Source organism: Aethalodelphis obliquidens, unplaced genomic scaffold (assembly GCF_003676395.1).
Source record: "Aethalodelphis obliquidens isolate GAN/ISIS:26980383/991018 unplaced genomic scaffold, ASM367639v1 scaffold19, whole genome shotgun sequence".
Classification (NCBI taxonomy): Eukaryota; Metazoa; Chordata; class Mammalia; order Artiodactyla; family Delphinidae; genus Aethalodelphis; species Aethalodelphis obliquidens.
In genome coordinates this window covers 1,726,237-1,798,325 of record NW_020837963.1, presented here as the reverse complement: position 1 = coordinate 1,798,325, position 72,089 = coordinate 1,726,237, and positions in this window count along the sequence as shown.

Genomic DNA, 72,089 nt, shown 5'->3' with positions numbered 1-72,089 from the left:
ATACCACATTAACAAATGAAGGAATAAAAATCATATGATCATCTCAATAGAAGCAAAAAAATATTTTGACCAAATTCAACATCCATTTATGATAACAATTCTCGACAAAGTGGGTATAGAGTGAATATACCTCAACATAATAAAGACCTTATGTGACAAGCCCACAGCTAACATCACACACAATATTTAAAAGCTGAAAATATTTCCTCTAAGATCAAGAAAAATACAAGGATGCCCACTCTTGCCACTTTTATTCAACTTATTATTGAAAGTGTTGGTCACAGTAATCAAACAAGATAAAGGAATCCAAATTGGAAAGGAAGAAATAAAACTGTCACTATTTGCAGATAACAAAATACTATATATAGAAAATCCTAAAGATGCTAACAAAAAGTTACTAGAACTCATCAATGAATTTGGTAAAGTTGCAGGATACAATATTCATATATAGAAAACAGTTGCATTTCTATACACTAACAATGAACTATCAGAAAGAAATATTAAGAAAACCATCCCATTTACAATTGCATCACAAAGAATAAAACACTTAGGAATCAATCAAAGGAGGTAAAAAACCTGCACTCAGAAAACTATAAGACACAGATGAAAGAAATTGAAGACAACACAAACAGATGGAAAGATATATCATGTTCATGGATTGAAAGAATTAATATTGTTAAAATGACCATATTACCCAAAGCATTCTACAGATTGAATGTAATCTCTATCAAAATACCAATGACATTTTTCACAGGACTAGAATAAATAATTCTAAAATTTGTATGAAAACACAAAAGATCCCAAATGGCTGAAACAATCTTAAGAAAGAAGAACAAACCTGGAAATAGGACACTCCCTGATTTCAAATTAAGAAAAAAAAAGCTACAGCAATTGAAACAATACGATACAGACACACATACAAAAAAACCAGACACACAGATCAATGGAACAGAATAGATAGCCCAGAAATGAACCCACAGTTATATGGTCAACTAATCTATGACCAAGGAGGCAAAATAGGAAAATGAGGAAAAGACAGCCTCTTCAATAAATGGCATTGGGAAAACTGGATAGCTACATGCAAAAGAATCAAACTGGACTACTCTCTGCACCATGAACAAAAATAAATTCAAAATTGATTAATGGGGCTTCCCTGATGGCACAGTGGTTGAGAGTCCACCTGCCAATGCAGGGGACATGGGTTCGTGCCCTGGTCAGGGAAGATCCCACATGCTGCAGAGCGGCTGGGCCCGTGAGCCATGGCTGCTGAGCCTGCGCGTCCGGAGCCTGTGCTCCACAACGGGAGAGGCCACAACAGTGAGAGGCCCGCGTGCCGCAAAAAGAAAAAAAAAAAGGATTAATGACTTAAATGTAAAACTTCTAGAAGAAAACATAGGCAGTAAGCTCTTTGACACTGGTCTTAGTAATATTTTTTTGGATAAGTCTGCTCAGGAAAGGGAAACAAAAGCAAAAATAAACAAATGAAACTACACCAGAATAAAAAGCTTTTGCACAGCAAAGGAAATTACCAACAAAAGGAAAAAGCCACCTCCTAAATGGGAGAAGATATTGCAAACAATATATCTTATCAGAGGTTAATACAAAGAACTCATACAACTTAACATCAAAAAAACAAACAACCTGATTAAAAAATGGGAGAGGATCTGGTTAGACATTTTTTCAAAGAAAACATGCAGATGGCTAACAAGCACATTGAAAAGGTACTCAGCATCCCTAATCATCAGGGAAATGCAAATCAAAACCACAACATGGTATCACCTCAGAGCTGTCAGAATGGCTTTTATCAAAAAGACAACAAATAATAAGTGTTGGCCAGGATGTGGAAAAGAGAACCCTCATGCACTGTTGGTGGGAATGTAAATTGGTGCAACCACTATGGATAGCAGTATGGAGGTTCCTCAAAAAATTAATACTAGAACTACCGTATGATCCAGAAATTCTATCCTGGGGCATTTATGTGAAGAAAATGAAAAAAAAATAACTTGAAAAGGTATATGCAACCCTACTTCATTGCAGCATTATTTACAATAGCCAAAATATTGAAGCAACCTAAGTGCCCATCAACAGACAAATGGAAAAAGTAGTATATACATGCAATGGAATATTACTCAGTCATAAAAAAGAATGAAATCTCACCATTTGTGACAACATGGATGGACCTAGAGGTTATCATGCTAAGTGAAATAAGTTAGACAGAGAAAGGCAAATATTGTATGATTTCACTTATATGTGGAATTTTTGAAAAATGAACAAATAACAAAACAGAAACAGAGTTAAAGATACAGAGAACAAACCATGGTTGACAGAGGGAAGAGGGTAGGGGGAGAAAAAAAATAGGAGATTAAGAGGTACAAACTTTCAGTTGCAAAATAAATGTCATGATTATGAAATGTACAGTGTGGGGAATATAATCAACTATGTAAAATATCTTCATATGGTGACATATTGTAACTAGATTTATTGTGGTGATCATTTTGAAATGTATAGACATATCTAATCACTGTGTTGTGTAACAGGCACTAACATAGTGTTATAGGTCAATTGAGCTCCAAAAACAAACAAACTAACAAATAGAAAAAAGAGATCAGGCATTTGGTTACCAGAGACCAATGTTGCGGGGAAGGGGGAATTGGATGAAGACAGTCAAAAGTTACAACCTTCCTTATATAAGATAAATAAGTACTTGGGATGTAATGTATGACATGATAAATGCAATCGACACTGCTGTATATTATATATGAGAGATGTTAAGAGAGTAAATGCTAAGAGTTCTCATCACAAGGAAAAATATTTTTTCTATTTCTTTAATTTTATATCTATATGAGATGATGGATATTCACTAAACTTATTGTGATAATCATGTCATGATGTATTAAGTCAAATCATTGTGCTGTACACCTTAAACTTATACAATGCTGTATGTCAATTATATCTCAATATAACTGGAAGAAAAAAGGTTAATTTAATTCTGCTAACATATAAATAACTACAGAGGTTTTTTTGTTTATTTGTTTGTTTTCAGAAAAGAGTATAAGAGTTGGTCTGCCTCTTTGGCCATTACATACCCTCTTACTTACTCTACCTGTGATCTTTTCCACTGAGAATCATTAAGTAGTGGAACAGGCAGGACCATTGGAGACGATCTTGTCCAAATGAACATTTCAGAAGAAAAGAAACTGAGGCTCAGATTTGTGAAATAACTTCAAGGTTACAGAGCTAGTTAAAAGCAGAGTTAGAATTATTTCAAATCTCTAAATTTTCATGACCAGTGCTTTTTTTCTATCACCACAATGATAAGGAATCTCTACCTCTCTATCATCCTTGCTATCGCTATTGTTTATCAAAATTCGATAACAACTGTCTGTAAAGAGAGATTTGCAAGTGCATTTGAAGCTCAGTGATGGCTTTCTCAGAGTGCAAGAGGCTGTTGATGGATTCCCTTTACTTTCACAGAACAGAAGAGGCAGGGATTCATCCGTGGGCATTGGCAGGGCTTAATGCTTACTGACAAGGCCCCAGAATGGAAATATCCTGCTTGTCCTTTTAACAGGATTTCAGCCAGATATTTGAGGGAAAAGTACTGCAGCCTAGTGGGCTGTGAATATGAGTGGAAATGTCAGAGCTGTGAATCAGTTAACACATTTTTATTTAGCATCTTCCTGTGAAAGAGGATGAGAAGACATGGCTCCTGTACTCAAATTCCTTACCATTGCAGAGTGGAGTCAAGAAGAGTGCAAGACCCTGTTAGATCATAGAGGTTCTAACACTCCAGACTTGGAAAGCACAACCCAGGTGGCAAGAACAGGGTGGTTTGCATGGAGGACAAAATGCTTAATTTTGTCATGAAGGGTAACTGGGATCTAAGTAGGTGAAGGGGATTGTGGTGCGATGCTTTCTTGTGTTCTCTCTGGATTTAAGAAGTATGTTCACATCCTTTAGCTCATGAGACCCTCAAACTGTCCCTGGCAAGTAGGGAAAGCAGAAAGTATATTTTGTTCCTTTTCTCCAGAGAAATTAATATCTTAACTTGTGAAGTAGCCGAAATTCCCACAATAAGTCAGAGCCAAAGTCCCTCAGGTTCCCTCCAAGGACACTTTCTAATAGAATGACCTTCTGGAATATTGCTCCTTTGTATCTTCCTCTCTGTTCTGAAGATACAGGTACTAACCCAGGCTTAGGAACTCTCAAGGAGATCAAGCTTGGCTCCTGTCCTAAATTCTATGACATAATTTTAAAAAATAGTTCAAGGCATCCCAAGGTGTCAGTTTCTTCTTTGGTGCTCATAACCCAAATGTTTTAACAGCCCTGAGGTGCCCTCCACCTATGGGGCCCTGACTCTTTGAGGCCTATCTGTTGACCTGGCCCTGTGGATGAGAAAAGCACAGATGTCTACCATCTGGTCAGGAGTCCTTGTGTGTGTGCCAATTTCCAGTCACTGACAGCCAGGAGTTGATTGATGGAATTTGGTACTCCACCTTTTTTTTCTTAGTACAATATAACCTCATGAATTCAGGTGGCACTTAGCCAAAATGAGAGAATTTGAACTTAAGCAGGAGTAAAGTTTACCATCAATGAAATGAAGGTCTGTTAAGTAAATTACCAATGTAAACAGGATTGTAAAAAGGACAATTTAATCTACTTACAAGAATAAATTGTTTTCAAGTACTTAAGTTGCATAAATTTACATACAGTGTGCTAATTACAAATGATTGATAGCCAGTCATTCAAACACATCTGGTAGGAACCCTGTTCTCTTAACACTTTGTGAGACACTAGACTGTATCACTTAAAGTACTTGAAAATAGTACAAATATATATTTTTTTTTACATATGAATATATGTATTCACACACCCTCATATAAGACAGTCCTTGTTTTTCATCAAGCCATGTTCCTGGAAACCATACCAGAAAGGATTATCAAACACAGATCACTGAGAGCCAAATTATATTTTCATATAGGGACAATTTTATTATTGAGACTAGTGTGCCAGACCCAGGGCCCACACCGGGTAAATCATAGATTCAATCAGCATTGTGTCATAGCAATCTAAGCTACAACAACCACAGCGAGAGAAGACAGCTAATATTTATTGAGCACTTGATGCATCTGAGTGCTTTACATATGTTATCTCAGTCATCAACAACATGACCAGGAGGGAGCTAGTATCTCCATTTTTAGGGAAACAACACTGAAACTTCAGGAGATTAAATAATTCACCCTTAACCATGCAGCTGTAATCAGTAGACTTAGAAATTAAATCTAGGTCTGATTCCAAATCTCATGGCTCCTTTTCAAACTATAACAACTATAATCCTTTAAAATTGTTAAATTTTACATGGTTATGTAAAGTTTATGTAATATATAAAATGGGAATGAATGTAACTGCCATTTTCTGTGGCCTGGATAAAATTTCACTTCTCCAAGAAGACTCACTCTTAAAACAAATCGGCCTCCTTTTATGCAAATGTGTGTGCCAAACTAAAAATATTCAAATGTAAGAAATTATTTGAAAGAGAGCTGTAGTATCTTCAACATATAATTTTTCAGTTGTTGGTGTACATGTCTTATCTTTCCTAATAGATATTAAGCTCATTAAGAGTGGAGACTACTATTACTAAGAATTTGCACCCACCAACATTGTTTATAATACTACCTAGAATAAAATCTTGACCAATAGATACATTTAGTTTTTTAACACCTTTATTGGAGCATAATTGCTTTACAATGGTATGTTAGTTTCTGCTGTATAATTAAGTGAATCAGCTATGCATATACATATATCCCCATATCACCTCTCTCTTTTGTTTCCCTCCAACACTCCCACCCCTCTAGTTGGACACAAAGCACCGAGCTGATCTCCCTGTACTATGCGGCTGCTTCCCACGAGCTATCTATTTTATATGTGGTAGTGTATATAAGTCCATGCCACTCTCTCACTTCGTCCAAGTTTACGCTTCCCACTCCCTGTGTCTTCAAGTCCATTCTCTACGTCTGCTCTTTATTCCTGTCCTAACCCTAGGTTCGTCAGAACCTTTTTTTTTTCTTTAAGATTCCATATATATGTGTTAACATATGGTATTGGTTTTTCTCCTTCTGACTTACTTCACTCTGTATGACAGACTCCAGGTCCATCCACCTCACTACAAATAACTCAATTTCACTTTTTTATGGCTGAGTAATATTCCATTGTATATATGTGCCACATCTTCTTTATCCATTCATCTGTCGATGGACACTTAGGTTGCTTCCATATTTTGGCTATTGTAAATAAAGCTACAATGAACAACGTGGCACATCACTCTTTCTGAATTATGGTTTTCTCAGGGTATATGCCCAGTAGTGGAATTGCTGGGTTGTATCGTAGTCTTATTTTTAATTTTTTAAGGAACCTCCGTACTGTTCTCCATAGTGGCTGTACTAATTTACATTCCCACCAACAGTGCAAGAGAGTTCCCTTTTCTACACACCCTCTCCAGCATTTATTGTTTGTAGATTTTTTTAATGCTGGCTATTCTGACCAGTGTGAGGTGGTACCTCACTGTAGTTTTGATTTGCATTTCTCTAAGGATTAGTGATGTTGACCATCCTTTCATATGTTTCTTGGCAATCTCTATATCTTCTTTGGAGAAATGTCTGCTTAGGTCTTCTGCCCCTTTTTGTATTGGGTTGTTTTTGTTTGTTTGTTTTGGTTTTTTTTTTCAGTACACAGTCCTCTCACTGTTGTGGCCTCTCCCGTTGCGGAGCACAGGCTCCCAACGCACAGGCTCAGCGGCCATGGCTCACGGGCCCAGCCGCTCCACGGCACGTGGGATCTTCCCGGACCGGGGCACGAACCCGTGTCCCCTGCATCAGCAGGTGGACTCTCAACCACTGCGCCACCAGGGAAGCCCAGGTTGTTTGTTTAATTGATATTGAGCTGCATGAGCTGTTCGTATATTTTGGAGATTAATCTTTTGTCAGTTGCTTCATTTGCAAATAGTTTCTCCCATTCTGGGAGTTGTCTCTTCATCTTCTTTATGTTTTCCTTTGCTGTGCAAAAGCTTTTAAGCTTCATTAGGTCCTATTTGTTTATTTTTGTTTTTATTTCCATTTCTCTAGGAGGTGGGTAAAAATGGTCTTGACTTGATTTATGTCATAGAGTGCCTATTACTCTAAGAATTTTATAGAGTTTTATAGTGTCTGGCCTTACATTTAGGTCTTTAATCCATTTTGAGTTTATTTTTGTGTATGGTGTTAGGGAGTGTTCTAATTTCATTCCTTTACATGTAGCTGTCTTTACATGTAGCTGTCTTTTCTTGATTTTATATTCTTTCCTCATTTATCAAAGATAAGGTGATGATATGTGCATGGGTTTTTCACTGGAATTTCTATCCTGCTCCATTGATATATATTTCTGTTTTGGGGCCAGTCCCACACTGTCTTGATTACTGTAGCTTTGTAGTATAGTCTGAAGTCAGGTGGCCAGATCCCTGCAGTTCCGTTTTTCGTTCTCAAGATTGCTTTGGGCTACAGTAATGCTAAACATCACTAATCATTAGAGAAATGCAAATCAAAACTACGATGAGGTATCACCTCACATCAGTCAGAATGACCATCATCAAAAAATGTACAAACAATAAATGCTGCAGAGGGTGTGGAGAAAAGGGAACCCTCTTGCACTGTTGGTAGGAATGTAAATTGATTCAGCCACTATGGAGAACGGGATGGAGGTTCCTTAAAAAATTAAAAATAGGACTACCACATGACCCAGCAATCCCACTACCGGGCATATACCCTGAGAGAACCATCATTCAAAAAGAGTCATGTACCATAATATTCATTGCAGCTCTATTTACAATAGCCAGGACATGGAAGCAACCTAAGTGTCCATTGACAGATGAATGAATAAAGATGTGGCACATATATACAATGCAATATTACTCAGCCATAAAAAGAAAAGAAATTGAGTTATTTGTAGTGAGATGGATGGATCTAGAGTCTGTCATATAGAGTGAAGTAAGTCAGAAAGAGAAAAAAAATACTGTTTGCTAACACATATATATGGAATCTAAAAAAAAAAAAACAAGGTTATGAAGAACCTACAGCCAGGAGAGGAATAAAGACACAGATGTAGTGAATCAACTTGAGGAAACAGGGAAGGGGAAGGGGAAGCTGGGACAAAGTGAGAGAGTGGCATGAACATATATACACTACCAAATATAAAATAGATACCTAGTGGGAAGCAGTCGCATAGCACAGGGAGACCAGCTTGGTGCTTTGTGACCACCAAGAGGAGTGGGAAGGGAGGGAGGAAGGGAGATACAAGAGGGAGGAGATATGGGGATATATGTTTATATATATCTGATTCACTTCGTTATAAAGTAGAAACTAAAACACCATTGTAAAGCAATTATACTCCAATAAACTGTTAAAAAAAAAAGATTGCTTTGGCTATTGGGGGTCTTTTGTGTTTCCATACAAATTTTGAAATTGTTTGTTCTAGCTCTGTGAAAAATGCCATTAGTAGTTTCATAGGGATTGAACTGAATCTGTAGATTGCTTTGGGTAGTATAGTCATTTTCACAATGTTGATTCTTCCAATCCAAGAACGTGGTATATCACTCCATCGGTTTGTATCATCTTTAATTTCTTTCATCAGTGTCTTATAGTTTTCTGCATACAGGATTTTGTCTCCTTAGGTAGGTTTATTCCTAGATATTTTATTCTGTTTGTTGCAGTAGTAAATGGGAATATTTCCTTAATTTCTCTTTCAGATTTTTCATGATTAGTGTATAGGAATGAAAGAGATTTCTGTGCATTAATTTTGTATCCTGCTACTTTACCAAATTCATTGATTAGCTCTGGTAGTTTTCTAGTAGCATCTTTAGGATTCTGTATGTATAGTATCATGTCATGTGCAAACAGTGACAGTTTTACTTCTTCTTTTCTGATTTGCATTCCTTTTATTCCTTTTTCTTCCCTGATTGCTCTGGCTAAAACTTCCAAAACTATGTTGAATAAGAGTGGTGAGAGTGGGCAGCCTTGTCTTCTTCCTGATCTTAGTGGACATGGTTTCACTTTTTCACCATTGAGGACAAGGTTGGCTGTGGGTTTGTCATATATGGCCTTTATTATGTTGAGGGAAGTTCCCTCTATACCTGTTATCTGGAGGGATTTTATCGTAAATGGGTGTTGAATTTTGTCGCAAGATTTTTGTGCATCTATTGAGATGATCATATGGTTTTTCTCCTTCAGTTTGTTAATATAGTTTATTACATTGATTGATCTGTGTATATTGAAGAAACCTTGCATTCCTGGGATAAATCCCACTTGATCATGTTGTATGATCCTTTAAATGTGTTGTTGGATTCTATTTGTTATTATTTGTTGAGAATTTTTGCATCTGTGTTCTTCAGTGATATTGGCCTGTAGTTTTCTTTTTTGAGTGACATCTTTTTCTGGTTTTGGTATCAGGGTGATGGTGGTCTTATAGAATGAGTTTGGTAGTGCTCCTCCCTCTGCTATATTTTGGAAGTGTTTGAGAAGGATAGGTGTTAACTCTTCTCTAAATGTTTGATATAATTTACCTGTGAAGCCACCTGGTCCTGGGCTTTCGTTTGTTGGAAGATTTTTAATCACAGTCACAATTTCAGTGCTTGTGATTGATCTGTTTATATTTTCTATTTCTTCCTGGTTCAGTCTCGGAAGGTTGTGCTTTTCTAAGAATCTGTCCCTTTCTTCCACGTTGTCCATTTTACTGACATATAGTTTTTTGTAGTAATCTCTCATGATCTTTTGTATTTCTGCAGTGTCAGTTACTACTTCTCCTTTTTCATTTCTAATTCTATTGATTTGAGTCTTCACCCTTTTTTTCTTGATAAGTCTGACTAATGGTTTATCAATTTTGTTTATCTTCTCAAGAACCACCTTTTAACTTTGTTGATCCATGCTATCATTTCCTTCATTCCTTTTTCATTTATTTCTAATCTGATCTTTATGATTTCTTTACTTCTGCTAAATTTAGGGGTTTTCTTGTTCTTCTTTCTCTAATTGCTTTAGGTCTAAGGTTCAGTTGTTTATTTGAGATGTTTCTTGAGGTAGGATTGTACTGCTCTAAACTTCCCTCTTAGAATTGCTTTTGCTGCATCCCATAAGTTTTGGGTCACTGTGTTTCCTTTCTCATTTGTTTCTAGGTATTTTCTGATTTCCTCTTTGATTTCTTCAGTGATATCTCGGATATTTAGTAGTGTATTGCCTAGTCACCATGTGTTTGTAGCTTTTATAGACTTTTTTCTGTTTTTGATATCTAGTCTCATAGCGTTGTCGTCAGAAAAGATACTCAATAAGGTTTTAATTTTCTTAAATGTACCAAGGTTTTATTTGTGACCCAAGATATGATCTCTCCTGGAGAATGTTCCATGAGCATTTGAGAAAATAATTACTCTGTTGTTTTTTGGTGGAATGTCTACAAATGTCAATTAAGTCCATCTTATTTAATGTATCACTTAAAACTTGTGTTTCCTTATTATTTTCAATTTGGATGATCTGTCCATTGGTGAAAGCGAGGTGTTAAGGTCCCCTACTATTATTGTGTTACTGTCAATTTCCCCTTTTATAGCTGTTAGCATTTGCCTTATGTATTGAGGTGATCCTTTGTTGGGTGGACAAATATTTACAATTGTTATATCTTCTTCTTGGATTGATCCGTTGATCATTATGTAGTGTTCTTCTTTGTCTCTTTTAATAGTCTTTATTTTGAAGTCCATTTTGTCTGATATGAGAATTGCTACTCCAGCTTTCTTTAGATTTCCATTTGCATGGAATATATTTTCCATCCTCTCACTTTCAGTCTGTATGTGTCCCGGTGTCTGAAGTGGGTCTGTTGTAGACAACATACATATGGGTCTTGTTTTTGTATCCATTCAGCCTGTCTTTGTCTTTTGGTTGGAGCATTAATTCATTTATATTTAAGATAGTTAATGATATGTATCTTCCAATTACCATTTTCTTAATTGTTTTGGGTTTGTTATTGTAAGTCTTTTCCTTCTCTTGTGTTTCTTGCCTAGAAAATTTCCTTTAGCATTTGTTGTGAAGCTCGTTTTGTGGTGCTGAATTCTCTTAACTTTTGCTTGTCTGTAAAGGTTTTAATTTCTCTGTAGAATCTGAAAGAGATCCTTGCTGGGTAGAGTAATCTTGGTTGTAGGTTTTTCTCTTTCATCACTTTAAATATGTACTGCCACTCCCTTCTGGATTGCAGTTTCCCTTGTATTTTATTTGGCTTTTCCCTTTCTGCTTTTAATATTTCTTATTTGTATTTAATTTTTGATAGCTTGATTAATATGTGTCTTTGCTTGTTTCTCCTTGGATTTATCCTGTATGGGACTCTCTGCACTTCGTGGACTTTATTGACTATTTCTTTTCCCATATTAGGGAAGTTTTCAACTATAATGTCTGCAAATATTTTCTCAGTCCATTTTTTTTTCTCTTCTTCTTCTGGGACCCCTATAATTCAAATGTTGGTGTGTTTAATGTTGTCCCAGAGGTCTCTGAGATTGTCCTTAATTCTTTTCATTCTTTTTTCTGTTTTCTGCTCTGCAGTAGTTATTTCCACTCTTTTATCTTCCAGGTCACTTATCTGTTCTCCCTCAGTTCTTCTGCTATTGATTCCTTCTGGAGAATTTTTAACTTCATTTATTGTGTTGTTTATCATTGTTTGTTTGCCCTTTAGCTCTTCTAGGTCTTTGTTAAACATTTCTTGTATTTTCTCCATTCTATTTCCAAAATTTTGGATATCTTTACTATCATTACTCTGAATTCTTTTTCAGGTAGACTTCCTATTTCCTCTTCATTTGTTTGGTCTTGTAGGTTTTTCCTTGCTCCTTCATCTGCTGTGTATTTCTCTGTCTTCTCATTTTGCTTAACTTACTGTGTTAGGGGTCTTCTTTTCTCAGGCTGCAGGCTTATAGTTCCCGTTGTCTTTGTTGTCTGCTCCCAGTTGGTAATGTTGGTTCAGGGCATTGTGTAGGCTTTCTGGTGGAGGGGACTGGTGCTTGTGTTCTGGTGGATAAAGCTAGATCTTATCTTTCTGATGTGCAGGACCATGTCTGGTGGTGTGCTTTGGGGTTTCCCTGAACTTAGTAGGATTTTAGGCAGCCTCTCTACTAATGGGTGAGGTTGTGTTCCTGTCTTGCTTGTTGTTTGGCATAGTGTGTCCAGCACTGTAGCTTGCTGGTCATTGAGTGGATCTGGGTCTTAGTTTTGAGATGGAGTTCTCTGGGAGAGAATCTCCATTTGATATTACGTGTGGCTGGGAGGTCTGGTGGAGCAATACCCTGAACTCTGCTCTGTCACCTCAGAGACTCAGGCCTGACAGCTGGCCAGAGCACCAAGACCCTGTCAACCACAAGGCTCAGAAGAAAAGGGGGAAAAGGAAAGAATGAAAGAAAGGAAGAAGGAAAGAAAGAAAGAAAGAAAGAAAGAATGAATGAATGAATGAATGAAAAAGGAAAAGAAAATATGATTAGTAAAATTTAAAAATTATTAAAAATAAAAACGTAATAGAAAAAAAGAAAGGTAGAAGAAAGCAAGCAAACCAAAAAACAAGTCCACCATTGATAACAAGTGCTTTAAAAAAATACTAAAACGAAATGAAAGCAAAACAAAAAATAAATGGACAGACAGAACTCTAGGTCAAACAGAAAAAGCAAAGCTATACAGACAAAATCACACAAAGAAGCATACACATACACACTCATAAAAAGAGAAAAAGGAAAAAAAATGTATCCATATATATTAAAAAAAAAAAAGGAAGAGAGCAACCAAATCAATAAACATCTACCAATGATAATAAGCTCTAAATACTAAACTAAGTAAAACATAAAACCAGAAACAAATTAGATGCAGAAAGCAAACCCTAAGTCTACAGTTGCTCTCAAAGTCCACCACCCCAATTTTTGGATGATTCATTGTCTATTCAGGAATTCCAGAGATGCAGGGTACATCAAATTGATTGTGGAGATTTAATCCACTGCTCCTGAGGCTGCTGGGAGGAAATTTCCTTTCTCTTCTTTGTTCACACAGCTCCTGGTGTTCAGCATTGGATTTGGCCCTTACTTTGTATGTAGGTCACCTGTGGCCATCTGTTCTTTGCCCAGACAGGAGGGGATTAAAGGAGTGGCTGATTAGGGGGCTCTGGCTCACTCAGGCCAGGGGGAGGGAGGGGTAAGGAATGCATGGCGAGCCTGTGGCATCAGAGGCCTGTGTGATGTTGCAACAGCCTGAGGCACACCATGTGTTCTCTCGGGGAAGTTGTCCCTGGATCATGGGACCCTGGCAGTGGAGTGCTGCACAGGCTCTCAGGAGGGGAGGTGTGGATAGTGACCTTTGCTTGCACACAGGTTTCTTGGTGGCGGCAGCAGCAACCTTAATGTATCATACTCATCTCTGTTGACTGCGCTGATAGCCACAGCTTGCGGCCATCTGTGGAGCTCGTTTCAGTGGTGCTCTGAATCCCCTCTCCTCACGCATCCCGAAACAATGGTCTTTTACCTCTTAGGCAGTTTCAGACTTTTCGTCGGACTCCCTCTTGGCCAGCTGTGGTGCACTAGTCCCTTCAGGCTGTGTTTACACAGTCAACCTCAGTCGTCTCCCTGGGATCTGAAATCCAAAGCCCGAGCTTCACCTCCCAGCCCCCACTAGCCCCAGCGAGTGAGCAGAGAAGCCTCTTGGGCTGACGAGTGTTGGTTGGCACCGATCCTCTGTGTGGGAATCTCTCTGCTTTGCCCTCTGCACCTCTGTTGCTACACTCACCTCTGTGGCTCCAAAGCTTCCCCCCACCCCGTCCAACCCCCGTCTCTGCCAGTGAAGGGGCTTCCTAGTGTGTGGAAACTTTTCCTCCTTCACAGCTCCCTCCCAGAGGTGCAGGTCCTGTCCCTATTCTTTTGTCTCTGTTTTTCCTTTTTTCTTTTGACCTACCCTGGTATGTGGGGATTTTCTTGCCTTTTGGGAAATCTGAGGTTGTAACTAGTGTCCAGTAGGTGTTCTATAGGAGTTGTTCCACATGTAGATGTATTTTTGATGTATTTATGGGTAGGAAGGTGATCTCCATGTCTTACTCCTCCGCCGTCTTGAAGGCCCCCCCAATAGATTCTTAAATATGTTCATTGCATGAATTAGCAAATGAGTAAATTGATCTTTTAAATTATAATATGCTATAAATTTTATATCAATATATGGCTACAGTAAATATCAGAGTATAGTTTTTAAGTTTTAGAAAGTTATTGGTGGTGCTAATTGGAAGAAGGGGATTAGAGAATGATTTGGATGTCTAGAGAGTTTGGAAAACAAACTGCTCTTGAAAAAATTTCCTATAACTAGTAAATCAGTGAACATTAATCCCTTGACCTGAGAGTTAACATTCGAAGTAAAAAATTACTTTTTATTGTAGTAAGATATGCATAACATAAAATTGACCATTTAAACCATTTTTAAGTGTGCAATTCAGTGGCATTAAGTACATTCACAATATTGTGTAGCTATCACCACCTTCCATCTCCAGAACTTTTTCTCATCATCCCAACAGGAACTCTGTGCCCATAAACAAAATGTCCTCATTTCCCTCCCCTCAGTCCCTATAACCTCTATTATACTTTGTGTCTTTATGAATATGCCTATTCTAGGTACCTCGTGTAAGTGGAATCATGTTTAAAAATTGCATTTACATCGTCTAAATATTTGAAAACCAGATTGATAAATTAGAGGACAGAAATATCATGACTCTTAGTCCTCTTTTTTTTTGTTTTCTTCTCTCCTTGTATTTAATAATATGGGAGGTAGGGTGACTGGCAAGGATTCAGTAAGGGGAACTGGAAAGAAATCTGTATGTACAAATGGGGACACAGCCTTAGTGGTTGTTGTTCAGGGCAGTGTTTACATCCATCAATTGATTACACATGTATGAGAATCAGCTTAACATCCACTTTTCTCCCTCTTCCCACCTACTGCCCCTACCTCTTGTCTTTTCCTTCCCTTGTTTAGTATCAGTGAGAACTGTCACATGAACAGATAAAAGTGGCAAAATAAGGTGAATTCATTAGGTGGTGGTGAATAAGAAAAACAGCAAAAGTGGATGTCAGCATGCCAGGGAATCATCAAAATTTCTACTTATTATGACTATTCTTTATACCAGTTCACTCAAACCAATTTAATAGGTGCTGAATGAACCATTACAATCATTCAATGTACTCTTGAGCAGGTCACAAATCACAAGAATAAAATGGAACTCAGCCATCAGTTCCTGCCCTAAGGTGTCATCTTGTTTTAAGTCTTCTAAGTCAAAGAGTCTCCATTTTAAGTGAAACCTTTGCATTATCTATTCTCCTTGTTGAGGAAATATTCTCTTTGTTAATGTCATCCCATTATTCCTCATCACCTCTCCTTGTACTGGGTTGAATAATTTCTTTGCCTCCTTAGAAGTTAAACACTTCAAATATTTATAGGCTGTAACTTGAAAAGTTTTGGGAGAATGGATCATGTTTCTACCTGAGGGATTCCTTCATTTTCCAAAATTACTGTAGGTGCAAAATCTTTAATCCTCCATTATTTCTGATTTCTACAAGTTAAGCATCTTTGGATGGCAGTGAATTTAACTGACACCTCCAAGCTACATTTTTAAGATAAAGACTATTCTTCCCTACCTTTAATATTTGAGCTTTCAAGAGAACAAGTTGGCTCTGTACTTTATGGCATAGGAAATGTGATTTGGCCAAAAAAATCATTAAGACCAAAATGATGCAGCTGGTTCTTGAACTGGAATACAGGTAACTTTTATTATAAAACATTATTGCTAAAGCTTTATATTATTCAGTGAATGAGCAACTGTGAGTCATCAAATGAGAGAATGTCCATGAAAGAGATTTGTAAAATATAAAATGTTATAAAAATAAAGTTTTATTAGCATTGATATGAATGGTGCCTGGTTGTTTGGATATTTGAAATTTTATTTATTTTATACTAAAACTTAAAAAGAGTAATAGTGTTGGATATTAATAAAATTTACTGCAAAGAAGATATCCTTTTACTTATAAGCCCATCACAATGAACATTATTATTGTAATGTATTATTCACATTTATTGAAGGTTTACTCCATGCCAGTTTATAGAGCTAAGTATTTTACAAAGATTAGATCAATTCCTACAGTATCTCTCTGAAGAAGGGCTTATTTCCCTAATGTACAAGTGGGCAATTTGGAGCTTACAAAGGTTATTAAGTGATGTCTCTCTACTAATGTGAACTTGAATTCAGATCAATTCAATGGCAACATCTGAGTTCTTATCAGTACTTTCCTTTTCTGTGATATTGTGATGCCCTTCACTTACGAAAATACATCTACATTTTTGCCCTTAACTAGATGGGTACAGCTTCCAGGTTTTGTTTTCACATGAGCTTTAGGGAGTCTTGCTTCCTCTTTCACTGTCAGACTATGAGGTGTCCCATCTTCCTCCTATCTCTGTGACCGTCCCTCCCTCTCCTTCTAATTAGATGCTGCAGGTCTCCTAAGGATTTAGAATCCAGATGAACATATGAAAATTGTGCAGCACATAAAAGTTAATATGCACTGAATGAGGGACTAGGAAGGCTGTCCTGAGTGAAATGGGCTATTGCACAAAGTTTCTGTTTTAAGCAGAGCAGCTATTGAGTATGCCTTGTATGCTGGAGGAGCAGTGTTCAGTAGAAATCAGACTAGAGGGTTTCTGTAGGCCTCACAATTTAGGCATTTTATGAATCCATGAATGAAATTCTTGTAAACATACCAGAGTGGACTATTTGTTCATTGATTCACTAATTCTATTTTTTTTAATTGAGGTAGAGTTGATGTACAATATTATGTAAGTTTCAGGTGTACAACCTAGTGAGTCACAATTTTTAAAGGTTATATTCCATTTACAGTTATTATAAAATATTGGTTATATTCCCTGTGTTGTACAGTATACCCTTGTAGCTTATTTATTTTATGCATAATAGTTTTACCTCTTAATTCCTTACCCCTATAATGTCCCTCCCCCTTCTCTCTCCCCACTGGTAACCATTAGTTTGTTCTCTATATCTGAGTCTGTTTTTGTTTGGTTATATATGTGCATGTTTTATTTTTTAGATTCTACACATAAGTGCTATCATACAGTATTTGCCTTTCTATGCCTATTAATTCTTTAGTTCAACACTTTATTGAAAACCTGTTCTGGCAGTCAAACATAGAGTGGTGAACAGGACAAAAGCAGTGACCTCAAAGAGGACATTCTCAAGGGGATGCAAGGACTCAGACCACAAACTCATGAATAACCAAGGTCACTGCTAAGAAAAACACAAGCTGAGAATGTGATGCATGCCATGGGTCATGGAAGCCTCTCTGAAGTTAAAACATCGGAACTGAGTCTTGAATGACAAGAAAGAAGAGCTGTTCAGGCACCGAAAAGAAAGAGTGAAAAGGTCATGAGGAAGGAACAAGCTGGGCTTCTTTAAGAAACAGAAGGTCAGTGCAACTGGATCTTGGAGAGGAAGGAGAAGGCAGAGACCAGATCACAGAGGGACTCAGAGTCCAGTTGCCATGACATAGAAGATGGGAAGATTTTAAGCTGTGAAGAGGCATGTCATGATTTACATTTTTAAAAGATAATCTTGGCCGCTATATGGAGGATGTGTTTTGTTACCATGTACAGCTTTCTAGGACCTATAAACAGCTTTGCTAAACTAAACTTTGATGAAGCCAATCATTTCATCTACCTTAAAAAAAAAAAAAACTTCAAAAGAATGAGCACCTCAGGGAGCTCCATCTTCTCTTACATTCACAGTCTTTTTGTCTAATCGCCCTCACACTCAGCTTGGTAAAATCCTCATTTCCAAGCTGCCTAGACCAAGGGCAGAAGGATTTTAGCAATATTTTGTTCTCTATTCCTCAGGCATCCAACTTCGAGAGGGCACAAAGACTTTTCTGCCTCACCCTGAGCCCTGGTTCAATCCTCCCCATTTATTTATATTATATAAATAATATATTACATAATATAATTATACTATAGTAATATATTATACAAAATATTTATTCTTCTCTAATGCTAGAAGCATTACCTTTGTAGTTTTGTTTCATTAGTTCAAAGTTTAGATGCCTTGTAAAACGCAAGTGTCTTCAAGGGGACACTTAGCTTATCATCACTGGTCATTGTCACCTCAAATTGAGAATTAGTAATTGAGGGTTAGAGGGGAGGATGGGAAGAGCACCGAGGAGATCTGGACTCTACCAGGACTGGGGCAAGACCAGATGGAGAGCACAGGGGCTCCAAAAATAAAAGCCTCTGAACTGACAAGTTTCTTGGCACTTCCACTCACTTTTGCTTTATTCTGGCTTTTTCTTCTGTCCAAATGTTAGCTCTTCTTTTTTTCTTCACCCTTCTCACCTTGTTGAGTGAGCAAGATGTCTTTTGTTTTTGGAGAGAATTAAATGAAAGCTTGCTCAAATTTATGTCTGACCCCAAAGCAGTGGGATTGAGTTGGATTTCCAGAGAGCCACTCAGAACATCTCAATTAGCCAATATTTAGTGCAGCAAGGAACCATGTATCTCATGGAGTAAGGAATACCAGGAAAAGACTAATCCCTTTTTAAGACTGAAACTTAATATAGTGGAAAGAGCATTTTGTGAGACCTCTGGGGACCTGCTCTGCAGGGCCAGCTCTAGCATTTACCTTTGTGGGACTCAGCTAGAAAGAGAGACTATTTCAGGGAATTCACAGTAAGGAGTCAATGAGTCAATTACCAGTGAATTAACCCTCACAAAATTCCTCAAATAACCAAATAAATCTCCAATAGCCTATCTGGCAGTGGGAAGGCAAATCTCTACCTTCTAATAATTCACCATCCAATTCTGGCTGCATGAATTAAACTTCAATCGTGTGTGTGTGTACAAGCATGCAAACAGTTTTAGTCACACATATGTATATTCACAAGTAAACATATGCATGTGATATATATATATATATATATATATATATATATATACACATTCACATGCGTGTATATTTTCACACACAGGCAAACTTGTATGCATGTATACACATGTATACACATAGGTGTGTGTAAGAGTGTACAAGTAAACCTGTATATTATGCATGAACGCATATGAGTTTGAATTTCTCTTTAGTAGGGACACTCCAGCTGTGACAGAGTCTAGTACTAGACCCACTGCCCACCAAATAACCATAAAACTTAGACAAATTATATCAAATAATTATTGGCAGATATTGGAAAATGATGAGATGAAATGTTGTGTCCCTTAAGAGGATGAAGGCATGGGAGATGAGAGCTATATTCACTCAGACTTTCTCCACAAGGATGTTTTCTGGGCTCTAATGCAGGGAAGAGGAGACCAAGCAATGAAAAATGATCTTAATGGTCAAAGGAAGCAAAATTAGAGTCCTAACTGGAATTTTTGGAGCAGGGTGATAAAAAAGGATAAACCACAGAGAAAGCATTTCAAAAATCTGTGTGGAAATATTCCTTGGGTCCTAGGCCTACTCCTGGACTTGCACATGCAGCTTGAGGCTTTAGGACACCTAGAAAATAGCATACTGAGAGTTGAGAGCTGATCAGAAATTACCGAGATCCCAAAGGGGACAGCTGGAGTGGAGGTACTTTGGGCAACACTTAGAAAAACTAGAGATCTTTAAATGGCCAGAGTGTAGAAGTAAGAACCATGCCCTGCGAATAAGAGGAAACAAACCTGAAATAGATCTGCTTTAATAAAGCTTTTACCAGGCTGAAAAGAATCAAGGGGATTCATCCTTGATTTAACCACCTACCAGAATAAAACTCAACTCCCTTTAGAAGAAGATAACATAATCCGAACCTCTGTAAAACATTATTTTAAAGGTCCAGCACACCATCAAACTTTACTAAACATAAAATGAGACAGAAAAAAGTGACTAAGAATAGAGAGATAACAGGGACAATAGAGTTAAGAGCATCAAATCCAGAGATAATCTAGAAGTTGGAATTAACAGAAAAGGGCTTCAAAAAATGATGTTAAAAGAAATAGAGGGGGGAATTGAATGGAATGCATAAAAAAATAAAATATTTCAACAGAGAATCAGAATCTATGAAAAAGTCATTAAATTAATATTCTAGATGTACAAAATATAATATCTGAAATTGAATAGATTTAACAGCAGATTGGACACAACAGAAAATAGGATTATTGAACCTTAAGAGAATGTATTAAAAAATACCCAAAATGAAGCATGGGAAGGAAAAACAATAAAAAGAATAGAACAGAAAGAAATGTGTGAGATGAATTAAACTATCTAACTTATATGTAATTGTAATCCTAGGAGAAGAAAAAGAAGGAATAGGAAAGGAATAATATTTGGGGGAAAAATGGCCAAGAGCTCTTTAATACTGATGAAATACACCTACCTACAGATTTAAGAAGCTCAGTGAAACATAAGTGGAAAAATATAAAAATGTCATACCTAGGCACCATACAGTCAAACTTCTGGAAACAAAGCTAAAGAGAAAATTTCCATAAAGAAAAATACTGATATGGAGGAGGAAGTTTAATTTCTTTAACTAGCCTTTATATTCTGCCTTGCTACAAATCTTTGGCAAATCCTTTGACAATCTTAAATGCTTGTTATGATAAAATGGGAGAGCATATTATATGTCCCTTTGGAAGTTACTCAAGAGCTCCCTCAATTTTCCTTCCTCCATAAATTCTAACCATTCCAGGTCCCCTGAGAGCTGTAAGAGAGCCAGGTATCTCTTTTTTGTTGTTCTTTCAATGTTTTATGTCTATAGATCGTGCCTCTCCATCTCAATGCTCAGTTCTTTAAAGATGCACGAACATTTCACACAGCTCCTTCAAAGCTTGTTGCAATGCTAGAATAAATTAAACTCTGTTTGAAATTTTGTTACATTGAATTAATTAAAGCGTAGAAGTTCTCACTTAAAAAGAAAGTATAAAGTTTGTAGATATTTTTTCACTCTTATAATCCATGCATTTTTTCAATCAATATTTGTAATGCCCCTTCTATGTGTGAAGCACTTGTATCTAAAAAATAATTTTCATTATTTCACAAATTTTCAAAATGTACATAAAACAGGCCAAATAAATACAAATTCAGTATCCTGCTAAACATTATTATCCATTTACAATATCTACCACACTTTTAAAATTTCAATACCTAAGTCTTCTATAATCAATTTCAAGTGCTTGAATATGCAGTACCTTTTTTTTATAAAATCTGAGTTTAAATATTTGTTGTAGAGACTTAATTTAAAATCTGACCCTCTTTTGAATGGAATGCCTTTATGAAATTTAATAAAACATGAAGGTCATAAAATGTATTAAACTATTGTACTTTTCATTTTTAATTCTGAACAGACAAGATTCAGAGAAAGAAGTTGCTTTCTTATTAGCAAGACAGGCAAGCTGGGAGAGTATGATTTCTCTTCTTCAGGGCCCTCACCCTCAGGAAGATTCCTATCAACTAGTGTGGGAAAAACTGAGAATGAAAAGCCAAGGGACGTCATACCAGATGACTCCCCAGGACCTTCAAGCCTGAAGATTCCATAACACATTCTCCTGTTGTGCAAGTGTGTCCAGAGAAATTTTAACAAATAGTGAGATCTCAGCTGCTTGTGTTTAAAAGACCATCAACAACCATATGAAAGGTCAATAAGAAACAGACTAACCAAAAGCAAGATGACCTCCTTGGAGCAGGACTGACCCATTTTTGAGACGCAAGAGTTTGGGAGGGGACCCTGGGGAGAAAAAAATCATTATTGGCTTTAGCCTTTAAACTATATCTGTTCATCCTCTTTATCTGATTGTTTACAGTACAAGGTCACTTGATAGCGAGTTAATAAATACTAATTCAAGGAACAGATATGCAGCCCTGTTCTGCCACATTTTTCTCATGAATATGATTCAAATCTAAAATGCTTCTGAGAACAATTTTGGTCACTTGAAAAACTGGGTTTTTTTGTTTTTTGGGGTTTTTTTCCAACATCTTATAAATAAGTTCACTGAATAGCTCGGTTCTCAAACTTTGGTTGTGACCCAAATTAAAGTTGCTGATGGTCTACAAAATGTCTTGGAAGCATCCCCAGAAAAAGAAACACTCCACTCTCCCTGTTTCCAGCCTCCAGGCTAACTGCAAAAGGGCAAGGAACATGGAGTCTTTAGAAGGGGGAGTCCTGCTCTAGAGTGTTCTCCACTCACTCCTCCCAAACTGTGGTGAGGGTGTGGAGAAGGGAACAACCCTTCTCTTATTAGATTATCACCAGCTGCTCACACTTGGCTGGCAATGCCATCTTCACTTTTGGCCTGAGGTCTTGGAGATAGAAAAATGGTGAGGAAAGAAAGAAAAAAAGTATTAATACATGTGTTCATTAATTATTTATGGTGTGACAGGCATTGTTCAGTGGAATGTGAAGAAGAGTCAGATACTGCTGTCACTGACTTGAAGGGATGACTTACCCTCTGGCAGAGAAGTGCACTGGCTACCTTCCATTTGTCCCTCCTGACTCACCAGCTACCTACTTCAGTGTCCCAGAAGACTGAGCACCATGGGCTATTTGAACAGGTCTGCTTGCCCTCTGTCTTCTTTTTAGTTCAGTTAATGGGGAAGTTTGCAAAGAGGCAATGGATTGAAAGTGGAGAGAATTTGGGGAATATTTATTCCCCTGGCTCCCTCCATGCTTAGGCACCTAGGCTGGCTGCGTCCTTCAACTTATAACCACAGCTCAACAATTCTCTCTCCTTATGCTCTTTGCTCCTTTATGCTGAGAGGCGGTAGCACCACTTCTGTCACTAGATCCAAGATATTTCACTGTCAATCACACGTCACTATACCCTGCCCACACCTTTGAAAATAGTTCTTTTATTAGACTATCCTCACATTTCCAATCTTATTGTACCATCTGTGATTGATACAAGGAATTTAGCTTACTAGCTATATGATCCTGGCCAAGTTATCTAACCTCTTTGTGTCTCATCTTCTGGACATGGTAACATACATCTTGCACATCTATTTTGAGGATTAGAAAAGTATATAGATACAGAGATTAAAGATGGCAGATGACATGGAGTTTATCTCTCTCCATGGATGCATCAGGAATATATCTATAGATGAAACAATTCTCACAGAACACCAGCTGAAAACTAGCAGAAGACCTTGGACAGTGGAAAGGACTATAAAGATCCCTATATAACTGGGTAGGACAAGAAAAAAAAAGGGAGAAAGAGGAGGAGAGGAGGCGGGATGGGACCTGCACCCCGGAGGCGGGATGGGACCTGCACCCCAGAGGCGGGGGCGCTGAAGCAGAAGAGAGATTCCCGAATTCGGGGAAACCCCCTCTCTAATGGGGAAATTCCCTCTCTAACGGAAGAATTGGTTGGGACAGAAAGGAAGAATTTGAGGCTGTTGGAAGAGAGTGAAGAGGCCGATCGGTGGCAGACGGGACAGAGTGAGAAATACACAGACAGTCCGTACCTCGTCCCTACGTGCCCTGGACTAGGACCTGTGCCACAGGTGTGCAAGGGGGCTGGGAGCTGGAGCATGGGTTTAGAGAACAGGCCCAGAGCGAGAACTGCTGTTGGCTGTGGGGAGACAGACTGAGGGGACCGAAGGGAGGAAATCCGCAGCAGGGAATGCCTACAGAGGAAGACCAGACGGCCATGGAAGTAGGGCAATACTACTGAGTCACACGCAGGGGAGGAGCCACTATTTTAACTTCTCTCTCCCCACACACTGACGCCTGCCCACAAACAATAAAAGAAGGCTACTCAGGGCTGGCTCTCACCTGCCTGCTTCTGGGAGATAGAAAAGGCCCTTGCTAGGGCCACGTCTCTTGCGCCCGTGGCAACTGGTTTCCCTGTGCATTTGGTGCCACCAGGGCTCCCGTGATCCAAGCAGCCATACCACCTCTGTGCCCTGTCCTCACTGGTGCAGGCCCGAGAGCTCCAAGGCAGCCTCAGGACTAGACTCCTGAGGGTGAACCATATGCAGAGGTGGGGATAAAACCAAAGCTGAACCCCAGGGATGGGGCGACTAAGGAATAAGATCAAAAATCTTTTCATCAGCTGTACAAACTGCAGATTAAATCCCCACGCTCAGCTATGTAGACCCTGCGTCTTTGGAATATCTGAGTAGACAATGAGTGTTCCCACAAACGAAAACGGTCTAGCTCTGGCAGCTGTAGACATTGGGGGCAAACAAACGGAGGAATTGGGCCAGATCAGAGTCTGAGGGGTCCCCACAAGGCCGACAGCAGATCCAGAGACCAGACCAGAGGCACAGGAGGGCCTCTTGGGGAGACGGAGGTGAGCTGTGGCTCACGACATGTGCAAGGACACTTTCAGCTGAGACCCCAGGAAAACATAATTATTACTATTAATTTTATTATGTTTTAATTCATTCTGTTGTTGGTTCTGTGTTTTAATTATTTTTCTTTCTTTTTTTTAACATCTTTATTGGAGTATAATTGCTTTACTATGGTGTGTTACTTTCTGCTTTATAACAAAGTGAATCAGCTATACATATACATATATCCCCATATCTCCTCCCTCTTGCATCTCCCTCCTACCCTCCATATCCCACCAATCTAGGAGGTCACAAAGCACAGAGCTGTACTCCCTGTGTTATGTGGCTGCTTCCCACTAGCTATTTTACATTTGGTAGTATATATAAGTCTATGCCACTCTTGCTTCGTCCCAACTTACTCTTCCCCCTCCACGTGTCCTCAAGTCCATTCTCTACATCTGCATCTTTATTCCTGTCCAGTCCCTAAGTTCTTCAGAACAACTTTTTTCTTTTTTTCTGTTTTTTTTTTTTAAACATCCTTGTTGGAGTATAATTGCTTTACAGTGGTGTGTTAGTTTCTGCTTTATAATAAAGTGAATCAGTTATACATATACATATATCCCCATACCTCTTCCCTCTTGCATCTCCCTCCCATCCACCCTCCCTATCTCACCACTCTATTTTTTTTTAGATACTATATATATATATGTGTTAGCATATGGTATTTGTTTTTCTCTTTCTGACACACTTAACTCTGTATGACAGACTATAAGGCCTTCCACCTCAATACAAATAACTCAATTTTGTTTCATTTTATTGCTGAGTACTATTCCATTGTATATATGTGCCACATCTTCTTTATCCATTCATCAGTAGATGGACACTTAGGTTTCTTCCATGTCCTGGCTATTGTAAATAGAGCTGAATGAATATTGTGGTACATGACTCTTTTCAAAATATGGTTTTTTCAGGGTATATGCCCAATAGTGAGATTGCTGGGTCGTATGGTAGTTCTAGTTTTATTTTTTTTAAGCAACACTGTTCTCCATAGTGGCTGTATCAATTTACATTCCCACCAACAGTGCGAGAGGGTTCCCTTTTCTTCACACCCTCTCCAACATTGATTGTTTGTAGATTTTTTGATGAAGTCCATTCTGACTGGTGTGAGGTGACACCTCATTGTAATTTTGGTTTGCATTTCTCTAATGATTCATAACGTTGAGCATCCTTTCATGTGTTTGTTGGCAATCTGTATATCTTCTTCGGAGAAATTTCTGTTTAGGTCTTCTGTCCATTTTTGGATTGGGTTGTTTGTTTTTTTGATATCGAGCTGCATGAGCTGCTTGTAAATTTTGGAGATTAATCCTTTGGCAGTTGCTTCTTTGCAAATATTTTCTCCAATACTAAGGGTTGTCTTCTTGTCTTGCTTATGGTTTCCTTTGCTGTACAAAACCTTTTAAGTTTCATTAGGTCCATTTTGTTTATTTTTGTTTTTATTTCCATTTCTCTAGGAGGTGGGCCAAAAAGGATCCTGCTAAGATTTATGTCATAGAGTGTTCTGCCTATGTTTTCCTCTTGGAGTTTCATAGTGTCTGGCCTTACATTTAGGTCTTTAATCCATTTTGAGTCTTCTTTTGTGTATTGTGTTAAGGAGTGTTCTAAATTCATTCTTTTACATGTAGCTGTCCAGTTTTCCCAGCACCATTTATTGAAGAGGCTATCTTTTCTCCATTGTATATTCTTGCCTCCTTTATCAAACATACGGTAACCATATGTTCGTGGGTTTATCTCTGCACTTTCTATCCCATTCCATTGATCTATATTTCTTTTTGGGGGCCAGTACCATACTGTCTTGATTACTGTAGCTTTGTACTATAGTCTGAAGTCAGGGAGCCTGATTCCTCCAGCTCCGCTTTTCTTTCTCAAGATTCATTTGGCTATTCAGGGTCTTTAAGGTTTACATACAAATTGTGAAAAATATTTTTCTAGTTCTGTGAAAAATTCCATTGGTAATTTGATAGGGATTGCATTGAATCTGTAGATTGCTTTGGGTAGTATAGTCATTATCACAATGTTGATTCTTCCAATCCAAGAACTTGGTATATTTCTCCATCTGTTTGTATCATCTTTAATTTATTTCATCAGTGTCTTACAGTTTTCTGCATACAGGTCTTTTGTCTCCTTAGGTGGGTTTATTCCTAGTTATTTTATGCTTTTTGCTGCAATGGTAAATGGGAGTGTTTCCTTAATTTCTCTTTCAGATTTTTCATCATTAGTGTATAGGAATGCAACAGATTTCTGTGCCTTAATTCTGTATCATGCAACTTTACCAAATTCATTGATTAGCTCTAGTAGTTTTCTGGTAGAGTCTTTAGGATTCTCTATGTATGGGATCTTGTCATCTGCACACAGTGACAGCTTTACTTCTTCTTTTCCAATTTGTATTCCTTTTATTTATTTTTCTTCTCTGATTGCTGTGGCTGAAACTTCCAAAACTATGTTGAATAATAGTGGTAAGAGTGGGCAAACTGGTCTTGTTCCTGATCTTAGTGGAAATGGTTTTTCACTTTCACTTTTTCACCATTGAGAACAATGTTGGCTGTGGGTTTGCCATATATGGCCTTTATTATGTTGAGGTAAGTTCCTTCTATGCCTACTTTCTGGAGGGTTTTTCTCATAAATGGGTGTTGAACATTGTTGAAAGCTTTTTCTGCATCTATTGAGATGATAATATGGTTTTTATCTTTCAATATTTTTATATGTTGTATCACATTGATTGTTTTGCCTATATTGAACAATGCTTGCATTCCTGGGATAAAACCCACTTGATCGTGGTGTATGATCCTTTTAATGTGCTATTAGATTACGTTTGCTAGTATTCTGTTGAGGATTTTTTGCATCTATGTTCATCAGTGATATTGGCCAGTTGTTTTATTGCTTTGTGACATCTTTGTCTGATTTTGGTATCAGGGTGATGATGGCCTCGTAGAATAAGTTTGGGAGTGTTCCTCCCTCTGCTATATTTTGGAAGAGTTTGAGAAGGATAGGTGCTTGCTTTTCTCTAAATATTTGATAGAAGTCACCTGTGAATCCATCTGGTCCTGAGCTTTTGTTTGTTGGAAAATTTTAAAACACAATCTCAATTTCAGTGTTGTGATTTGTCTGTTTACATTTTCTATTTTTTCCTGGTTCAGTATAAGAACGTTGTGCTTTTCTAAGAATTTGTCCATTTCTTCCAGGTTGTCCGTTTTATTGGCATAGAGTTGCTTGTAGTAATCTCTCATGATCCTTTGTATTTCTGCAGTGTCAGTTGTTACTTCTCGTTTTTCATTTCTAATTCTATTGATTTGAGTCTTCTCCCTTTTTTTCTTGATGAGTCTGGCTAATGGTTTATCAATTTTGTTTATCTTCTCAAAGAACCAGCTTTTAGTTTTATTGATCTTTGCTATTGTTTCCTTCATTTCTTTTTCATTAATTTCTGATCTGATATTTATGATTTCTTTCCTTCTGCTAACCTTGCAGTATTTTTGTGCTTCTTTCTCTAATTGCTTTAGGTGTAAGGTTAGGTTGTTTATTTGAGATGTTTCTTGTTTCTTGAGATAGGAGTGTATTGCTATACACTTCCCTCTTAGAACTGCTTTTGCAGCATCCCATAGGTTTTGTTTCATCATGTTTTCATTGTCATTTGTTTCTTCCTATTTTTTTTATTTCTGCTTTGATTTCTTCAGTGATCTCTTGGTTATTAAGTAGTGTATTGTTTAGCTTCCATGTGTTTGTATATTTTACATTTTTTTCCCTGTAATTGATATCTAGTCTCATAGCGTTGTGGTCGGAAAAGATACTTGATATGATTTCAATTTTCTTAAATTTACCAAGGCTTGATTTGGGACCCAAGATATGATCTAGCCTGGAGAATGTTCCATGAGCACTTGAGAAGAAAATGTATTCTGTTCTTTTTGGATGGAATGTTCTATAAATATCAATTTAGTCCATCTTGTTTAATGTGTCATTCAAAGCTTGTGTCTTCTTATTTATTTTCATTTTGGATGATCTGTCCATTGGTTAAAGTGGGGTGTTAAAGTTCTCTACTATGATTGTATGACTGTCGATTTCCCCTTTTATGGCTGTTAGCATTTGCCTTATTACTTGAGGTGCCAGTATGTTGGGTTCATAAATGTTTCCATTTGTTATATCTTCTTTTTGGATTGATCCCTTGATCATTATATAGTGTCCTTCTTTGTCCCTTGTAATAGTCTTTATTTTAAGGTCTATATTCTCTGATATGAGAATTGCTACTCCAGCTTTCTTTTGATTTCCATTTGCATGGAATATATTTTTTCATCCCCTAACTTTCAGTCTGTATGTGTCCATAAGTCTGAGGTGCATCTGTTGTACACAGCATATATAAGGGTCTTGTATTTGTATCCATTCAGCCTGTCTATGTCTTTTAGTTAGAGAATTTAATCCATTTACATTTAAGGTCATTATTGTTATGATTGTTCCTATTACCATTTTCTTAATTGTGTTTGGTTTGTTATTGTAGGTCTTTTCCTTCTCTTGTGTTTCCTGCCAAGAGAAGTTCCTTTCCCACTTGTTTTAAAGCTGGTTTGGAGGTGCTGAATTCTCTTACCTTTTTCTTGTCTGTAAAATTTTTAATTTCTCTGTCGAATCTGAAAGAGATCCTTGCTGGGTAGAGTAATCTTGCTTGTAGTTTTTTCCCGTTCATCACTTTAAATATGTCCTGCCACTCCCTTCTGACTTGCAGAGTTTCTGCTGAAAGATCAGCTGTTAACCTTATGGGGTTTCCCTTGAGTGTTAGTTGTTGTTTTTCCCTTGTTGCTTTTAATAATATTTCTTTGTCTTTAATTTTGATAGTTTGATTAATATGTGTCTTGGCTTGCTTCTCATTGGATTTATCCTCTATGGGACTCTCTGCACTTCCTGGACTTGACTGACTATTTCCCTTCCCATGTTGGGAAATTTTCAACTATAATCTCTTCAAATATTTTCTCAGTTCCTTTCTTTTTCTCTTCTTCTTCAAGGACCCCTATAATTCGTTTGTTTGTGTGTTTAATGTTGTCCCAGATGTCTCTGAGACTGTCCTCAATTCTTTTCATTCTTTTTTCCTTGTTCTGCTCTGTGGTATTTATTCGCACTATTTTATCTTCCAGGTCACTTATCTGTTCTTCTGCTTCATTTATTCTGCTATTGATTCCTTCTAGAGAACTTTTAATTTCATTTATTGTTTTGTTCATCATTGTTTCTTTGCTCCTTAGTTCTTCTAGGTCCTTGTAAAATTTTTCTTGTATTTACTCCATTCTATTTGCAAGATTTTGGATCATCTTTACTATCATTACTCTGAATTCTTTTTCAGGTGGTCTGCCTATTTCCTCTTCATTTGTTTGGTCTGGTGGGTTTTTACCTTGCTCCTTCATCTGTGTGTTTCTATGCTTTCTCATTTTGCTTAACTTACTTTGTTTGGGGTCTCCTTTTTGCAGGCTGCAGGTTAATAATTCCCATTGTTCTTGGTGTCTGACCCCAGTGGCTAACGTTGGTTCAGTGGGTTGTGTAGGCTTTCTTATGGATGGGACTGATGCTTGTGTTCTGGTGAATGAGGCTGGATCTTGTGTTTCTGGTGGACAGAACCACATCCAGTAATGTGTTTTGTGGTGTCTGTGACCTTATTATTGTTTTAGGCAGTCCCTCTGATAATGGGTGGGGTTGTGTTCCTGTCTTACTTGTTGTTTGGTGTAGGGTATCCAGCACTGTAACTTGCTGGTCATTGAGTGGACCTGGGTTTTAGCATTGAGAAGCTGGGTCTTAGTGTTGAATGGAGATCTCTGGGAGAGCTTTCACTGTTTGATATTACATGGAGCCGGGAGGTCTCTGGTAGACCAATGTACTGAAATCGGCTCTCCTACCTCAGAGGCACAGGCCTGACACCTGCCTGGAGCACCAAGATCCTGTCAGCCACACAACTCCGAACTCCAGAACTCCACACTCCAGATGCCCTCCTTTCAACATGCTGACTCTCCTTCCCTGCAGGTCCTCTGTTTGTTTTAGTTTTAGTTTAGCTTTGTTTTGTTTTATCTTTTGGGGGTCTTCATGTTCTATAACACAGTTTTAATTTTTATAATATATATTTCTATTTTTACATTGCTTTTCTGTTGTTCTGTGTTCTCGTCCCTTATTTTTTTCTTCTTTTCCTTTAACTTTTATTTTCCATATTTCCATTTCTACTTTTCTTCTCTGTTGTTCTGTTTCCCTTTTTAATTTATTTCATTATTTTTTGAAATAATTTTTATCAGTTTTTTTCTGTTTCCTTGCCTTAATCTTCACTTGGCATACTGCTTTGGTTTTGTTTTTTTGTTAGTTTTGTTCCAATTCACTTGATTTCGTTTTTGAGTTCTTCTATTTGCCTGGTTCTTCCCTTGTTTTTGTTTTATTTGGTTCTGCTTTTGTTTCTTTTGCATGTGTGTGTTTCCTTGTTTCTGTTTTTGCTTGTTTGATTTTGTTTTTACCATTTCTCTGGGGTTTTGTTTGTCTTTTTTTTTCTTTAATATATTTCTATTTTTTATATATACTTCTGTTTCTACATTGCTTTTTGTTATTCTGTCTTGTTTCCCATTTCTCTATTTCTTGTTCTTTATTTTTTTAATCATATTTACCAGTTTTGTTTCTTTGCTTCATTCTTCAGTTGGCCCTCTGCTTTTGTTTTGCCTCTTGTTTCTGTGTTTTTGTCAGTTTTCTTTTCAATTCTTTGATTTCGTTCTTCAGTTCTTTTGTTTGTCTGGTTGTTCTTTTGCTTTATGATTTATTTGGTTCTGTTTTTGTTTCTTTTGTGTGTGTGTGTGTATCCTTGATTCTGTTTTTCTTGGTTTGATTTTACTTTTTACCCTTTGAGGTTTTGTTAGTCTTTTTTTCTTTTTTTTAATCCCTTATATTGCCAGGACGAGTAACTTGTGGCGTGCTTGTTCCTAGACCTGAAGTTGGGCCTGAGGCTCTGGGGTAGGAGCACTGAGTCCAGGAAGCTGGACCACTAGAGAACTCCTGGCCACAGGGAAGATTAATCACTGACTGCTCTCATGGAGGCCTCTATCTGAATCCAAGATCTGGCTACACCCAATACTCAGCAGCTCCCAGCACTGGACGCCTCACACCAAACAACAAGCAAAACAGGAACACAAACCCATCCATCAGCACACAGACTACCTAAAGTCATACTAAGCTCACAGACACCCCAAAACACAGCACCTGACATGGCCCTGCTCATCAGAGGGAAAAGACTCAGCTCCACCCACCAGAACGCAGGCACCACTGCCTCCCATTAGGAAGCCTATGCAAGTCACTGCACCAACCTCACCACAGGGGGGAGAGAACAGAAGCAAGAGGAACTACAACCTGGCATCCTAGGGAAATATGACCTCAAATACTGTAAATTAAACAAAATGAGGAGACAGAGAAATATCTTACAGGCAAAGGAGATAAAAACCCACAGGACAAAGGAAGTGAAAAGGAAATATGCAAAGTACCTGAAAAAGAATTCAGAGTAATGATAATAAAGATGATGCAAATTCTTGAATACAGAATAGAGAAAATACAGCAATCGTTTAAAAAGGACCTAGAAAAAGTAAAGAGCAAACAAACAGTAATGAACAACACAATAACTGAAGTTAAAAATACTCTAGAAGGAATCAATAGCAGAATAAATGAGGCCAAAAATGGATAACTGAGCTGGAAGATAGAATGGTGGAAATAACTGCTGCAGAGCAGAATAAAAGGAAAAGAATGAAAAGAGTGGAGGACAGTCTCATAGACTTCTGGGACAACATGAAACACAAAAACATTTGAATTATAGGTGTAGCAGAGAAGAGGAAAAAAAGAAAGGGTTTAAGAAAATATTCGTAGATATTATAGTAGAAAACTTCCCAACATGGGAAAGGAAATAGTCAATAAAGTCCAGGAAGCACAGAGAGTCCCATACAGGATAAACCCAAGGAGAAACATGCCAAGACACATATTAATCAAACTAACAAAAAATAAAGACAAAGAAAAAATATTAAAAGCATCAAGGGAAAAGAAACAAATAACATACAAGGGAATCCCCATAAGGATAACACCTGATCTTTCAGCAGAAACTCTGCAAGCCAGAAGGGAGTGACAAGATATATTGAAAGTGATGAAAGGGAAAAACCTACAACCAAGATTACTCTACCCAGCAAGGATGTCATTCAGATTTGATGAAGAAATCAAAATACTTAAAGAAGCAAATGTTAAGAGAATTCAGCACCATCAAACCAGCTTTACAACAAATGCTAAAGGAACTTCTCTAGGCAGGAAACACAAGAGAAAGAAAAGACCTATAAAAGCAACACCAAAATAATTAAGAAAATGGTAATATGCTGATTCAAAAACAAAACCCATATATATGCTGTCTACAAGAGACCCACTTCAGACACAGGGACACATACAGACTGAAAGTGAGGGGATGGAAAAAGATAGTCCATGCAAATGGAAATCAAAAGAAAGCTGAAGTAACAATTCTCTTATGAGACAAAATAGACTTTAAAATAAAGACTATTACAAGAGACAAAGAAGGACACTTCATAATGATCAAGGGATCAATCCAAGAAGAAGATATAACAGTTGTAAATATTTATGCACCCAACATAGGAACACATCAATATATAAGGCAAATGCTAACAGCCATACAAGGGGAAATTGACAGTAACACAATCATAGTAGGGAACTTTAACACCCCACTTTCACAAATGGACATATCATCCAAAATGAAAATAAATAAGGAGACACAAGATTTAAATGCTACATTAAACAAGACAGACTAAATTAATAGTTATAGGATATTCCATCCAAAAAGAACAGAATACACTTCTCAAGTTCTCATGAAACATTCTCCAGGATAGATCATATCTTGGGTCCCAAATCAAGCTTTGGTAAATTTAAGAAAATTGAAGCCTTATCAAGTATCTTTATGACAACAATGCTATAAGACTAGATATCAATTACAGGAAAAAATCTGTAATCAATACAAACACATGGAGGCTAAACAATACACCACTTAATAACCAAGAGATCACTGAAGAAATCAAAGAGGAAATGAAAAGATACCAAGAAACAAATGACAATGAAAACACGATGACACAAAAGCTATGGGATGCAGCAAAAGCAGTTCTAAGAGGGAAGTTTATAGCAATACAATCATACCTCAAGAAACAAGAAACATCTCAAATACACAGCCTAACCTTACAGCTAAAGCATTGGAGAAAGAAAAATAAATAAAACCCCATAGTTAGCAGAAGGAAATAAATCATGAAGATCAGATCAGAAATAAATGAAAAAGAAATGAACAATACAGTAGCAAAAATCAATAAAACTAAAAGATGGTTCTTTGAGAAGATAAACAAAATTGATAAACCATTAGCCAGACTAATCAGGAAAAAAAGGAGAAGACTCAAATCACTAGAAGTAGAACAAGGAAGGAGAAGTAACAACTGACAGCACAGAAATACAAAGGTTCATGAGAGACTACCACAAGCAAGTATATGCCAATAAAATGGACAACCTGGAAGAAATGGAAAAATTCTTAGAAAAGTAAAACCTTCCAAGACTGAACCAGGAAGAAATAGAAAATATGAACAGACCATTCACAAGCACTGAAATTGTGCTTAAAAATCTCCCAACAAAAAACAGCCCAGAGTCAGATGGCTTCACAGGTAGCTTCTATAAAAGATTTAGGGAAGAGCTAACACCTATTCTTCTCAAACTCTTCCAAAATATAGCAGAGGGAGGAATACTCCATAACTCATTCTATGAGACCACCATCACCCTTATACCAAAACCAGAAAAAGATATCAAAAAACAGAGAATTCCAGACCAGTATCACTGTGGTGAAATTAGATGCCAAAATCCTCAACAAAATACTAGCAAACCAAATCCAACAGCACTTTAAAATGATCATACACCATGATAAAGTGCAATTTATCCCAGTAATGCAAGTATTCTTCAATATACACAAATCAAACAATGTGTTACCCTATATTAAAAAATTGAAGGATAAAAAACATATGCTTATCTCAATAGATGCTGAAAAAGCTTTCAAAAAAATTCAACACCCATTTAAGATGAAAACTGTGTAGAAAGTGTCCATAGAGGAAACTACCTCAACATTATAAAAGCCGTATATAACAAACCCACAGCCAACATCATTCTCAGTGGTGAAAAACTGAAAGCATTTTCTCTAAGTTCAGGAACAAGACAAAGGTGCCTGCTCTCACCGCTATTATTCAACATAATTTTGGAAGTTTTAGCCATGGCAACAAGAGAAGAAAAAGAAATAAAATTATTCTGAACTGACAAAAAAGAAGTAAAGCTCTCACTGTGTGCTGATGACATGATACTATACATAGAAAATCCTGAAGATGCCACCAAAAAACTACTAGATCTAATCAATGAATTTTGTAAAGAGCAGGATACAAAATTAATGCACAGAAATCTCTTGCATTCTTATACACAAACAACAAAAAGTCAGAAAGAGAAATTAAGGAAACATTTCCACTTACCATTGCAAAAGAATGAATAAAATTCCTAGGAATAAACTTACTTAAAGAAACAAAAGACCTGTGCACAGAAAACTATAAGACACTGATTAAAGAAATTAATGATGATAAAAACAGAAGGAGAATTTTACTATGTTCTTGGATTGAAAGAATCAACATGGTGAAATGACTATACTACTCAAAGCAATCTACAGATTCAATGAAATCCCTATTAAATTACCCATGGCATTTTTCACAGAACTAGAACAAAAAATTTTTACAATTTGATGGAAACACAAAAGACCCCAAATAACAAAAGTAATCTTGAGAAAGAAAAATGGAACTGGAGGAATCAGGCTTCCTGACTTCAGACTATACTACAAAGCTACAGTAATCAAGACAGTATGGTACTGACAGAAGAACAGAAATATAGTTCAGTGGAAGAGAATAGAAAGCCCAGATTTAAATCCACGCACCTATGGTCAACTAATCTATGACAAAGGAGGCAAGGATATTCAATGGAGAAAAGACAGTCTCTTCAATAAGTGGTGTTGGGAAAACTGGACAGCTACATGTAAAAGAATGAATTTAGAACACCCCCTAACACCATAAACAGAAATAAACTCAAAATGGATTAAAGACCTAAATGTAAGGCCAGACACTATAAATCTCTAAGAGGAACACAAAGACAAACACTCTATGACATAAATTACAGCAGAATCCTTTTGACCCACCTCTTAGAGTAATGGAATTAAAAACAAAAATAAACAAATGGAACTAATGAAACTTAAAAGCTTTTGCACAGCAAAGGAAACCATAAACAAGATGAAAAAACAACTCTCAGAATGGAAGAAAATATTTGCAAATGAAGCAACTCACAAAGGATTAATCTCCAAAATATACAAGCAGCTCATGCAGCTCAGAATCAAAAAACACAAATAACCCATTCCAAAAACGGGCAGAAGACCTAAATAGACATTTCTCCAAAAAAGATATACACATTGCCAACAAACAATGAAAGGATGCTCAGCATCACTAATCATTAGAGAAATGCAAATCAAAACTACAATGAGGTATCACCTCACACCAGTTAGAATGGGCATCATCAGAAAATCTACAAACAACAAATGCTCTTGCACTGTTGCAGGGAATGTAAATTGATACAGCCACTATGGAGAACAGTATGGAGGTTCCTTAAAAAAACTAAAAATAGAACTATCTTATGACCCAGCAATCCTACTACTGGGCATATACCAAGTTAAAAACATAATTCAAAAGATACGTGTACCCCAAAGTTCATTGCACTATTTACAATAGCACTATTTACAATAGCCAGTACAGGGAAGCAACCTAAATGTCCATCAACAGAGGAATGGATAAAGAAGATGTGGCACATATATACAATGGAATATTACTCAGCCATAAAAAGGATCGAAATTGAGTTATTTGTAATGAGGTGGATGGAGCTATAGTCTGTCATACAGAGTGAAGTAAGTCAGAGAAAAACAAATACCATATGCTAATGCATAATATGGAATCTAAAAATATGGTACTGATGAACATAGTGGCAGGGCAGGAATAAAGACGCAGATGTAGATAATGGACTTGAGGACGGGGGGAGGGGAAGCTGGGATGAAGTGAGAGAGTAATATCGACAAATATACACTACAAAATGTAAAATAGATAGCTAGTGGGAAGCTGCTGCATAGCACAGGGAGATCAGCTCGATGCTTTATGATGACCTAAAGAGGTGGGATATGGAGTGTGAGAGGGAGGCTCAAGAGGGAGGGGATATGGGATATATGTATACATATAGCTGATTCACTTTGTTTTACAGCAGAAACTAACACAACATTGTAAAGCAATTATACTCCAATAAAGATGAAAAAAAAAGAAAAGTATATAAAGTGTCCAACACACAGTACCATCCAGTGACTTTGTTCATTTGAGTTAGTCATATTCAAGTATATGTGTTTAGCACACAAAGAGAGAGGGAGAGAAGAAAATAAAGGGGGGGGGGGGAATGAGAGAGAGGGTGCAACATTAAGCTCATTAAGCTACATAATTTGGTGATTCTATAACCCATTTCCCTTAATTAGTGTCTGTCTCAGACTGGCCTCGGTTCTCATATGAGCCTAATTATGTGAGAATCTTCCCATGTTGACTGGAATTTTGCTGCTCGAAGATTTGTATTTTGTATTGTACATGACCCCTAAAGAGAAGTCAACCACTTCTCTATGTTCAACCAAAGAACAGCTCTCTGGTGGAAAAACTGGCTGAATCAGATTTATTAAGAAGTTGTAAGTAGGTCCTCAGCATGGTGTTTCTTAAGGGATTTCAAGATAATTTTGATTTTGAATCATATTTTCTGGCTTATAAACCATTCCTCAGATAGAATAGCTCTCCAATGTAAGTGTTCGATCACACGGAGCTGCCACTCTACCTTAACTTGTTCACATGCTGGACTCTACCACCAGGCTCCTGTCCCTTCTTTGTCCTTGTAGATCCAATTCCTAGCATAGGTCCTTGCACAAAATAGATACTCAGTACATATTTACTGAACAAATTAGTAGAAACATGAAAGAGTAGAGCCAGACCACAAAATGCATTACAAGATCCTCAGTGCCTAGGAAACATTTATTTCCCCCACCTCCCCCGAGTGGAGAACTGAAATGCATGGTTGGTCCAGGAAACCAGTTGTTATTTGGATGCTCACTTAAAGTTGAAATGTGGGTGCTTCAGTTCACTGGAGCTCACGGATGGGAACTGGAGGTTTGGAGATTCACATATGTGAATGAGCCTCATTCCTGTGGCTACTCTGCTATATACATTAAGTAGATTTCATAAAACTAAGCTTGTTGGCCTCTCCAATTCCTTGATTTATTGTTTTTAAACGGAAGACATCATACACTACTGTTTGATTTCTTGTTAGCGTCATATAAGTAGCCTGAGGTGGGTATTGCAGCATTGGTATAAATGAAGTGATATGAAAGGGAAGTGATGCAGCTCTGGGTTCAGCCCATATGTCCTCTATCTCTTCGAAAGTGACCTGTACTTTTTTTTTAATTTATTTTTTTGAATTTTTGAATTTTATTTTATTTATTTTTTTATGCAGCAGGTTCTTATTAGTTATCCATTTTATACATATTAGTGTATATATGTAAACCCCAATCTCCCAATTCATCACACCACAACCCCCCCACCGCTACTTTTTCCCCTTGATGTACATATGTTAGTTCTCTACATCTGTGTCTCTATTTCTGCCCTGCAAACTGGTTCATCTGTACCATTTTTCTAGGTTCCACATATATGCGTTAATATGCGATATTTGTTTTTCTTTTTCTGACTTACTTCACTTTGCATGACAGTCTCTAGATACATTCACGTCTCTACAAATGACCCAATTTCATTCCTTTTTATAGCTGAGTAATATTCCATTATATATATGAACCACATCATCTTTATCCATTCATCTGTCGATGGGCATTTAGGTTGCTTCCATGACCTGGCTATTGTAAATAGTGCTGCAATGAACATTGGGCTGCATGTGTCTTTTTGAATTATGGCTTTGTCAGGGTATATGCCCAGTATACCCAGTGGTCAGGGTATATTCCCAGTGGGATTGCTGGGTCATAGGGTAACACTATTTTTAGTTTTTTAAGGAACCGCCATACTCTTCTCCATAGTGGCTGTAACAATTCACATTCCTACCAACAGTGCAAGAGGGTTCCCTTTTCTCCACACCCTCCCCAGCATTTCTTGTTTATAGATTTTCTAATAATGCCCATTCTAACTGGTGTGAGGTGATACCTCATTGTAGTTTTGATTTACATTTCTCTAATAATTAGTGATGTTGAGCAGCTTTTCATGTGCTTCATGGCCAACTGTATTTCTTCTTTGGAGAAATGTCTATTTAGGTCTTGTACCCATTTTTTGATTGGGTTGTTTGCTTTTTAATATTGAGCTGCATATGCTGTTTATATATTTTGGAGATTAATCTTTGTTGATGCATTAGCAAATATTTTCTCCCATTCTGAGGGTTGTCTTTTTGTCTTGTTTATGGTTTCCTTTGCTTTGCAAAAGCTTTTAAGTTTCATTAGGCCTCATTTGTTTATTTTTATTTCCATTACTCTAGGAGGTGGATCAAAAAAGTTCTTGCTGTGATTTATGTCAAAGTGTGTTCTGCCTATGTTCTCCCCCATGAATTTTGTAGTGTCCAGTCTTCATTTAGGTCTGTAATCCATTTTGAGATTATTTCAGTATATAGTGTTAGGGAGTGTTCTAATTTCATCTTTTACATGTAGCTGTGAAGGTTTCCAACACCACTTATTGAAGAGACTGTCTTTTCTCCATTGTATGTCCTTGCCTCCTTTGTAATAGATCAGTTGACCGTAGGTGCATGGGTTTATCTCTGGGTTTTCTATCCTGTTCCATTGATCTATATTTCTGTTTTTCTTCCAGTACCATATTGTCTTGATTACTATAGCTTTGTACTATAGTCTGAACTCAGGGAGTCTGATTGTTCCAGCTCCGTTTTTTTCCCTCAAGACTGCTTTGGCTATTTGGGGTCTTTTGTGTCTCCATACAAATTTTAAGATTTTTTGTTCTAGTTTCTAAAACATGCCATTTGTAATTTGGTAGGGATTGCACTGAATTTGTAGATTGCTTTATGTAGTATAGTCATTTCCACAATATTGATTCTTCCAATCCAAGAACATGGTATATCTCTCCATCTGTTTGTTATCATCTTTAATTTAGTCATCAGTGTCTTATAGTTTTCTGCATACAGGTCTCCTTAGACCTGCATACAGGTATCCTTAGGTGGGTTTATTCATAGGTATTTTATTCTTTTTGTTGCAATGGTAAATGGGAGTGTTTCCTTAATTTCTCTTTCAGATTTTTCATTATTACTGAACAGGAATGCAAGAGATTTCTGTGCATTAATTTTGTATCCCACAACTTTACCAAATTCATTGATTAGCTGTATTAGTTTTCTAGTGGAATCTTTAGGATTTTCTCTATGTATAGTATCATGTCATCTGCAAAGACTGACAGTTTTACTTCTTCTTTTCCAATTTGTATTCTTTTTGTCTCTTTTTCTTCTCTGATTGCCATGGCTAAGACTTCCAAAACTAAGTTGAATACGAGTGGTGAGAGTGGACATACTTGTCTTATTCCTGATCTTAGGGGAAATGCTTTCAGTTACTCACCATTGAGAATGATGTTTGCTGTGGGTTTGTCGTATATGGCCTTTATTACGTGGAGATAAATTCCCTCTGCGCCCACCTTCTGGTGAGTTTTTATCATAAATGGGTGCTGAATTTTGTCAAAAACTTTTTCTGCATCTACTGAGATGATCATATTGTTTTTATTCTTCAATCTGTTAATATGGTGTATCACATTGATTGATTTGTGTATATTGAAGAATCTTTGCATCTCTGGGATAAATCTCACTTGATCATGGTGTATGATCCTTTTAATGTGTTGTTGGATTCTGTTTGCTAGTAATTTGTTGAGGATTTTTGCATCTATATTCATCCATGACAATGATCTATAATTTTCTTTTCTTGTAGTATCTTTGTCTGGTTTTGGTATCAGGGTGATGGTGGCCTCATAGAATGAGTTTGGTAGTGTTCCTTCCTCTGCAAATTTTTGGAAGAGTTTGAGAAGGATGTGTGTTATCTCTTCTCTCAATGTTTGATAGAATTCACTTGTGAAGCCATCTGTTCCTGGACTTTTGTTTGTTGGAAGATTTTTAATCACAGTTTCAATTTCATTACTTTTGATTGGTCTGTTCATATTTTCTATTTTTTCCTGGTTCAGTCTTGGAAGGTTAAACCTGTCTAAGAATTTGTCAGTTTCTTCGAGGTTGTCCATTTTATTCACATAGAGTGTCTTGTAGTAGTCTCTTAGGATGCTTTGTATTTCTGAGGTGTCTGTTGTAACTTCTCCTTTTTCATTTCTAATTTTATTGATTTGAGTCCTCTCCCTCTTTTTCTTGATGAGTCTGGCTAATGGTTTATCAATTTTGTTTATCTTCTTAAAGAACCAGCTTTTAGTTTTATAGACCTTTGTTATTGTTTTCTCTATTTCATTTATTTCTGCTCTGTTCTTTATGATTTCTTTCCTTCTACTAACTTTGGTTTTTGTTTGTTCTTCTTTCTCTAGTTCCTTTAGGTGTAAGGTTAGATTGTTTATTTGAGATTTTTCTTGTTTCTTGAGGTAGGTTTGTTGCTATAAACTTCCTTCTTAGAACTGCTTTTGCTGCAACCCATAGGTTTCAAATCATCGTGTTTTCATTGTAATTTGTTTCTAGGTATTTTTTGATTTCCTCTTTGATTACTTCAGTGATCTCTTGGTTATTTAGTAATGTATTGTTTAGCCTCCGTGTATTTGTGTTTTCTACGTTTTTTTCCACTGTAACTGATTTCTAATCTCATAGCTTTGTGGTCAGAAAAGATGCTTGATATGATTTCAATTTTCTTAAATTTACTGAGGCTTGATTTGTGACCCAAGATGTGATATATCCTAGAGAATGTTCTGTGTGCACTTGAGAAGAAGTGTAATCTGCTGTTTTGGATGGAATGTCCTATAAATATCAATTAAATCTATCTGATCTATTGTGTTGTTTAAAGCTTGTGTTTACTTATTAATTTTCTGTTGGATGATCTGTCCTTTGGTGTAAGTGAGGTGTTAAAGTCCCCCACTCTTTTTATGTTACCTTCGATATCCTCTTTTATAGCTGTTAGCAGTTTCCTTATGTATTGTGATACTCCTATGTTGGGTGCATATTTAGTTATAATATTTATACCTTCTTATTGGTTTGATTCCTTGATCTTTATGTAGTGACCTTCCTTGTCTCTTGTAACATTCTTTATTTTAAAGTCTATTTTTTCTGATATGAGTATTGCTACTCCAGCTTTCTTTTGATTTCCATTTGCATGGAATATATTTTTCCATCCCCTTACTTTCAGTCCGTATGTGTCCCTAGGTCTGAAGTCAGTCTCTTGTAGACAGCATATATATTGGTCTTGTTTTTGTATCCATTCAGTGAGCCTGTGTCTTTTGGTTGGAGCATTTAATCCATTCATGTTTAAGGTAATTATCAATATGAATGTTCTATTACCATTTTCTTAATTGTTATGGGTTTGTTTTTGTAAGTCCTTTTCTTCTCTTTTGTTTCCCGGTTAGAGAAGTTCCTTTAGCATTTTTTGTATAGCTGTTTGGCGGTGCTTAGTTCTCTTAGCTTTTGCTTGTCTGTAAAACTTTTGATTTCTCCATCAAATCTGAATGAGATCCTTACCAGCTAGAGTAATCTTGGTTGTACGTTCTTCCCTTTCATCACTTTAAATAGATCATGCCTCTCCTTTCTGGCTAGTAGAGTTTCCACTGAGAAATCAGCTGTTAACCTTATGGGAGTTTCCTTGTATGTTATTGGTCGTTTTTCCCTTGTTGCTTTCAATAATTTTTCTTTGTCTTTAATTTTTGTCAATTTGATTACTATGTGTCTCAACATGTTTCTCCTTGGTTTATGCTTCCTGAGACTCTCTGCACTTCCTGGATTTGGGTGGCTATTTCCTTTCCCATGTTAGGGAAGTTTTCCACTATAATCTCTTCAAATATTTTCTCGGGTCCTTTCTCTCTCTCTTCTCCTTCTGGGATCCCTGTAATGTGAACATTGTTGCATTTAATGGTGTCCCATAGGTCTCTTAGGCTGTCTTCATTTCTTTTCAGTCTTTTTGCTTTATTCTGCTCTGTGGCAGTGAATTCCACTGTTCTGTCTTCCAGGTCACTTATCCATTCTTCTTCCTCAGTTATTCTGCTATTGATTCCCTCTAGTGTATTTTTCATTTCAGTTATTGCACTGTTCATCTCTGTTTGTTTGTTCTTTAATTCTTCTATGTGTTTGTTCTTTAATTTTTCTAGGTCTTTGTTAAACATTTCTTTCATCTTCTTGATCTTTGCCTCCATTCTTTTTCTGAAGTCTTGGATCATCTTCACTATCATTAGTTGCATTTCTGTTGTTTTATCTTTTTCCTTCATCTGGTACATAGCCCTCTGCCTTTTCATCTTGTCTATTTTTCTGTGAATGTGGTTTTTTTCCACAGGCTGCAGGATTGTAGTTCTTCTTGCTTCTGCTGTCTGTCCTCTGGTTGATGAGGCTATCCAAGAGGCTTGTGTAAGTTTCCAGATGGGAGGGACACTTGGTGGGTATAGCTGGGTGTTGCTCTCATGGGGAGAACTCAGAAAACTTTAATCCGCTTGTCTTCTGATGTGTGGGGGCTGGGTTCCGTCCCTGTTGGTTGTTTGACCTGAGGCAACCCAACACTGGAGCCTACCTGGCTCTTTGGTGGGGCTAGTGGTGGACTCTGGGAGTGCTCACACCAAGGAGTACTTCTCATAACTTCTGCTGCCAGTGTCCTTTTCCTCACGGTGAGCCACAGCCACACTGCCTCTGCAGGAGACACTCCAACACTAGCAGGTAGGTCTGGTTCAGTCTCATATGGGGTCCTGCTCCTTCCCCTGTATCCCAGTGCACACACTACTTTATGTGTGCCTTCCAAGAGTGGAGTCTCTGTTCCCCCCAGTCCTTTTGAAGTCCTGCAATCAAATCCCTCTACCTTCAAAGTCTGATTCTCTAGGAATTCCTCCTCCTGTTGACATACCCCCAGGTTGGGAAGCCTGATGGATGGTTCAGAACCTTCACTCCAGTGGGTGGACTTCTGTTGTATAAGTGATCTCCAGTCTTTTAGTCACCCAATCAGCAGTTATGCAATTTGATAATATTGTGATTGTGCCCCTCCTACTGTCTCATTGTGGCTTCTCCTTTGTGTTTATATGTGGGATATCTTTTTTGTTGAGTTCCAGTGTCTTCCTGTCAATGGTTGTTCCACAGTTATTTGTGATTCTGGTGGTCTCGCAAGAGGGAGTGAGTGCACGTCCTTCTACTCCACCATCTTGTGGTGACCTGTACTTTATTGAGATGTTTGTGGCTCTACCTCCATTTTCAGGCACTGTTTTCTTGGAATAGAGCAGTCTGAGTACCAATTCCTATCCTGGAGCAAAGTACACATTTTCTCAACATCCCTTTTGATTCTTTCTGGCCCCTCGTGTCATCTCCTAAGGTGGAAAGCAGCTCTAAAGAGCCTGCAGTTTGTAAACAATGCTAACAAGAAAATCATGAAAGAAGAGATTTTTAAATTCACTTTCTTGACTTATTTACAAGTTCTCCTCCCTGCATTTGTGGTTAGCTGACTGGCACATTATATGTTAGCCAATGGGATCTGATAAGTCAACAACATTCGGTGACCATGATTGAGGAGAATATTCTGCTCTGAAATTGTATAATTAGATCAGTAAACTTGGTCTCTCAGTGAACTCAAGACTTTGGGACATAAGTCTGTGAGTAAGTTTATCCTTTAGCATTTATTTAATTTATGTGACCTCCATCTATCTTGAAAATGAATTACTTTATCTTTAGAAAATCAAATCTCATTTGCTATTTAGATCACCTTAACTAGTTAAATTTCTGGATTTCATGTATCATTCATTATATTATTCATTCATTCATTTATTCAACAAACAGTAATTAAATTCTGTTACATAGCACTGTTCTAGGTACTGGGGATACAGGAGTGAACAAAACAAACAAAAAGCAAGCAAAAGTTCCTTCCCTCATAAATTTTATATGCTAAGCAGAGCAGATGAAAAATGAACAGCACAAATATAAAATCATGTCATATATTAAAAGATGTAAAGTGTTATGGTGAAAAATAAAGTGGGAAGGGAATAGGAATGGCTTGGATAGAAGCTTCCAGTTAAAAAAAACAGCATGGGCAAAGTTCCCAAGTGGGGTATGTAGCCTCTTTGTTGCACCAGGGGTCCAGTGTGGTGTCAGAAGAGTGAAGAAGGGAGACCATTGTTGAAGGTGAGATCAGAGGGATGATGGGGTTGGATGGTGTAGGGCCTTCTGGGTCTATCGTCACTTTGGCTTTTACTCTGAGTAAAATGAGAAGGCACTGTAGGATTTTGAGCAAATGAGTGACATGAATTGATTTATGTTTTAACAGAATCATTTTGTTGGGGATAGAATGACGGGTCTGAGGTTACAAGTAGGGGAAGTTAGGAGAGCCCTACTGTGATCTGGACAAAGATGAAGAGATGATAGTGGTTTAGATCAAAAGACAGTAGGCAGTGACAAGTAATCATTTGAGCCAACAAGGATTTGCTGACAGGCTATGGGGTGAGAGAAATAGAGGAGTCTAATTGACACTGATGTTTTGGGTCTGAACAATTACCAGGATGATGTTTTCACTAGCAGAGATGGAAACAACTGTAGAGGAGTTGGTTTGGGGAGAAAAGTTAGAAACTCAGTTGTTGACACATCAGGATCTTCTCAGAGGGTCCCATCCATAGCTGAGAAGGAAGCCTTGAGAGAGCCACACCGAAAGATTCCAAATCCTGAATGAGCAGTCATTCCATCCATTAACGAGTATTTTTGAGCACCTACTGTGTGCCAGGCAACATTCAAGGCTCTGGGGCTGCAGCAGTGACAAAGACAGACAAATCCTCTTTGTTTAAGGGCTTACATTTTTGTGGGGGGATACAGAGATAAATGATGGATGGATGGACGGGTACATGGATGCATAGATACAGTCATATTGATAGATATACATGAAATAAATTCAAGAGGTGATAGTCTTATGAATAAAAATAAAACAGGGTGAAAAAAAACAAAAAGGAGCCATTCATTGCAGCATTTTTAACCATGGTGACCAGGAAAGACCTCTCTGAGAAGATGACTCATGAACTGAGAGTTGAATGATGAAATAGAGCCAGCCACAGCAAGATCTGGGAGAAAATATTCTAAACAGAAAATACATAAATTGAAGATCCTGTGCTGATAGTGCCTTTGGAGTGTTTGGGGGAACAGAAGAAAGGTCAGTAAGACTGGAGGATTATGAATGTGGGACAGAGTGGTGGGGAGTTGGGAGGAGACAAGGTGGGAAAGGTAGGCAAGTGCCAGACCAAATAAGATCTTGAGGGCTGCAGAAGTTTAAATTTTATTCCTAATTTAAATACAAACATAGAAGGGTTTTGAACAGGAGTTCAAATCTGATTTGTATTTTTAAAGATCTCTCCAGCAGCTCTGTGAGGAATGACCTCATGGAGAGGCAAGAGAAAAAGCATGGGGAATCATTGGGCGACTGTGAGAGTGGGTTGTAGTGTGAAGATAGTGAAGTGTTGGGATTTTGGAATGTATTCTAAACATACTCTATCCAGTACAGTAATTACTAGAGTTCCACTTTTTTTTTGCGGTATGCGGGCCTCTCACTGCCGTGACCTCTCACTGCGGAGCACAGGCTCTGGACACGCAGGCTCAGCGGCCATGGCTCATGGTGCCAGCCGCTCCACGGCATGTGGGATCTTCCCAGACCGGGGCACAAACCCGCGTCCCCTGCATCGGCAGGCAGACTCTCAACCACCGCGCCACCAGGGAAGCCCTTAGAGTTCCACATTTGACTGTTTATGTTGAAATTCATCAACATTAACTAAAATTAAAAATTCACTTTCTTAATCACACTAGCCACATTCCAAGTGCTAAATAGTCACATGTGGCTTGTGGCTTGCTTATTGGATAGCACAGCTATAGAGCATTCCCATCATCTTAGAAAGTTCTACTGGACAGTGCTGCTATAAGGTCCCAAAGGCTTGATATTGACAACCTGAAATAGTTATAGATGAAGACAGTGCAATGATTTTGATGCCAAATTGTTCTAAGTTAAGCAGAAATGGACCAAATGCATTAGATTCAAACTTTCTAGACACTGAGGCAAAAACTGTTGTTGATATCTTCCCCTGTTTCTATTGGATAGTTGGATTCTCATAGACAAATGCATACTGAGCTCCACATTTTATATTCCTTCTGTTCCTACCTTGTCATTTTGACAGCTTCCTAAGACAGATCTAGACCTTTATTCTGCCTATATTAGTCAGTTATCCTTTGCTTATAAGTATTAAAAGTCCATCCACACTAGCTTAACTTTTAGAAAGAGGGTTATAAAGATAAAGGTATAACTCAGAATCCACGGCTACCATTGTAGCAGGGTGTCATAGGACCTAGAGAGTTGTGAGGTGGTTAGAGTTCTTCGTCTCTGCTTCATTTTTCTGTCATAGATGAGCTTCCCTGTTCATGTATCCATCGTGTTAACCAGAGCAACCCCCAAAGTGGTCACAACCCCAAGTTTACACAGCCTTCTAGTTAAAGCACTGAACACCAATTAACTTAATGTATTGACTCTACACGTTCATTTTTTTAATTTTGTCTAGTGACAGGAATTGGTTCTGCTGGTACAATCAGTTATGGCCAGGCTGCAGAGCTCCTGAACTTGGGATTGAGTCTCAAGTAAGAAGTCCTCTAGGAGACAGGGATGAATGGATACTGACAGGTGGAGACGTGGCTCACATTTCTGCTACAGTCTCCTGTTTCTACTCTGCACTCACAGAACCTAATGAAGATTATACCAAATCTATAAGAAGACAAACAGGCGTCTATTAATTATACATTTATTCAACAATAATCATGTTCTAGAAGACACGACTCCTATGCTCCAGGTGTTTACCAAAGTCTAAGCATTGCTTGAGCAGAATCCTTGGCTTGAGAGGCAAGAATGAAAAGGAATAAATCAGTTAAATAGCTTCTGACCCTTGTTATTACATGTAAATGGAGAGGGCCCAGAAAACTTGTAGCTTCACAAAAGTCTTGAAGGAAATAGCTGTTCTTGTATTCCTCAACAATCAGGTCTTCTCTTGTCTCATTGCTAACCCCTTGCACTGAATGCGGGTGGCCTCCTGTCATTCCTGGAGCATCTGGGGTGGTTTCCTGGGGAGGGATACTCATATATAGAAAGACTGGAACCATGACTTCTGCATCCTTCATCCCTCAGTACAGTTTCTGCCATATAGTAGATGTTCCATATATGTTAAATGATTGAATGGATGGATGGATAAATGGATGGATGGGTGGGTGGATGGGTGGATGGATGGATGAGTGGATGGATGGAAGATGATCCAAGGTTCAGTTGAAAAGTTCAGCTTCCCTGTGAGCTCTGCTTAGTTCCCTTGTAGAGGCCAGATCCTCTTCTTCATCCATGTGATCATCCTCTTTTACCAGTCTCTTTCAAGAGATGACATGATTTGGTGTTAAGGACTTCAACATTTGTATTATAAGGTATCAACAAAAGACTAACAAAAGAATCATGCCCACATTGCCTGAAGGGCTGTATAATTCTCAGTTTTTGAGGTAAAGAAAATACTTTCTTCTAAGGGTGTAAGTGCACCTTTAATTTCAATAATACATCTTTCATAAGTAGTAGAGAAATTTTGTTTATAACAAAAGACAGGGATTCCTGGTTTCAATTTCTGTTCATTAATGGCCATTAGTCAGGTTTCTGACCTGTGCTGGACTGTTGTTGAGCAGTAAGTATATCACACCAAAGGCCAGGAAATGTCTAATTAATCCTACAGGAGATTGTAGTGACACATTTGCCATTCAACCAGCAAGTGCTGTTTAAGTGACGGTTGTGAGTATCTGAGGGCACTTGGGATAAAGAGTTCATGGATGCAGTCTAATAGGAGCTCCACATCCTGCCAACACACCTTCAGCCCAGACCCAGAACGAATCTCCCAGGGAACAACTCTAAACTGTCCAAGTGGCAACAAACACCATTTAGCCAGGTGATGCCCTCCCACCTCACCCTTTTCGGGACAACCACACTGAGCTTAAAACTTGTTTGGTTCATTCTGTGCAGTGCACTCCGTGTACCTCTGGCAGCTAAGCTGGCATTTGCTAAAGTAATGTAAGAAGACAGTGAATAGATGGGAAGAATGCACTTCGGGTCATTGAATCCAAACCGTTCTTTCACTTCAGCCTGTTTTCTGCACAGCAGGCCATGGCTCTAATGACTGTTTCTCATTGAACTCCTAGAATAGCAGCAGTCTCAGTTTCTTTTAGTGTCTTGCTTGTCTCTCCTTGGGGGAAAATCATCTCCTTGTACTTTTCTCATTCTAATGGAGCCTCCAAGAATTGGGAGCAAATGCATCTTGGAGACATAAAAAAGACAGAGTGCAACCACCTACATGGGGAAGAGGCACAGAAATATACTGTGGTGTTAATATAATTAGATTTAGTTCCATAGCATTTATGGAGGGCCTGGGCTTGCTACAAGTGAGCATGGGGTATTAAAATTCTTTGAGAGCTTACTACATCCTAGGCATCAGGATGGGAGCATTACATGAACCAGTGCATTTCATCCTCCCCACTCAGTGTTGACACACTGCAACATGCATTTTAGACACAAGAAATGGAGAGCTTAAACAACTTGCCCAAGTCACAGCCAGAAATAGCTTTGAAGCCAGGACCTTCTGTCTACACCAAAATCTGAACTCACTCCATATTTCAGTCAGTCCCCTGGTGCTGAAAGGCACAGGAAAAATGAAACTCAAACCAGCAATTTTATTGATTTGAGTCCTCTCCATTTTTTTCTTAATGAGTCTGGCTAAAGGTTTATCAATTTTGTTTATCTGCTTAAAGAAAAATGCTTTTAGTTTTACTGATCTTTGCTATTTTTTTCTTTTTTTTTCATTGCTATTTCACTTATTTCTACTCTGATCTTTATGATTTCTTTCCTTCTACTAACTTTGGGTTTTGTTTGTTCTTCTTTCTCTAGTTGCTTTAGGTGTAAGATTAGGTTGTTTATTTGGGATGTTTCCTTTTCTTCAGGTAGGATTGTATTGCTATAAACTTCCCTCTTAGAATTGCTTTTGCTGCATCCCATAGGTTTTGGGTCATCCTGTTTTTGTTGTTTTTTGTTTCTAGGTGTCTTTTGATTTCCTCTTTGATTTCTTCAGTGATCTCTTGGTTATTTAGTAGCATATTGTTTAGCCTCCATGTGTTTGTGTTTTTCACAGTTATTTTCCTGTAACTGATTTCTACTCTCATAGCATTGTGGTCAGAAAAGATGTTTGATATGATTTCAATTTTCTTAAATTTACTGAAGGTTGATTTGTGACCCAAGATGGGATCTATCCTGGAGAATGTTCCATGTGCACTTGAGGAGTGTATTCTGCTGCTTTTTGATTGAATGTCCTATAAATATTCATTAAGTCTATCTGGTCTAATTTGTCATTTAAGACTTGTGTTTCCTTATTAATTTTCTGTCTGGATGACCTATCCATTGGTGTAAGTAGAGTGTTAAATCTCCCACAAAAATATTGTGTTACTGTCAATTTCTCCTTTAATCGCTGTTAGCAATGCCTTCCTTATGCATTGAGGTGCTCCTATATTGTGTGCATAAATATTTACAATTGTTTTATTTCTTCTTGGATTGATCCCTTGGTCAGTATGCAGTGTCCTTCATTATCTCATGTGACAGTTTTTTTAAGGTCTATTTTGTCTGACATGAGTATTGCTACTGTAGCTTTCTTTTGATTTCCATTTGCATGGAATATCTTTCAGTCTGTATGTGTCCTCACTTTCAGTCTGTATGTGTCCCGAGGTCTGAAGTGGGTCTCTTGTAGGCAAGACATATATGGGTATTGTATTGGTACCCATTCAGCCAGTCTGTGTCTTTTGACTGTAGCATTTAATCCAATTGCACTTAAGGTAATTAAACAAGAAGGTACAAATGACACTGCAGAAATACAAAGGATGATAAGAGACTACTATAAGCAATCCTATGACAATAAAATGGACAACCTGGAAGAAATGGACAAAATCTTGGAAAGATACAACCCTCCAAGACTGAACCAGGAAGAAATTGAAAATATGAGCAGACCAATCACAAGCACTGAATTTGAAACTGTGATTAATAATATTCCAACAAACAGAAGCCCAGGATCAGATGGCTTCACAGGTGAATTCTATCAAACATTTAGAGGAGAGATAACACCCATCCTTCTCAAACTCTTCCAAAATATGGCAGAGGGAGGTACACTCCCAAACTCATTCTATGAGACCACCATTTCCCTGATACTAAAATCAGAAAAAGATATCAAACACAAAAATAATTACAGGCCAATATCACTGATGAACATAGATGTCAAAATCCTCAACAAATTACTAGCAAGCCAAATCCAACAACACATTAAAAGGATCATACACCATGATCAAGAGGGATTTACCTGAGGGATGCAAGGATTCTTCAACATATGCAAATCAATCAATGTGATACACCATATTAACAAATTGAAGGATACAAACCATATGAAAATCTCAATAGATGCAGAAAAAGCTTTTGACAAAATTCAACACAGATTTATGATAAAAACTCTCCAAAAGTGGACATAAAGGGAACCTACCTCAACATAATAAAGGCCATATATGACAAGCCGAAAGCAAACATTGTTCTCAATGGTGAAAAACTGAAAGCATTTCCTCTAAGATCAGGAAAAAGACAAGGGTGTCCACTCTTGCCACTATTATTCAACATAGTTTTTGAACTCCTAGCCATGGCAATAAGACAGGAAAAAGAAATAAAAGGAATCCAAACAGGCTAAGAAGAAGTAAGACTGTCACTGTTTGCAGATGACATGATACTATACATAGAGAATACTATAGATGCCACAAGAAAACTACTAAAGGTAATCCATGAAGTTGGTAAAGTTGCAGGATACAAAATTAATGCACAGAAATCTGTTGCATTCCTATACACTAATAATGAAAAACCTGAAAGAGAAATTAAGGAAACACCCCATTTACCATTGCAACAAAAAGAATAAAATACCTAGGAATAAACCTACCTAGAGAGAAAGAAGACCTGTATACAGAAAACTATAAGACACAGATGAAAGAAATTAAAGATGATACAAACAGATGGAGAGATATACCATGTTCTTGAATTGGAAGAATCAACTTTGTGAATATGACTATACTACCCAAAGCAATCTACAGATTCAGTGCAATCCCTATCAAATAACCAATGGCGTTTTTCACAGAACTAGAACAAAAAATTTTACAATTTCTATGGAAACACCAAAGACCCCAAATAGCCAAATCAATCTTGAGAAAGAAAAGTGGAGCTGGAGGAATCTGGTTCTCTGACTTCAGACTATACTACAAAGCTACAGTATCAAGACAGCATGGTACTGGCACAAAAACAGAAATATAGATCAATGGAACAGGATAGAAAGTCCAGAGATAAACCCACACACCCATGGTCACCTAATCTATGACAAAGGATGCCAGAATATACCATGGAGAAAAGACAGCCTCTTCAATAAATGGTGTTGGGAAAACTGGACAGCTACATGTAAAAGAATGAAATTAGAACACTCCCTAACACCATACACAAAAATAAACTTAAAATGGATGAAAGACCTAAATGTAAGGCCAGACACTATAAAACTCTTAGAGGAAAACATAGGCAGAACACTCTTTGACATAAATTGCAGCAAGAACTTTTATGACCCACCTCCTAGAGTAATGGAAATAAAAACAAAAATAAACAAATGGGACCTAATGAAACTTAAAAGCTTTTGCACAGCAAAGGAAACCATAAACAAGACAAAAAGACAACCCTCAGAATGGGAGAAAATATTTGCAAATGAAGCAACTGACAAAGGATTAATCTCCAAAATATACAAAGAGCTCATGCAGCTCAATATCAAAAACAACAACAACAACTGAATCCAAAAACAAGCAGAAGATCTAAATAGACATTTCTTAAAAGAACACATACAGATGGCCAACAGACACATGAAAAGATGCTGAACTTCACTAATTATTAGAGAAGTGCAAATCAAAACTACAATGATATATCACCTCATACCAGTCAGAATGGCCATAATCACAAAATCTACAAACAAGAAATGCTGGAGAAGATGTGTAGAAAAGGGAACCCTACTGCACTGTTGGTGGGAATGTAAATTGATACAGCCACTATGAAGAATAGTATGGAGGTCCCTTAAAAAACCAAATATAGAACAACCATGTGACCCAGCAATCCCACTACTGGGCATATACTGAGTGAAAACCATAATTCAAAAAGACACATGCACTCCAGTGTTCACTGCAGCACTATTTACTATAGCCAAGACATTGAAGCAGTCTAAATGTCCATCGACAGAGGAATGGATAAATAAGATGTGGTACATATATACAATGGAACAGTACTCAACCATAAAAAGGAACGAAATCGGGTCATTTGTAGAGACGTGGATGGACTTCGAGACTGTCATAGAGAGTGAAGTAAGTCAGAAAGAGAAAAACAAATACCGTATATTAACACATATATGTGGAATCTGAAAAAATTGGTATAGATGATCTTATTTACAAAGAAGAAATAAAGACACAAACGTAGAGAACAAATGTATGGATACCAAGGGGTAAAGGGCAGGGTGGGATGAATTGGGAGATTGGGATTGACATATATACACTATTGATACTATGTATAAAATAGATAACTGATGCGAACCTACTGTATAGCATGGGGAACTCTACTCAGTGCTCTGTGGTGACCTAAATGGGAAGGAAATACAAAAAAGAGGAGATATAGGGGCTTCCCTGGTGGTGCAGTGGTTGAGAATCTGCCTGCTAATGCAGCGGACATGGGTTCGAGCCCTGGTCTGGGAGGATCCCACATGTCGTGGAGCAACTAGGCCTGTGAGCCACAACTACTGAGCCTGCACGTCTGGAGCCTGTGCTCCTCAACAAGAGAGGCCGCGAGGGTGAGAGGCCCACACACCGCAATGAAGAGTGGCCCCTGCTTGCCACAACGGGGAAAGCCCTCGCACAGAAACGAAGACCCAACACAGCCAAAAATAAATAAATAAATTTAAAGACAGAAATCTATAAAATTACAAAAAAAGAGGGGATATATAAATACGTATAGCTGACTCAATTTGCTGTACAGTAGAAACTAACAGAACATTGTAAAGCAACTATACTCCAATAAAATTCTTTTTAATCCCCCCCCAAAAACCCCAAAACCGAAACTGTTGGGTGAGCACAGTATAGTTTAATGGAAAGAAAGGAGTAGAGCAGCTCAGCAGGAGCCTAAACAGGCAAGAAGACAGGATAACAGGGGCCTGGGTTTGAGGTTCAGTTCTGCTACTCACTTGCCTACTTACAGAGTTGGCACTGAGCACTCTGTGAACCGTTCTTCCTCTCATGTGGTCCCCACCCCACTAAGCCAACTCCTCCCTGCACTAAAGGCTCCCCAGTTTGTCCATTTCCCTTCAGAATCTTCACCAATTTTTGCAGTTTTCACTAACGTCAGCAAGCATTTATTAATTATGCCTACTAAGTGCATATTAAGCAAGCTTCCTGCTTTTGGACATGCACAGCTACAACATGTCAAGGATTTATTTGCATATGTGAAATAAAATATATATCAGATTACTCATTGCAGCATTATCTTAACAGCAAAACAGGGAAGTGGTTAAATAAATTATAGTGCCTCCATACAAATGACTATCTGGCGGCTGCTTAAAAAAATGAGGAAAAATATCCAAGTTATATCCTTAAATGAAAAAGCAAAGAGCAGAACATTTAGCATGTTACCATTTGTGCACGTGTGTGTGTAGTACTCACACACATGTGTAGGCATGTATGTGAACTGTGCAAGGATACACAAGAATCTAACAGCATTTGCTGCATCCAGGAGGGAGCTGGATAGCTGAGGCATAGGAATAGGAAGAAGACTTTTCACTATACAGAAGTGCTTTTCAAACTACCTGTTGGGGGGAAGCTCCAATATTTTTTTCCCTTCTTCCATCACAGACAAGTATGTGGTTCTATTGTGTATATTTGCATGCAGCTTGCTCTATGGGCCACTTATCACATGAGTCTGACAATATCCAAACTGATCTATTCTCTTTTTTTTTAATGTTAAAAGAGAATCCGTGTACAGATTTATTGAAAATGTATCTTAAAATACAGGCAGTACTTTTTGCCCAGTTTCAATTTCTCTCAACAAGGGATCCTTGTGATTAATTTACTGTTCATTCTTGTAAATATGTTGGCACATGCAGGGCAATGATATATATGTTATTTTATGTTTTTCCCTTTCTTTTCACACAAAGTGGCATTCTCTATGTTTTTTTTTTTCCTTTTTTGTATATCTTGGTTATTTTCTTATCAGTGTATCTTGTTGATTTTTTTCTATATCAATACAAAAAGAGTTTCTCTTTCAGGAAACCATATTATCCTTGTACTAAATAAGGTAAGATTACAGGATTTGGTATCAGAGAGATTAAGCTTCATAACTTAATATGTCTTGGGTGAGCTTCTTAACTATTATAAAGGTTTACTTTCTGAATCTATAAAATGGAGACAAAAATATACAGTTTACAAGGTTTTTATGAAGTCTAAATATATGTGTGGACATCAGACTTCCTGATTTAAAACTATATTACAAAGCTGTAGTAATCAAAACAGTATGGGAGAGACCTTCAAGATGGTGGAGGAGTAATAAGTGGAGATCACCTTCCTCCCCACAAATACATCAGGAATACATCTACATGTGGAACACCTACTGAATGCTGGCAGAAGACCTCAGACTTCCCAAAAGGCAAGAAACAACCCATGGACCTGGGCAGGGCAAAAAAAAGAAAAACAGAGACAAAAGAATAGAGAGAGAATAATGAGAGTGAAAATGATCCAAGACCTCAGAAAAAGAATGGAGGCAAAGATTGAGAGGATACAAGAAATGTTTGACAAAGACCTAGAAAAATTAAAGAACAAACACATAGAAAAATTAAAGAACAAACAGAGATGAACAGTACAATAACTGAAATGAAAAATACACTAGAAGGAATCAATAGTAGAATAACTGAGGCAGAAGAACGGATAACTGACCCCGGAAGAGAGAATGGTGAAATTCACTACTGCAGAACAGAATAAAGAAAAAAGTACAAAAAGAAATGAAGACAGCCTAAGAGACCTCTGGGACAACATTAAATGCAACAACATTCACATTATAGGGTTCCCAGAAGGATAAGAGAGAGAGAAAAGACCCGAAAAAAATATTTGAAGAGATTATAGTGGAAAACTTCCCTAACATGGGAAGGGAAATAGCCACCCAAGTCCAGGGAGTGCAGAGAGTCCCAGGCAGGATAAACCCAAGGAGACACATAGTAATCAAATTGACAAAAATTAAAGACAAAGAAAAATTACTAAAAGCAACAAGGGAAAAATGACAAATAACATACAAGGGAACTCCCATAATGTTAAAAACTGATTTCTCAGCAGAAACTCCACTAGCCAGAGGGAATGGCATGATCTATTTAAAGTGATGAAAGGGAAAAACCTACAACCAAGATTACTACATCCAGCAAGGATCTCATTCAGATTTGACAGAGAAATCAAAAGCTTTACAGATAAGCAAAAGCCAAGAGAATTCAACACCACCAAACAGAGACAAAAGAATATACACAGGATCTGCACCACTGGGAGGGAGCTGTGAAGGAGAAAAGTTTCCACACACTAGGAAGCCCCTTCACTGGCAGAGAGATGGGGTGGTGGGGTGGAAAACCATGGAGGAGAGTGCAGCAGCAGGGGTGCAGAGGGCAAAGCAGAGAGATTCCCACACAGAGGATCAGTACTGACCAGCACTCACCAGCTTGAGAGGCTTGTCTGCTCACCCACTGTCTGTGATGGGTGGGAGCTGGGACATGGGGGTCTGGCTTTGTCGGAGGTGAGATCCCAGGGAGAGGACTGGGGTTTGCTGCGTGAACACAGCCTGAAGGGGGTTAGTGCACCACAGTTAGCTGGGAGGGAGTCTGGGAAAATGTCTGGACCTGCCTAAGAGGCAAGAGACAACTGTTTTGAGATGCACGAGGAGAGGGGATTCAGAGCACTGCTTAAACGAGCTCAGAGATGGGCAAGAGCCATGGCTATCAGCTCAGACACCAAAGATGGGCATGAAATGCTAAGACTGCTGCTGCAGCCACCAAGAAGCCAAGCAAGCACGGGTCACTATGCACAACTTCTCTACTGGGAACCTGTGCAGCCCTCCACTTCCAGGGTCCCGTGATACAGAACAACTTCCCCAGGAGAACACACAGTGCACCTCAGATTGTTGCAATGTGATGCCAGCCTCCATTGCTGCAGGCTCACCCTGCATTCGGTACCCCTCCTTCCTCCCAGCCTGAGTGAACAAGAACCCCCTAATCAACAGCTATTTTAACCCCATCTTGTCTGGTCAGACAACCTCAGGTGACCTACATGCAGAGGTGGGGCCAAACCCAAAGCTGAGCCCCAGAAGCTGTATAAACAAAGAAAGAAACAGAAATTACTCCCAGCAACCTCAGGAGCAGCAGATTAAATCTCCACAATCAAATTGATGTACCCTGCATCTGTGGAATACCTGAATAGACAAGGCATCATCTCAAAACTGAGACAGTGGACTTTGGGACAAATGATATATATATTTTTTTCCTTTTTCTCTTTCTGTGAGTGTGTATGAGTATGCTTCTTTGTGTGATTTCATCTGTATAGCTTTGCTTTAACCATTTGTCCTAGGGTTCTGTCTGTCGGTTTGGGTTATTTTTTTTTAGTATAATTTTTAGTGCTTGTTATCATTGGTGGATTTGTTTTGATTGCTCTTTTCTTTCTTTCTTTTTTTTTGTTCTTTCTTTATTGATTTTAAATTTTTATATAATTATTTAGTTTTTATTTTAATAACTTTATTCTATGCCATTTTCTTTCTTTCTTTCTTTTTTTGTCCCTTTTCTTCTGAGCCGTGTGACTGAGAGGGTCTTGGTGATCCAGCTGGTTGTCAGGCCTGTGCCTCTGAGGTGGGAGAGCTGAGTTCAGGACATCAGTCCACCAGAGACCTCCAGGCTCCACATAATATCAAATGACGAAAGCTCTCCCAGAGATCACCTCAACGCAAAGACTCAGGTCCACTAAAAGACCATCAAACTACAGTGCTGGACACCCTATGCCAAACAACTAGCAAGAGAGGAATACAAACAACCCATTAGCTGACAGGCTGCCTAAAGTCATAATAAGTTCACAGACAACCCAAAACACACCATTGGACGCGGTCCTGTCCATCAGAAAGACAAGATCCAGCATCATCCACCAGAACATAGGCACAGCTCCCCTACACCAGGAAGCCTAGACAACCCAATGAACAAACCTTAGCCACTGCAGGAACACACCAAAAACAACAGGAAGTACGAACATGAAACCTGTGAAAAGAAGACCCCAAGCACAGTAAGTTAAGCAAAATGAGAAGACAGAGAAACACACAACAGACGAAGGAGCAAGGTACAAACACACCAGACAAACAAATGAAAAGGAAATAGGCAGTCTACCTGAAAAAGATTTCAGAGTAATGAGAGTAAAGCTGATCCAACATCTTGGAAATAGAATGGAGAAAATACAAGAAATGTTTAACAAGGACCTAGAAGAACTAAAGAGCAAACAAAGAGTGATGAACAACACAATAAATGAAATTAAAAATTCTCTGGAAAGAATCAATAGCAGAATAACTGAGGCAGAAGAACGGACATGTAATGTGGAGATAAAATAGTGGAAATAACTACTTAGGACCAGAATATAGAAAAAAGAATGAACAGAATTGAGGACAAATTCAGACCCCTGGGACAACATTAAAAACAAAAACATTCAAATTATAGAGGTCTCAGAAGAACAACAGAAAAAGAAAGGGACTGATAAAATATTTGATGACATTGTACATGAAACTTCCCTAATATGGGAAAGGAAATAGTTAATCAAGTCCAGGAAGCACAGAGAGTCCCATACAGGATAAATCCAAGGAGAAACACACCAAGACACATATTAATCAAACTATCAAAAATTAAATACAAAGAAAAAATATTAAAAGAAGCAAGGGAATAAAAAACAAATAACATACAAGGGAATCACCATAAGGTTAACAACTGATCTTTCAGCAGAAACTCTGCAAGTCAGAAGGGAGTGGCAGGACATATTGAAAGTGATGAAAGGGAAAAACCTACAATCAAGATTACTCTACCCAGCAAGTATCACATTCAGATTAGTTGGAGAAATTAAAAACTTTACAGACAAAAACAAAAGCCAAGAGAATTCAGCACCACCAAACCAGCTGTACAATGAATACTAAAGGAACTTCTCTAGGCAGGAAACAGAAAAGAAGGAAAAGACCTACAATAACAAACCCAAAACAATTAAGAAAATGGTAATAGGAACATACATAATGATAATGACCTTAAATGTAAATGGATTAAATGCTCCAACCAAAAGACATAGACTGCCTGAATGGATAGACAACAAAATCCCTATGTATGTTGTCTACAAGAGACCCACTTCAGACCTAGGGACACATACAGACTGAAAGTGAGGGAATGGAAAATTATATTCCATGCAAATGGAAATCAGAAGAAAGCTAGAGTAACAATTCTCATATCAGACAAAATGGACTTCAAATTAAAGACTATTACAAGAGACAAAGAAGGACACTACATAATGATAAAGGGATCAATCCAAGGAGAAGATATAACAGTTGTAAATATTTATCTTCTCCAGGATAGATCATATCTTGGGTCACAAATCAAACCTTGGTAAATTTTTAACAATTGAAATCATACCAAGTATCTTTTCTGACCACAATGCTATGAGACTAGATATCAATTACAGGAAAAAATCTGTAAAAAATACAAACACATGGAGGTTAAACAATACACTACTTAAAAACCAAGAGATCACTGAAGAAATCAAAGAGGAAATCAAAAAACACCTAGAGGGTTTCCCTGGTGGCACAGTGGCTGAGAGTCTGCCTGGCGATGCAGGGGACACAGGTTCATGCCCCGGTCCAGGAAGATCCCACAGGCCGTGGAGCCGCTGGGCCTGTGAGCCATGGCGGCTGAGCCTGCATGTCTGGAGCCTGTGCTCTGCAATGGGAAAGGCCACAACAGTGAGAGGCCCGCATATCGCAAAAAAAAAAAAACCACCTAGAAACAAATGATAATGAAAACACGATGACCCAAAACCAATGGGATGAAGCAAAAGCCGTTCTAAGAGGGAAGTATAGAGTAATACAATCCTACCTTAAGAAACAAGAAACATCTCTAGTAAACAACCTAACCTTACACCTAAAGCAATTAGAGAAAGAAGAACAAAAAAACCACAAAGTTAGCAGAAGGAAAGAAATCATAAATATCAGATCAGAAATAAATGAAAAAAAATGAAGGAAACAATAGCAAAGATAAACAAAACGAAAAGCTGGTCTTTTGAGGAGATAAACAAAATTGATAAAACATTAGCAAGACACATCAAGGAAAAAACGGAGAAGACTCAAATCAATAGAATTAGAAATGAAAGAGGAGAAGTAACAACTGACACTGCAGAATAAAAAGGATCATGTGAGATTACGTCAAGCAACTATATGCCAAAAAAATGCACAACCTGGAAGAAATGGACAAATCCTTAGAAAAGCACAACTTCTGAGACTGAACCAGGAAGAAATAGAAAATATAAATAGACACATCACAAGCACTGAAATTGAGACTGTGTTTAAGAATCTTCTAACAAACCAAACCCAGGAATAGATGGATTCACAGGCAAATTCTAGCAAACATTTAGAGAAGAGTTAACACCTATCCTTCTCAAACTCTTCCTAAATATAGCAGAGGGAGAAATACTCCCAAACTCAGGCTACAAGACTACCATCATCCTCATACCAAAACCAGACAAAGATGTCACAATGAAAGAAAACTATAAACCAAAATCACTGATGAACATAGATGCAAAAATCCTCAACAAAATACTGGAAAATAGAATCCAACAGCACATTAAAAGGATCATACACCAGGTTTCCCTGTGGTGCAGTCGTTGAGAGTCCGCCTGCCAATGCAGGGGACATGGGTTTGTGCCCCAGTCCGGGAAGATCCCACATGCCATGGAGCTGCTGGGCCCATGAGCCATGGCCGCTGAGCCTGCGCATCCGGAGTCTGTGCTCCGCAATGGGAGAGGCCACAACAGTGAGAGGCCTGTGTACAAAAAAAAAAAAAAAGGATCATACACCATGATGAAGTAGAGTTTAACCTAGGAATGCAAGGATTCTTCGATATATGCAAATCAATTAATGTGATACACCATATTAACAAATTGAAGGATAAACACTATATGATCATCTAAATAGATGCCAAAAAATCTTTCAACAAAATTCAACACCATTTATGAGAAAAGCCCTCCAGAAAGTAGGCATAGAGGGAACTTACCTCAACATAATAAAGGCTATATACGACAAACACAGAGCCAACATTTTTCTCAATGATGAAAAAATGAAACCGTTTCCACTAAGATCAGGAAGAAGATAAGTTTGCCCACTCTCACCACTATTATTCAACATAGTTTTGGAAGTTTTAGCCACAGCAATCAGAGAAGAATAAGAAATAAAAGGAATCCAAATCGGAAAAGGAGAAGTAAAGCTGCCACTGTTCGCAGATGACATGATACTATACACAGAGAATCCTAAAGACCCTACCAGAAAACTACTAGAGCTAATCAATGAATTTTGTAAAGTAGCAGGATACAAAATTAATGCACAGAAATATCTTGCATTCCTATACACTAATGATGAAAAATCTGAAAGAGAAATTAAGGAAATATTCCCATTTACCACTGCAACAAACAGAATAAAATATCTAGGATTAAACCTACCTAAGGAGACAAAATCCTGTATGCAGAAAACTATAAGACACTGATGAAAGAAATTAAAGATGATACAAACAGATGGAGAGATATACCATATTCTTGGATTGGAAGAATAAACATTGTGAATATGACCTTACTACCCAAAGCAATCTACAGATTTGATGCAAACCCTATGAAACTACCAATGGCATTTTTCACAGAACTAGAAAAATAATTTCACAATTTGTATGGAAACACCAAAGACACCGAAGAGCCACAGCAATCTTGAGAAAGAAAAGTACATCTGGAGGAATCAGGCTACCTGACTTCAGACTATATTACAAAGCTACAGTAATCAAGAGAGTATGGTACTGGCACAAAAACAGAAATATATATCAATGGAACAGGATAGAAAGCCCAAAGATAAACCCACCCACATATGGTCACCTTATTTTTGATAAAGGAGGCAAGAATATACAATGGAGAAAAGACAACCTCTTCAAGAAGTGGTGCTGGGAAAACAGGACAGATAAATGTAAAAGAACGAAATTAGAACACTCCCTAACAGCATACACAAAAATAAACTCATAATGGATTAAAGACCTAAATGTAAGGCCAGACACTATAAAACTCTTAGAGGAAAACATAGGCAGAACACTCTAGGCAACAAATCACAGCAAGATCTTTTTTGACTCACCTCCTGTAGAAATGGAAATAAATATAAAAATATACAAATGGGACCTAATGAAACTTAAAAGCTTTTGCACAACAAAGGAAACCATAAACAAGACGAAAAGACAACCCTCAGAATGGGTGAAAATATTTGCAAATGAAGCAACTGACAAAGGATTATTCTCCAAAATATAGAAGCATCTCATGCAGCTCAATATCCAATAAAACAAACAACCGAACCAAAAATGGGCAGAAGACCTAAATAGACAATTCTCCAAAGAAGATATACAGATTGCCAAAAAACACATGAACAGGTGCCCAACATCACTAATCATTAGAGAATTACAAGTCAAAACTACAATGAGGTATCACCTGACACCAGTCAGAATGGCCATCATCAAAAAATCTAGAAATAATAAATGCTGGAGAGGGTGTGGAGAAAAGGGAACACTCTTGTACTGCTGGTGGGAATGTGAATTGGTACAGCCACTATGGAGAACAGTATGGAGGTTCCTTAAGAAACTACAAATAGAACAACCATATGACCCAGCAATCCCACTACTGGGCATATACCCTGAGAAAACCATAATTCAAAAAGAGTCATGTACCAAAATGTTCATTGCAGCTCTATTTACAATAACCAGGATATGGAAACAACCTAAGTGTTCATCATCGGATGAATGTATAAAGAAGATGTGGCACATATATACAATGGAATATTACTCAGCCATAAAAAGAAATGAAACTGAGCTATTTGTAATGAGGTGGATGGACCTAGACTCTGTCATACAGAGTGAAGTAAGTCAGAAAGAGAAAGACAAATACCGTATGCTAACACATATATATGGAATTTAAGAAAAAGAATGTCATGAAGAACCTAGGGATAAGACAGGAATAAAGACACAGACCTACTAGAGAATGGACTTGAGGATATGGGGAGGGGGAAGTGTAAGCTGTGACAAAGTGAGAGAGTGGCATGGACATATATACACTACCACACATAAAATAGATAGCTAGTGGGAAGCAGCCGCATAGCACAGGCAGATCAGTTCGGTGGTTTGTGACCACCTAGAGGGGTGGGATAGGAAGGGTGGGAGGGAGGGAGACGCAAGTGGGAAGAGATATGGGAACATATGTATATGTATAACTGATTCACTTTGTTATAAAGCAGAAACTAACACACCATTGTAAAGCAATTATACTCCAATAAAGATGTTAAAAAAAAAAGTCATGTACCACCATGTTCATTGCAGTTCTATTTACAATAGCCAAGACATGGAAGCAATCTTCATGTCCCTCAACAGATGAATGGATAAAGAAGATATGGCACATATATGCAATGGAATATTACTCAGCCATAAAAAGAAAGGAAATTGAGTTTTTTGTAGTGCGGTGGATAGACATGGAGGCTGTCATATAGAGTGAAGTAAGTCAGAAAGAGAAAAACAAATATTGTATGCTAACACATATATATGTAATCTAAAAACAAAACAAAACAATAGTGGTTATGAAGAACCTAGAGCCAGGACAGGAATAAAGATGCAGACATAGAGAATGGACTTGAGGACACAGAGAAGGGGAAGGGTGAGCTGGGACGAAGTGAGAGAGTGGCATGTACTTATATGTACTACCAAATACAAAATACATAGTTAGTGGGAAGTTGCCGCATAGCACAGGTATATCAGCTAAGTGCTTTGTAACCACCTAGAGGGGTGGGATAGGGAGGGTTGGAGGGAGACACAGAGGGAGGAGATATGGGGATATATGTATATGTATAGCTGATTCACTTTGTTATAAAGCAGAAACTAGCACACCATAGTAAAGCAATTATACTCCAGTAAAGATGTTAAAGATAAATATACTGTATGTTATTGGCATAGATTAATGGAACAGAATAGAGAGCCCAGAAATATACCCATGCATATATGGTCAATTAATTTATGACAAAGGAGTCAAGAATATGCAATGGAGATAGGATAGTCTCTTAATAAAATGTGTTGGGGAAAGTGTACAGCCACATGCAAAAGAATGAAACTGAACCGTTATCTTACCTCATACACAGAAATCAATCCAAAGTGGATTAAAGATTTAAACATAAGACCTGAAACCATAAATCCTCCAGAAAAAATCATAGAGGGTAAGCTCCTTGACATTGGTCTCGGCAATGATTTTTTTGTATTTTACATCAAAAGCAAAGGTAACAAAAACAAACCAGAAAGACTACATCAAACTGAGAAGCCTATTCACAGCAAAGGAAGCTATCAACAAAATGAAAAGGCAACCTATGAAATGGGAGAAAATATTAGCAAACCATATATTCGATAAGGGGTCAATATCCAAAATATATAAAGAACTCATATAACTGAATTACAACAAACAACAACTAACAACCCAAACAATCTGACTGAAAAATGGGCAGTGTACCTGAATAGACTTTTTTCTAAATAATACATACAAGTGGCCAACAGGTATATGAAAAGGTACTCAGAATCACTAATAATCAGGGAAATGCAAATCAAAACCCCAATGACATATCACTTCATACTTGTTAGAATGGCTGTCATCAAAGAGACAAGAAATAACAAGTGTTGGCAAGGATATGGAGAAAAGAGAATGCTGGTAAGCTATTGGTGGGAATGTAAACTGGTGCAGCCACTATGGAAAACATTATGCGTGTTCCTCAAAAATTTAAAATAGAACTACTATATGATCCAACAATTCCACTTCTGGGTATATATTCAAGAAAAATGAAAGCAGGATATCAAAGATATATTGCACTCCCACATTCCTTGTAGCATTATTCACGATAACCAAGATATGCATGCAGCCAAGGGTCCATCAGTGGATGAATGCATAAAGAAAATGGGAAATACACACACACACACACACACACACACACACACACACACTCACACACACACACACACACACAATGGAATATTATTTAGCCATGGGAAAGAAGGAAATCCTGCCATTTACAACAACAGGGATATAACTTGTGATTATTATGCTAAGTAAAATAAGCCAGGTAAAGAAAGGAAAAACACTGCATGGTACCATTAACATGCAGGGGAAAAAAGGCAAACTCATAGAAACAGAGAGTAGAAAAGTGATTGCCAAGGGCTGGGGTGTGGAGGAAATAGGGAAAAGTTGGTAAAGTGTACAAAGTTTCAAAGATAAGTAAGTTAGAAAGTAAGTGGAGCCCTTGGTACAACTTTAGACACAGGACCTTTGGGAGGGAGGAAAGAAAGAAAAAAACAAATTGAAGGAGAGGTAGAGAAATAAGGAAAAAGATTCCATGGTAGCCTAATTTCCAGGTTCCTGCAATCTAGCCAACCGGGTATTGGACAGATCAGTTGTCTCCAGTGGATTTCAGTTTCCTCATTTCTAAGTGAGAGGAGAATTAAATTGGATGACTTATAAAGTTGTGTTTGTACAATTAAGTTAAAATTTATAACTCTGAAAGAATTCATTAAACTTTTTGTTTATAAAAATTTTTTAACACGTGTTTATTGTGTGCCTGCTTTGTACAAAGGGATTAGGAAAATAAACATGAATGAGACATGTTTACTCTCCTCAGAACAATCTGCATGATAGAGATAGGCAGGAAAAATACAAAGAAGAGAATGAAGAAGAAAAGAGAGAATGCAAGTTCTCCTTTAAGTCTTCATTTAAAGGAGACGTACAGAAGGGTCCACTAGGAGCAGTGGGATATGGCCATATCCCATTGGCACAGTCAATGCCAGTTAACCTCATGGATTTGCTGGCAGTAGAGAAGGCCTGGTGAATGATTTTGTTCTCAACTTTTATGTCAGTGATGTGGTGGGTGGGAGGGATCATCTTCTTGGATCTAAGGCACTACAATTAGTAACCCAGGTACTGAGAAAATCTGGTTTAGTTCATCTTTGAACTTACAATTCAGTTCAATTCCAGTTGATTTATATGTATTAAGCACCTGTACGTACTAGCTGTGTAAACTTGGGTTAAGTCACCTTCTCAGTGTCTCAATTTCCTCATCCATAGCATGGGAACACAAACAGAAGCTTACTTCCTAAGACTGTTGATAGGATTAAATTAGTTAATATGTGGGAAGTACTTAGAATAGTACCTGGCTCCTAATGAGTCTTGTAAAAATATTTGTTATCATTGTTATTGCTATTTAGAGCCAGGAAATGTACTAATTACTAGGGAGCATATAGAGAGTAACCGTAAAGCCTCTTTGCTCTCAAAGAGAAGGCTCTATATGAAGGCTGAAGCTATTACTGGTTAGACTTTCTGACTTATGTCACTCTGTACGACAGACACTAGGTCCATCCACGTCACTACAAATAACTCAATTTCGTTTTTTTTATGGCTGAGTAATATTTCATTATATATATGAGCCACGTCTTCTTTAGCCATTGAGCAACTTAGGCTGCTTCGATGTCCTGGCTACTGTAAATAGAACTGCCATGAATATTTTGGTAATGACTCTTTTTGAATTATGGTTTTCTCAGGGTATATGCCCAGTAGTGGGATTGCTGGATTGTAGGGTAGTTGTAGCTTTTTAAGGAACACCCATACTCTTCTCTATAGTGGCTGTATCAATTTACATTCCCACCAACAGTGCAAGAGGGTTCTCTTTCCTCCACACGGTCTCCAGCATTTATTGTTTGTAGTTTTTTTGATGATAGCCATTCTGACTGCTGTGAGGTGATACCTCATTGAAGTTTTTTTTTTTTTTTTGAAGCATGGTTTTTATTTTTATTTTTTTTTACATCTTTATTGGAGTACAATTGCTTTACAATGGTGTGTTAGTTTCTGCTTTATAACAAAGTGAATCAGTTATACTATGTTCCCATATCTCTTCCCTCTTACGTCTCCCTCCCTCCCACCCTCCCTATCCCATCCCTCTAGGTGGTCACAAAGCACCGAGCTGATCTCCCTGTGCTATGCGGCTGCTTCCCACTAGCTATCTATTTTATGTGTGGTAGTGTATATATGTCCATGCCACTCTCTCACTTTGTCACAGCTTACACTTCCCCTCCCCATATCTTCAAGTCCATTCTCTAGTAGGTCTGTGTCTTTATTCCTGTCTTACCCCTAGGTTCTTCATGACATTTTTTTTTCTTAGATTCCATATATATGTGTTAGCATACAGTATTTTTCTTTCTCTTTCTGACTTACTTCACTCTGTATGACAGAGTCTAGGTCCATCCACCTCATTACAAATTGCTCAATTTCATTTCTTTTTATGGCTGAGTAATATTCCATTGTATATATGTGCCACATCTTCTTTATCCATTCATCCGATGATGGACACTTAGGTTGTTTCCATCTCCGGGCTACTGTAAATAGAGCTGCAATGAACATTTTGGTACATGACTCTTTTTGAATTATGGTTTTCTCAGGGTATATGCCCACTAGTGGGATTGCTGGGTCATATGGTAGTTCTATTTGTAGTTTTTTAAGGAACCTCCATACTGTTCTCCATAGTGGCTGTACCAATTCACATTCCCACCAGCAGTACAAGAGTGTTCCCTTTTCTCCACACCCTCTCCAGCATTTACTGTTTCTAGATTTTTTGATGGTGGCCATTCTGACTGGTGTGAGATGATATCTCACTGTAGTTTTGATTTGCATTTCTCTAATGATTAATGATGTTGAGCATTCTTTCATGTGTTTGTTGGCAGTCTGTATATCTTCTTTGGAGAAATGTCTATTTAGGTCTTCTGCCCATTTTTGGATTGGGTTGTTTGTCTTTTTGTTATTGAGCTGCATGAGCTGCTTATAAATTTTGGAGATTAATCCTTTGTCAGTTGCTTCATTTGCAAATATTTTCTTCCATTCTGAGTGTTGTCTTTTCGTCTTGTTTATGGTTTCCTTTGTTGTGCAAAAGCTTTTAAGTTTCATTAGGTCCCATTTGTTTATTTTTGTTTTTCTTTCCATTTCTCTAGGAGGTGGGTCAAAATGGATCTTGCTGTGATTTATGTCATAGAGTGTTCTGCCTATGTTTTCCTTTAAGAGTTTGATGGTGTCTGGCCTTACATTTAGGTCTTTAATCCATTATGAGCTTATTTTTGTGTATGGTGTTAAGGAGTGTTCTAATTTCATTCTTTTACATGTAGCTGTCCAGTTTTCCCAGCACCACTTCTTGAATAGGCTGTCTTTGCTCCATTATATATTCTTGCCTCCTTTACCAAAGATAATGTGACCATATGTGCATGGGTTTATCTCTGGGCTTTCTATCCTGTCCCACTGATCTATGTTTCTGTTTTTGTGCAGCACCATATTGTCTTGATTGCTGTATCTTTGTAATATAGTCTAAACTGAGGGAGCATGATTCCTCCAGATACACTTTTCTTTCTCAAGATTGCTGTGGCTATTCTGTGTCTTTGGTGTTTCCATACAAATTGTGAAATTTTTTGTTCTAGCTCTGTGAAAAATGCCATTGGTTGTGTGATAGGGATTGCATTGAATCTGTAGATTGCTTTCGGTAGCAGAGTCATTTTCACAGTGTTAGTTCTTCCTACCCAAGATCATGGTATATGTCTCCATCTGTTTGTATCATCTTTAATTTCTTTCATCAGTGTGCTATAGTTTTCTGCATACAGGAGTTTGTCTCCTTAGGTACGTTTATTCCTAGGTATTTTATTCTGTTTGTTGTAATGGTAAATGGGAGTGTTTCCTTAATTTCTCTTTCAGATTTTTCATCATTAGTGTATAGGAATGCAAGATATTTCTGTGCATTAATTTTGTATCCTGCTACTTTACAAAATTCATTGATTAGCTCTAGTAGTTTTCTGGTAGAGTCTTTAGGATTCTCTGTGTATAGTATCATGTCATCTGCGAACAGTGGCAGCTTTACTTCTCCTTTTCCGATTTGGATTCCTTTTATTTCTTATTCTTCTCTGATTGCTGTGGCTAAAACTTCCAAAACTATGTTGAATAATAGTGGTGAGAGTGGGCAACCTTGTCTTCTTCCTGGTCTTAGTGGAAATGGTTTCAATTTTCCACCATTGAGAATGGTGTTGGCTGTGAGTTTGTCCTATATGGTCTTTATTATGTTGAGGTAGGTTCCCTTTATGCCTACTTTCTGAAGAGTTTTTATCATAAGTGGGTGTTGAATTTTGTCAAAAGCTTTTTCTGCATCTATTGAGATTATCATATTGTTTGTATCCTTCAATTTGTTAATACTGTGTATCACATTGATTGATTTGTGTATATTGAAGAATCCTTGCATTCCTGGGGTAAAACCCACTTGATCATGGTGTATGATCCTTCTACTGTGCTGTTTGATTCTGTTTGCTAGTATTTTGTTAAAATGTCTGCATCTATGTTCATCAGTGATATTGGCCTGTAGTTTTCTTTTTGGGGGACATCTTTGTCTGGTTGTGGTATCTGGGAGATGGTGACCTCATAGACTGAGTTTGGGAGTATTCCTCCCTCTGCTATATTTAGGAAGAGTTTGAGAAGGATAGGTGTTAGCTCTTCTGTAACTGTTTGATAGAATTCGCCTGTGAATCCATCTGGTCCTGAGCTTTTGTTTGTTGGAAGATTTTTTTTTCAATTTATTTTTGGTTGCATTGGGTCTTCGTTGCTGTGTGCGGGCTTTCTCTAGTTGTGGTGAGCAGGGGCTACTCTTTGGTGTGGTGCATTGGTTTCTTATTGCAGTTTCTTCTCTTGTTGTGGAGCATGGGCTCTAGGTGCAAGGGCTTCAGTAGTTGTGGCACGCTGGCTCAGTAGTGTGGCTCATGTGCTCTAGAGCCCAGTGGAGCACAGGTTTAGTTGCTCCATGTCATGTGGGATCTTCCCGGAACAGGGCTCGAACCCATGTCCCCTGCATTGGCAGGTGGATTCTTAATCCTTGCACCACCAGGGAAGTCCCTGTTGGAAGATTTTTAATCACAGTTTCCATTTCAGTGCTTGCAATTTGTCTATTTTCTATTACTTCCTGGTTTAGTTACGGAAGGTTGTTTTTTTTAAGAATTTGTCAATTTGTCAATTTCTTCCAGGTTGTCCATTTTATTGGCATATAGTTGCTTGTACTAATCTCTTCTGATCCTTTCTCTTTCTGAAGTGTCAGTTGTTACTTCTCCTTTTTCATTTCTAATTCTATTGGTTTGAGTCTTCCCCCTTTCTTTATTGATGAGTCTGGCTGATGTTTTATCAATTTTGTTTATCTTCTCAAAGATCTGACTTTTAGTTTTATTGATCTTTGCTATCGTGTCCTTTGTTTCCTTTTTATTTATTTTTGATCTGATCTTTATGATTTCTTTCCTTCTGCTAACTTTGGGGGGTTTTTTTGTTCTTCTTTCTTTAACTGCTTGAAGTGTAGTGTTAGGTTGTTTATTTGAGATGTTTCTTGTTTCTTGAGGTAAGATTGTATTGCTATAAACTTCCCTTTTAGAACTGCTTTTCCTGCATCCCACAGGTTTTGGGTCATCGTGTTTTTTTTGTCATTTGTTTCGTGGTATTTTTTGATTTCTTCTTTCATTTCTTCAGTGATCTCTTGGTTATTAAGTAGTGTATCATTTAGCCTCCATGTGTTTGTATTTTTTACAGATTTTTTCCTCTAATTGATATCTAGTCTCATAGTGTTGTGGTCAGAAAAGATACTTGATACGATTTCAATTTTCTTAAATTTACCAAGGCTTGATTTATGACCCAAGATATGGTCTATCCTGGAGAATGTTCCATGAGCACTTGAGAAGAAAGTGTTATCTGCTGTTTTTGGATGGAATGTCCTATAAATATCAATTAGTCCATCTTGTTTAATGTATCATTTAAAGCTTGTGTTTCCTTATTTATTTTCATTTTGGATGATCTGTCCATTGGTGTAAGTGGGGTGTTATAGTTCCCCACTATTATTTTGTTACTGTAGATTTCCCCTTTTATGGCTGTTAACATTTGCCTTAGGTATTGATGTGTTCCTATGTTGGGTGCATAAATATTTACAATTGTTATATCTTCTTCTTGGATTGATCCCTTGATCATTATTTAGTGTCCTTCTTTGTCTCTTGTAATAGTCTTTGTTTTAAAGTCTATTTTGTCTGATATGAGAATTGCTACTCCAGCTTGCTTTTATTTCCATTTGCATGAAATATCATTTTCCATCCCCTCACTTTCAGTCTGTATGTGTCCCTAGGTCTGAAGTGGGTCTCTTGTAGACAGCATATATATGGATCTTGTTTTTGTATCCATTCAGCCAGTCTATGTCTTTTGGTTGGAGCATTTAAGCCATTTACATTTAAGATAATTATCGATATATATGTTCTTATTACCACTTTCTTAATTGTTTTGGTTTGTTATTGTAGGTCTTTTCCTTCTCTTGTGTTTCCTGTGTAGAGAAGTTCCTTTAGCATTTGTTGTAAAGCTGGTTTGGTGGTGCTGAATTGTCTTACTTTTGCTTGTCTGTAAAAGTTTTAATTTCTCCATCAAATCTGAAAGAGATCCTTGTTGGGTAGAGTAATTTTGGTTGTAGGTTTTTCCCTTTCATCACTTTAAATATGTCCTGCCAGTCCCTTCTGGATTGCAGAGTTTCTGCTGAAAAATCAGCTGTTAACCTTATGGGGATTCCCTTGTATGTTATTTGTTGCTTTTCCCTTGCTGCTTTTAATATTTTTTCTTTGTATTTAAGTTTTGATGGTTTGATTAATATGTGTCTTGGAGTGTTTCTCCTTTTAATTGTCCTGTGTGGGACACTCTTCACTTCCTGGAGTTGATTGACTGTTTCCTTACGCATATTAGGGAAGTTTTCTACTATAATTTCTTCAAATATTTTCTCAGTCCCTTTTTTTTTCTCTTCTTTTTCTGGGACCCCTATAATTCAAATGCTGGTGCATTTAATTTTGTCCCAGAGGTCTCTGAGATTGTCCTCAATTATT